We start from the raw sequence: 71,456 nt of genomic DNA, 5'->3' as shown, positions 1-71,456 counted from the left end.
CCCAGATGGGACCGTCTCGTTGCAGAGAAACAAGCTCAGGGGTCCCACTGATTCAGTTGTAGTGAGTTGTATTTTTCATGCGCTTTGTACTTGTTTTTGTTGGGTATTTTATTTTGAAGGCACGTTTAAACATTACCATGGTGACCATAGAGCATAAGAGGCAGAGACGATGTTACATACTGTATATTGTTGTTGGCGCGATGTTACTAGGACTCTGCTCATAAAGTTGTATAAAAATACACGAAGGATTCACGTTTATTATTATATTTAAAAGAAAGAAAAAAAAAACAGTTTCCATGCCTGTCGTATCATTTTATTTTGTTGTATTTATCCGCCTGTCCGTGAAAATATTGTCTGACATTAAACCGTTCCGTGGCGCAAAAAAGGTTGGGGAGCCCTGCTTTAAAGGACAACCGACACCATTTTTTTGGTTTCCTAACTGACATCAGAAAAACGTTTTATAGCATCTAAAATACCCAAAACATGCAGGCTGATATTTTTAGTCAAACGCAAAACACCAATAAAAATGACTTAAAGTTGCCCAAAACTGCCACTAATGAGCTCAAAACTGGAGAGATTCAGAAAGTCCTGCCCCCAGTTTGTGACGTCACGTCAGGCAACTCCTTCACAAACTGCTTTGCTCCAGAATCAAAACAATGGCTTCAGAGTGTTCAGATTCGGAAAAAGATGCTTTCTTGTTACTCATCCAGTTATGAATATGATTCAAATAGTTCTGAAGAGATAAGCATAAGTGTTTGCGATCGATTTAATAAGTCCTTCCGTATCAATTCGAACCGTGTAAGCAAAGCGACTAAACTGGTGTAGGACACGATATATGAAGCATATATGAAGCTCCGCGAATAAGCAATATAGCATCAACTTCGGTGATATGTGGAATATAAGGACATGAGTAACAAATAATAAGCTACAATATGTCAACATCAAGGCAGATTGTTTAATGGTTGTACATGCAAAACGTTGTTTAAACTTTCAAGATGAAGAGTTAGGAACTTACGTATGAATGACAGCGGTTATCCATCGCTATCTCCGGTTAGCTCCTCGTTCCAGCAGCTGAATGTTTGTCCGATTCGCTATACTGCTCTGGTCCGTTGGAAATGGCTGGTTTGTCCGCTGGGAATTTGTGGAAACTTACACCTTCTTTATGCGTGTAACTGCAATTTGCTGCCACACAATGATTCACCATTGCGTTATTTATGTAGTTTTCCTTCTAATTTTGCGATCAACACGGTGTTTTCAGATGAAACAAAGTACCCAAAATCCACTGTGTGTCGCTTTCTCGGTCAGTGGCTTTCCCTCAGTGACGTCACTTCTGGCATCAGCATCAACTCAAAAACAAGACTTCATGAATATTCAGCGCAAGTTTTAAAACGTAAAATATAACTATATGCGGTGGAATCATTTGAAGTGATTTTACAAATTATGGACGCAACTTGTCCGGAGGTGTCGGTTGTCCTTTAAACATACATTTCATACAAACTTAGCATGCAATTTACGATCAAATTCACTTTACTCCACCACCGCTCGGAACGTATCTCGTTCGTAAGGCGGGGAGCGTCTGTATGGCGATTTCAACATTACAATCATCTCTGACAGTCTGTCTCTCTCTGGATGAGACATTAGTGAGTTACTGTTCAGAGGCCGTAGATTAAATACAAGTCCATTGAGGTTCATGACTCTGGAAAAGTAAGTCATGTATCCTGGAATCAAGTAAATGTCGCTTGCTCTGTTCCCATTTCTATAATCATCTGTCTATATAAGTCATCGAAATGATTTTATCTCAGCTGTGAGTATTTCTCTGACAAAAGATGACATTTATGGTATGGCCCCTGTATATGCTGTGGTTGTGCTGAACAGCTTCTACCTGCCCAAGAGGTTCTCCGACTGTAACGTGGAGGAATACTACAACTTCCTTAACAGTGGTGGAGGAACCTGTCTGTTCAACAAGCCTCCCAAAGTATGTTTTCTTCACAGTAGAGTTTTCTTCCTCTACTCCGATTCATAAAATAGGATATATGGAATAAAATCCTAAATAGAAATGCTTCAACCTTGGAAGTTATTATTTTGTTTGTTCATCAGCTGCTGGATCCTCCCGAATGTGGTAATGGCTTTGTGGAAGCAGGAGAGGACTGTGACTGTGGCAGCCCAGTGGTGAGTTGTTGTCAGTAGGAATAGGCGAGTTAAATGATGGAATTGAGTTGTGGGGGGGGGCATCATTTTTTCATCAGCACTATTGGGGAGCACACTCAAAAATGTAATATTATTCCTGTATATCAGGGGTCTCAAACTTGCGGCCCGCGGGCCAACTGCGGCCCCCTAGCGAATATATTGTGGCCCACCTTGATATGAAAGATTAATGTTAGTGCAGCCCGGTTGATTGATACAAATGAAACTTGTTTAGGACAGTTCATGTTCAATATTTTATTTCTGTTAAGAAAGCTAAAAGTTAAGGAACTGTGAATACAGACATTTGAAACTTTATTAAAATAATTAGTTTTCCTGTGGTTTTCTCAGTCGTCTGTATCTGCCTTATGATCATTATACAGTAAAGTCTCGTTATATCGATATCGGATATATCGATAGTCCCGGTTATATCGATACTATTTCTATGCACGCACGGAGAAAATTACATGCAAACAGGGTCGGATATATCGATAGTCCCGGTTATATCGATATTTTTTCGGACTCCCTTGAATATCGATATAACGAGACTTTACTGTAATTATTTTATTTATTTATGACTGGTTAATTTAGTTTGTATTCATTTTCCATGTATTCATTTAATTCATTTTTGGTGTGTTAAAAATAAACATTTTGAGAACATTGGAATGTTTTCGTTGTACTAAGGTCATCCTGTCTACTTGATATCTAATTTAAAGCAGATTCTTTACTTACAGACAGTGTAGGTGTTCAAATACCTGACATGTTTCGGCGTCTACTTCCTGGATGAAGACGGAAGTAGACGCCGAAACATGTGAAACATGATTCCACAAATATCAAAAACCCACATCTAAGTGATGGATATTAAAACTGCTTTGAGTTTTTTTTTTCTTGTAAAGACAAATATCCCGTTTTGTCATGGCCTAATTACGCATCAGCAACATCATACAGTGTCGGACTTGGTAGTCTAATGAGGCATGACATCCAATTAAAGTTTGCCCACAGAGCTGTTACATGAAATGATCATTCAAATGACTACATAATCATAAAAGCTGCTGTCTTCCAACAGGAGTGTGCAAGAGAGGGAGAGAACTGCTGTAAGAAGTGCACCCTGACTCAAGGATCCAAATGTAGCAACGGACTCTGCTGCAAAAACTGTCAGGTAGGAAATACATTAATCGTACTCCCAAGCTTTTCTTTCTGAAACCATTTTACTACGTGGCGTTATTCTTTTATCTCGCACAGTTGGAATTCTTAGGGGTCGTATGCCGAGATGCGGTGAATGACTGTGACATTCCTGAAAACTGCACAGGAAATTCCAGCCAGGTAATCAAAAGCCATTCAGCCTCGAAGTGAAGCTGTTGAACCAACTCACAGATCGTGATCAGGTGTTTTTTCCCCTTTTTTTAACAGTGTCCACCAAATGTGCACAAGATGGACGGTTACACGTGTGAAAAAGACCAGGTGTGGCGGTCCCATAACATCTTAACTCATTCACTGCCAAACGATGTGCAAAAACGTGTCCACTCCCGTGCCAGGGTTTTTGTCATTTTCACTCAAATTGCAGTACCTACATTATACTGTATTGCGTTTTAGGACTACATCAACATTCAATTCAGTGTAAGAAACCTTAGACTCTCTTCTTTCATGAGAGAAAAGGGAGTTAATTCCCAAGTTATATGGGTCTGGAGTTATCTGAGCTTAAAATGGGGGCAAATGGCAAAAGGCAAATGCTGCCCCCTCGTGGAAGGGAAAACACATTGCTAGAGGTCTGTCCAGCGCTTTATCGGCACCCTACCCACAAAAAAAAAAAAAAAAAAAAAAAACGAAGAAATTCGGGAATGGGAGTGAATGAGTTAACTGTCTTGAAATAAGATGATTATTGTTACTGGAAAGTATAAAAATAATAAATAAATAACATTAACATTTAAAACAATCAAAAAATTTTTTTTAACAATTGTTACAATTTTTTTTTCATCTTTTTTTTTCATTAAATAACGCGCTGGCTTCCTTTTAAATACATTTATTCATGTATTACTGCACTTCTGTAGCTATAGAAGAAGGAAGCGTGAACAGTCAATATTCCAGATCTTGTATTAGAAAAAAAAACTAATACTAAAACAAATAAAAACTACACTAAAATGACACATTCCCCCCCCCAAAAAAAATGCTCTTAAAACTCATTAAAACTAACTGAATTGAATAAAAAGCCAAAGCAAAATAGAAAGTAACTACTATCAAAAAATCTCGAACCGTTATAATCCAATTTCGTTATGTAAATAACACACTCTTGACATGTAATTTTCCTTTTTTTAGGGGCGCTGCTTTAACGGGAGATGCAAAACCAAAGACAAACAGTGCAAGTACATTTGGGGAGAGAGTAAGTCAAAGACAGTTTTCTTATTTTTGGTTCATTCAATGTTTCTGTGTTGTAGTCATTCATATACCACACAAAGAGTGTTCAATACACAAAGTACATCCACACACATAACACCCTCCATTTTTTTTGGTAGGTCAACACACTACGCATATTGTCGTCATCACATGCAAAAACAATGATGTCCAATCATACACATAACGTAAACACGCCAGCATGCTTGATACACAAATCGTACTGTCAAATCTGTGACTTTGTGTCATGTGGTCCAACATTCAGAGGCCACGGCGGCTGATAAATTCTGTTATGAGAAGCTCAACATTGAAGGCACCGAGAAGGGCAACTGCGGGCGGGAAAGAGACACGTGGATCCAGTGTAACAAGCAGTAAGTTAACATATGTGAAGCTTTTCTGCTCATCTGCTCTGCATTGACTAATTTGCACCGCCGTCTCTCAGGGACGTTCACTGTGGTTATCTGCTATGCTCCAACATCTCACCTGCTCCGCGACTAGGGGAACTGCAGGGAGGCCTGACGTCCTTCTCAGTGGCAAGACATAGTGCCTCTCTGGACTGCAGGTATGGAGTCGTTGCGATCCACAGTAGGAACACAACCCGCCGTATCAATTGTGCGTGTGTGTATGTGCCTGTGTGTGTGTGTGTGTGTGTGTGTGTGTGTGTGTGTGTGTGTGTGTGTCAGTGGAGCTCACGTGATAATCGATGGAGACACCGACCTGGGCTACGTGGAGGATGGCACGGTCTGCGGGACAGACCGCATCTGTTTCAACCACAAATGTCTCCCCATCCAGCAGTTCAACTTCAGCATCTGCCCCGGAACCACCGACAAAATCATCTGCTCAGGACACGGGGTAAGGAATAAAGCACCCACCCATGAAGCCATTCATGAATCATTCACTGCCAGTCCCAAAATTATTCGGCAATTGATAATATGACGTGGAGCGCCATTCCCGAATTTGTTCGGGTTTTGGTTTTTCTGGCTAGATAGCTCGCGAGTTATCTAGCGAGCTATCTATTAGATATCTGGCTGGCTAGCAAGCTAGCTATTAGCTATCTATTAGCTGGTTCGTTAGCTTTCTATGAGTGGGTTGAGTGAACGCTGGCGCGTGTGGCTGCCGCTGCTCACCCACAGAAAAACTTATCCTGTGACTGTAAAGTGACCTTGAGAGTTTTCAAAGGCGCTTATAAATGACATGTATTATTATTATTATTAGTAGTAGTAGTAGTAGTATTAGTATTAGTATTAGTATTAGTATTAGTATTAGTATTAGTATTAGTATTAGTATTAGTATTAGTATTATGACACGAGGAACATCCAATATGGCCGTAACTCTACGGTTGCCACGGTAGCATTTCAATATGCCTTCAAAATAATTCATTTTTTTAACTCATTCGGGATTCGTTTTAGCACTAACCTAACTACGTGACCGAAAAGAGCGTTAAAGTTATAACATAAAGGGATGTACCGTATTTATCGTATAAGGCGCACACAAAAGCCTTAATTTTCTTCAAAAGATGACCGTATCCACCGGTGCGCCTTATATGTGACGTAATATTGACCCACTACAGGTCTCACAACTGCTGTCAGCAGCCACCGACTCCTGTATATGATAGCTGTCCATGTCCAACAGCTTTGTTGCAGCTTCAGCTGTTGTTAAAGCGCGAAACTGTATAAATCAATATGTATTGTATTGTATTGTATTGTATTGTATTGTAGTTTATTGTAAAATATACCCATATTTATGTCATCACATAACAACAAGAAAAAGAAGGAAAAAAACAACCCTCTTTTGCTTAATGCTAACAGCAATGCAAATTACCATCAACACGCTCATGAATAGCATGGGTGTCCTTGTGTTATAACTCTTGAAGCAATGCGTATATAAAGACAAATGGTGAAGCAGCACATGTAGACAGACAATACAACAACATCCACAGTATGTGTGGTTTTTCTTCTGTGAAGAACTGCAAATATTCCTGCATCTTCACAAGGAGTGACCGGTTTCATCAATATATAGTATGTTTATTTTTAATGTGATACTGCCTGGAGACCAAGTAACACATTTCATTTAACTAAAAAAAAAATGTGGAAAAACCTTGAAGTGTTTTGCCTGTTCAATTTGTCTTGTAACAAGTTTACAGTAAAGAACCACGACTTCATTTGGATACAGGTGTGCAGTAATGAACTCAAGTGTGTGTGTTACCTGGGCTGGGCCGGAGACGACTGTAACTCCACGTCGCCTCTCAGTTATCTTGTGGTGGGACCCACAGCCTCAGTTTCAGGTAGCGCATGGTATTTTTGGCTATCTATTTACTAATCTCATCCATGTGTGTTTTTTATTTATTCCCTTGTCAAACAAAACACATTTTTTGTATGTTGCTCTTGTTGACTACTTTGTGCTTTTGGTTCACTGTCCATCATCATTTGTTGTTTTTTGATTTTTTGTTTGTTTGTTTGTTTACATCCATTCTTTGTCAACAGGCCAGTGTCTCTGACAGCGCAACTTGAGGTTAGATTTGAGTTCTTTTTTTGTTGCTTGTACAGTGATACCTCAGTTTACGAACTTCATTGGTTCCCAGAAGTGTGTGTAAGGAGAAAAGTTCATCTGCCAAACATTTATTGCCCATAAGAACCATTAAAAATGAGAATAATACATTTCCAGGTCCCCATAAAACATAATTTTCTACTAAATAAGATACACAAGATATACCTTATTTTATGTAGAATTAATGTGCTATTGGATTGGATATTGGATATGCCTTTATTAGTCTCACAGTGGAGAAATTTACATTTCACAGCAGCAAAGTTTTGTATTGGATGGATTGTAATTAAAGAAATAAACTGTACTGAATAATAAATTCATTTTAGTTACCTTTGTGATGGTCATTGATGTACTTGCCTCTTGATGTTATCCGAGTGAAGTTGCCGTGCTTTCTCGGCGATAATACCCTCACTCACACTGTCCCCTGCTAGCTGCTTTTCGTTAATCCAAATCAACAGAAGTTTTTCAACCTCTTCTATTGCCTAAGAGCGTTGCTTAGGCAACACAGAAACAGCCGTAGCAATGGTCGACTTAGCATACTGGTATTAGGACGCTAAGTCACACAAACGCACACCTCGTTCGTGGTTTTCGATGATCTCCTTCTGCTCGACCGTAACTTTCTTTTGTGTCCTCTTCGGCTTAACACTAGCCTGTGGTGGGGTCTTTTTTGGTCCCACAATAGCAAAAGTACTCCACTCGATAACAAACTACTTCTGCACTCAAAGATAGTAGCTGTGGAAAACTAGTCCGCCAGCCACTGTGGCGCTGTTCGACCGTGCGGTTTGGTTTGTCCGCCGAAAACTAGTTCGTAGGCCAAGATTATATTCTCGCGAATTTAATGTTTGTAAAGTGAAGCTTCGTGAGCTAAAGCGTTCGTAAGCCGAGGTATCACTGTAATTTACTTATCATTTCCCGAGTCTTCCTTCCCACTCCCTCCATCCCGAATTCAAATATGTGACCTTTTCCATGATCCGGGAGCCTACCAACTTCCTTCAGAATAGAAAGAATGAGAAAACAACAGCGCTTTCAACCCACTGTCCCTCTTTTTGCTCCACTGACACTTTCCTTACCAAGTGTGCTTTCTTGTTGTGTGGTTCTGATTGTACTCGAACGCCTTGAAACTCCAACGGCAATAACAGAAATATGTCCGCCTGTCTCTGTACGTTAGGCATCACCAGTACCAACATCATCATCAGTGCCATTGTTGGCTCCATCCTCGTCCTTGCCCTCATCCTAGCTGTCACGACCTGGTGCTACAAGTGAGTGATGATACAACACATCACCAAATTCTTAACTACAGGAGCTTTATGAGGAACACCTATACAGTCCAAATAGAATTTAGGAAATCCAATCATGTGAATCTTTGAAGGACGTTTATGGAGGGCCACAGTACATTGAATACATTTATTATTGTGGTTATAGTTCACTGTTGTGTTAAAACAGCACTCTCAAAGGGAGGTGGTGACCTCAAGTGGTCAGCTTTAATATCACCAGTTAATAATAATAATAATAATAATAATAATAATAATAATAATAATAATAATAATACATTTCATTTCTAAGCGCCTTTCAAAACTCTCAAGGTCACTTTAAAGTCACAGGATCGTTTTTTTCTGCGGGTGAGAAGCGGTAGCCACATGCGCCAGCGTTCACTCAACCCGGAAGTAACTGAAATAGCTAGAAAGCTGGCCCGCTAGCTAACAGATAGCTAATAAATAGCCAGCTACATAGCTAGCTATCTAGACAGATAGCCAATAGATAGTAAATTCATTGCCAGCTAGACAGTTAGCTAACTAGCTAGATAGCCATATAGCTAATAAATAGCAAGCTACATGTGCTAATAGATAGCAAAGGGATAGCAAATAGATAGCCAGCTAGGTAGCTAGCTAATAGATAGCAAATAGCTAGCTAGGTAGCTAGCTAATAGATAGCGAATAGATGTCTGCGCAGTCCGATTGGCCTTTTGTATGTTAAATACACTTCAGTTATATTTAGTTTTTTAACTCATTCACTGCCATTTTGTGACGTGCTGCGCCATTCCCGAATTTGGTCAGTTTTTGTTTTTGTTTTTTTTTCCAAGGTGTAGTGGAAGGGAAAAAAAAAACAAAAACAAAAACTGAGGGGCAGCATTTGCTTTTTGTCCATTGTTAGCGCTTTGTTACAGCTTCAGCTGTAGTGCTATATAAATCAATATGTATTTATTGTATTGTTTTTTGTACAGCCGCATTTCAAGTTCAGATAACTCCAGACCCATATAATTTAGGAATTCACTCTTTATTTTCTGATGAAAGAAGAAAGTCTATGGTTTCTTACGCTTAATTGAATGTTTATGTAGTCCTAAAACTCAATATTCTGTGGGTCTTGCAATTTGAGTGAAATGACAAAAACCCTTATTTAGTAGTATTTACAGTGACTGACGTCACTGAGTATTTAGTATTTATTTATACTTCATTTAGGCCAACTATTTGAGTGTCTTTAAATGTTAGTCATGTTGCTGCTAAAATGTAATTAATGGTGTGTTTGTATGAGCACTGTTCTTCGTCTTAACCCGGGAGGACAATATAAGGCTATGAGCTACGATAATAAAAAAATGCGGACATGTTTCAACAAATTAGGCAGCGGCCATGTGCCAATGCTGAGTAATGTTCTGCCTCTTCACAGGAGGTATAAGCAGAGATGCTACGTGGAGTCAGAGGTTCACCGAAGATTCTGCCGGTTTGTTCACTCAACAATATTTTCTCATTTTCATGCTCATTTCCTGCTGTGACCCCGTGCATGAAGGTTTTTTTCCTTCTGGAGCTAAACTAGCTTAAAATATGAGACTGGGATTGCAACTTTTCGCAGTGCCAATTCAACAGCGCTAAATTAGCAAGGTTATAGTTAATGCATACTAACCAACGATCCAAAAGCTAACATTAATAACACGTTTTTGTTCATTAAATGAAGTAAAAATTACAGTGCTTTAAAAAAGAACTTACTAATTCTACTTTATTCATTCAAAGACTAAAATTAAGGTGTCATTTTGTGTTTGTTTTTATATTAGCAGTTCAAGTGTATATAGTGTGTGCATGGTGTCATCGCTTGCCAAAGAGGATGAACACCATGCACACACTATATAAACACAAAAAGAAAACAAATCTTTAATTATATACACATGTATATTTTTTCAATGTTCTTTTTCAATTCACGTACATTTTAATTATTTTTTTTTACAATAAAGTGACTTTCTCCAAATTGAAAAAGCCATAATTTATTTTCGGTATATTGCAGGAAAATACATAAAGCAAACATTCTATGTATGTACAGTACACGCATGTACAGAACTGTTGTCTGTTGTATGCGCAGTCAAATGCCGCCGGGTGACTATGTGACAAAGCCGAGCGACGCCGATTCTTTCTACAGCGACATGCCACCCGGTGTGAGCACAAACTCGGGCTGCAGCTCGAAGAAGAGGTCAGCGTGTCTGTCGCACCTTCAGATATGCACCTTGTCCTTCACTCCTTCCATCCCATCCATTACACAGAACATCTCACTGTTTGGCTTCAGGTGCGCCATCTTGCCATCTTTCATTCATTCTCTCACTGCTGTGTGTGTATGTGTGTGTGTGTGCGTGCGTGTGTGTGTGTGTGTGTGTGTGTGTGTGTGTGCGTGTGTGTGTGTGTGTGTGTGTGTGTGTGTGTGTGTGTGTGTGTGTGTGTGTGTGTGTGTGCGAGTGAGTATGTGTGTGTGTGTGTGTGTGTGCGCGTGCGCGTGCGCGTGTGTGTGTGTGTGTGTGTGTGTGTGTGTGTGTGTGTGTGTGTGTGTGTGTGTGTGTGTGTGTGTGTGTACTCACAAAATGAATATTTCATCAGAATCAGAAAACCTTTATTCGTCCCACAATGGGGAAATTTGCAGTATTTCATGGAATACCACAGAACAAAAAAATGTCTCCAAAAATGTATAAAATGTCGCTGCTGTCCTTAGCAATGAATCAAATTCATAACCACATTGCAAAGGCTGCAGTTTAAAAAAAAGTTTTGTCGGTTGGCCAGTGTCTTGTCACTTCTTTATCTTTTTAATGTGTCAGTCTGGTGATCATTTTGTCAGTCCGACACAAATCACATTTGTATTAATATCAATATGTGTATGTGTGTGTGTGTGTGTGTGCGTGTGTGTGTGTGTGTGTGTGTGTGTGTGTGTGTGTGTGTGTGTGTGCGTGTGCGTGCGTGTGTGTCTAGATCAAATGGTCTATCCCACTCGTGGAGTGAGAGAATCCCAGACGCCAAACACATCTCTGACATTTGTGAAAACGGCCGTCCAAGGAGCAACTCCTGGCAAGGTAACAGCTGACAAATGCCGCAGGACGTCACCTTTGCCGTACGCATTATGACTTTTACCTTTTTCTATTGCCAGGCAACATAAGTGGCCATCGCAAAAAACTGAAAGGAAAGAAGTTCCGTGCTCGCTCAAACTCTACAGAGTAAGTCCCCAACACCCCCATATATACATATACGAATATCTTTTGCATTCTAGATGAACCCTCAAGATTTTTTGTATTAGTATTATTATTTTTTTTATTTTCATAATCCTCTCCGCATTAACTGTCACAATTTCCAAGGTGGTGGTATTTGCCAAATTATATGAAATAAAGTCGGCAGGAACAAAATCTCAAACAACAGTCATCAGAACAGAAAGGTCCAAAGTAGTAGACAAAACCATGAGTAGAACATGACAAGACGAAACAAACCTGACAAGGGTGAAACAAACAATGACCCGGCACTGAATGGTGTGCCGGGATTCCTTTTAACCGCCACTGATTAAAACACCTGTGCAGCTGCAGGTGGGCCCGATAGTTCCATCCGTTGGTCGCAAACCAAAACTCGACTATAACACCAGTTTTTTTAATATCCAACAAATATATTGGACACAATTCCAAGTGGTGTTTTCAGCCAACATATTCGTGACACCCCCCCCCCCCTACCCCCCTCCCAAAAAAGGAAAAATCATGATGGCCCTTTGTCAAATTGGAGGGAACAGCCCCATATAACAAAACTGGCACAAAACGTTCAGATTCGTGTAAAATACAGAACCCCTCTAATAGAACAGCTGAACTTTATTTTTTTTTTCTCACTTGAATAGTACACATTATAGGTCACATTATTGGTGAAAAGGTTCGACAATGATCGTAGACCTTGATTTCGATATTTTGAATAGAGGTACAGTGAGACCTCAACTTACGAACTTAATTGGTTCCCAGACAGAGTGTGTAAGGCGAAAAGTGTGTATCTCGAAAAAAAAATCCCATAGGAAACCATTGAAATGGGAATAATCCCAATTCCATAAAATATACTTTTCAACTAAATAAGCCTTAAAACTACACACAACATACCTTATTCTATGTATAATAAATGTGATATTGTATTGTAATGAAAGAAATACACTGCATTGCATCATAAAGTCACTTTATTTACATTTATGATGGTCATTTATGGCTTGATGGAATGGCGTTGGAGGTCGAAGGTCAAAGGGAATTGCTGTTTGGAAAGAGAGGCGCATTACATGACGACTGTGATTAAAGAAATAAACTGTGCTGTAAAATAAAGTTTTATTTATCTTTTTGATGGTCGTTGATGGCTTATGGAAGGAGAGTCACCTTCCATAAGGACTGTTGGTAACTTAACCTTTGGTGCTGTTCGGTCGTGTGCTTCCGCCGAAGATCACTTCGCCAGCCGTGGTGGGTGTGTATTATGAAAATAGTGCTTATTATAAGGTTTAATTTTCATAAATTTGACGTTTGTAAGACAAAAAGTTTGTAAGTTGAGGTGTTTGTAAGTTGAGGTCTCACTGTATGTCCACTTTAGTTGCACATTTGTTATTTACCGTATGCCTGTGAATGCATCGTGATGACGCCTCCTGTGCGCAGAGGATGTGTTTGGCATCACAAGGAATTTGCATCTCTTTGCATAGCAAGCATGCCACTGACATTGGCATGCTCTATGCAGGGTGGCGTGTGTATGTGTGCGCGTGTGTGTATTTATACGTGTGATGTTTCTTTTCATCCATAAAGTTCATTCGCTGTTCAGCTGCATCGTGCTGCCTGTTGAGGATGTCACTGCTCTGCTCTCTTAAAATGTCTCCTCTTCCTACCTCCCTCACTCCCTCCCCCCCAAACCTCGCTCCTTTTCTATCCTTTTCCATTCTTTCCTTCCCTCTCCTCTCCCATTGAGACTATCACCCTCCTCCCCTCCCACAGGTATTTAACCCCTCACGACAAAACAGACTATTATGATGTAACTAAATGGGTAGAAGATGTGAATAAAAACACACGAGGATCGTACCTTAGGTATTATCTCAGACTGTCTCATCCCTCATCCTTTTTCCTTCCCGTCGCTTTCTTTGCTTTCATTTACGGCTTGGGCAAACTAAATGGAATTACTACATTACAACAACAACAAAAAAATGTTCCTGAATGGGATTGCTGCGACACATTCAAGATATCATTTTTTTCCTTGTTATTATGGCTTTTTATGTCTATTTAGGTTGAATATGAGTGTTTGTGTTCACTTTCTCACCCCCCCCCCCCCCACGCCACCCCCGCCCTTCATTGTTGTCGTGTCCTGTGTGTGTGTCACCGTATGTCCAACACATTGTGTCCCCTTTGACCACCACTAGCAGGTTGCCACTATGAACCTCGTGCCCACCATTTTGTTGTTTCCATAACAACAGAGGAAAGATAGTGGAGAAGAGAGGGGGGTGGTGCGGTACTCATCCACTGTCATTTCCGCTTGGTTATATTAAAATATTTTTTTTTAAATTGGTCGCGACGCATTCCTGAAGTTTATTCACAGGCAATAAGCAGACTTTTTTTGTTAAAGGGTAATTATTTGGGAGTTATTTATGAAATGAACCGGTGTAAAAACAAAGGTTTAATCAAATACAGTAAAGTCTCGTTATATCGATATCGGTTATATCGATAGTACTGCTTATTACGATACTATTTCTATGAACGCAAGGAGAAAATTTACATGCCGCAGGATCGGATATATCGATAGTCCGGTTATATCGATATTTTTTCCGACTCCCGAGAATATCGACATAACGAGACTTTACTGTATATATTTTTGCGAATAGTATATGTAAAGTTGGAACTTGAAACATTCTGCATTAAGCACGTTACAAAACTAGATACGCTCTCAGATGGGAATTTGGCAATTTATTTTTACTGTTTTTATAGCCCATGTGTAGTTTAATTGGATTGCATTAGCCTTTATTAGTCTTGCTGTGGATAAATTAAATTTCACAGCAGCAAAGTGATGAAAGTAAGAGGAAAGGACAGGAAGAAGAAAAACAAAATACAGGAGTTGCTGTAGAGGCAGCCACTCTTGTGGCGCCATCTTGAAGTCAAAAGAAAAAAAACTAAATAACAAATAACATGACAACACAAAGACAATGACAGTTATTCAATCTCCAGCACTTTCTGCACAATCTATGTCGTATGAAGCAGTTCTAGATGAAAGAGTAGTGGATCGAAGCGTCCTTTCCACCAGTGGATCAGGGATGTCATGGTGGAATGTGCCTGTCTGCTTCAAGCTAAATGTTGAAAGCAAACATGAAGCTGTCACATCTCCCGTCCCACGTAAATCCGCTTCAATTCCAAGCGGCGACAGTTCCACATACACATCAGCGCTCCTTTTTTCAAATCGCGGGCTCCTCAAGCCAAGCATCCATCCAGCCGCAGACTATCCAACAGCACCGACCTTTTCGCTGAATAAAGTGGGGCTGTGGAAATACTGCCCAATACAGGCGCAAAAAAGCACAATGACAGAAAATCAAAAACAGTACTGGCATAGTCATACTGCCCAAAAGGCACAACCGCTCAGCAGAGTCTCGTCCTTGATGAATGTCGTGGCCAAAAATGCTGAAAAACAATCTGTATCTGTTCCTAGCGACGCACAACAACACAAAGTGACAAAAGAAAACACAAAAACAAACAACAAAAAGCAAGGCTCGTGAGATCACTTGCTGACGGCTGCCTACTTGGGCGCCATCTTGGACTTCCTGTACATCCTGGACATAGAAAATTGAAATTAAGACAGCATGTCGCCTTTCGTCACTCTCTCTCCTCCACAATGTTAATCTGTTATTAGGCTCAGGTTCATTGTGGCTACCCCATCTGTTAGATTTGTCTCCTCTGGGCCTGCTCTCGCTCTTTTCCCAGCACTGCTCACATGTGCTCTGTCCTCACAGTCAGCACTCCTTTACGTTGGATGACACTTTTGGGGTGATTGATGTTGCTATCATCTAAAATGAAAAATAACAAAAAAAGGCTTTGCCGTGAGGGAACACGAGTGAGGTGACACTGCTGGGAACTGACTTGCACTTTGCTGATGATAATTTGGTGTGTGTGTGTGTGTGTGTGTGTGCTTCGGCTGACAAGCCAGAGCAGCGTTTCGGGGGAACCTTTGACAATTGTATTGAATCCAAATCCTACTCTCGTTTTGGATTTTTTGGGGAAATAACATCATTCATTCCCCCCCCCCCCCACAGGACCCTTTCCCCAGCCAAGTCTCCCACTTCCTCAACAGGATCCATTGCATCCAGCAGGAGGTACCCTTACCCCATGCCGCCTCTGCCCGACGACCAGCGAAAAGCAAATAGGCAGAGCGCCCGGGTCAGTTGTTAAGCTGTCTGTGTAAAATTTGGAAAATGGCTTCCTGTGTTTGATGATGTCATGAACAAATGACCCAAAAAATGCAGGCAGGAGGTACGAGCTGGGTGTATTTGACAAATTGTATGAAATAAAGTCAGCAGGAGCAAAATCTCAAACAACTAAGTCATCAGATGAAAAATGTCCAAAGTAGCAAATAAAACCAGTAGTAAAACATGACAAGACGAAACAAACCAGACAGGGTGAAACAATCAACGACCCGACACTGAATGGTGATACCGTGAGTCCTTTTAACTGCCGCTGATCAGAACACCAACACCTGTGCAGCTGCAGGCGGGGCCCTGCAATGCCACAAACTGAAACGTGACAAATACAAAATGTTTTCCTTGACTTTTGATTTAAACACAAGCTATCCGATGAATTTCTTGTGTATATGTAATATCCAGTATACCATATAAAACCATATAACATTTATACGGTTGCATAGTCATAACGGTTCTTTGAGGCAAACTGAAAAGAAGACACCAGTGGTGTGTTTTTTTACACCACAACAAATAACAGCCACCAAAATAAAATAAGTACAATCCAAACCCTTTGAAAAATGTATATTGTACTTTTGATTATCTTAATGTCATGAAATTGCAAAACGATTAACTCCACAAGTAATTTGATTATTTTTATAAGATAAGATAAGAAAGCCTTTAATAGCCCCGCAATGGGGTAATTAGTGCCTTAACTCATTCACCGCCATTCCCGAATTTGTTGAGCAAGCACTGGTCAGACCTCTGGCAATGTTTTTCCGTGCCACGAGGGGGCAGAATTTGCATTTCATACAGCCGCCCCCACTTGCATCTAACTCCAGACCCATATAACTTAGGAATTAACAATGTTTTTTTCTGATCAAAGAAGAGAGTCTAATGTTTTTTTATGCTGCATTGAATGTTTCTGTACTGTCGTCCTAAAACTCAATATTCTGTGGGTCTTGGAATTTGAGTGAAAATGACAAAAACCTTGGCACTGGACACTTTTTTTGCACATCGTCTTGCAGTGAATGAGTTAAGAACAAAAGTCTGAGACACACCATGAAAAAGAAAACCAGAGCTTACTATTGTACGCCAAAAACATTTCAAACACTTAATTCCAACAACTGCTTTAGGTAAATGCAGACAATCCCCTACTTACGAACATTCGAGTTACGAACAATGGTACATACGAACATTTTTGTAGTAACAGATGTAGTAATCTCTCCAGTTGTACATATACATATATTTATAGAGCATGTATTTTATGAAATGTTTATTTTTCAGTACAAACCAATTCAGTTACTTATACAAGCCTTAAACATACTTATTTAATCCTTAAACATACATTCCATCCAAAATATAGCACTGAAGCAACTTACAAACAAATTCACCTTACGAACAACCGTTCGGAACGTATCTTGTTCGTAAGTTGAGGAGGGTCATTATAGGTTTGTAAACACATTTTTCTTCTCTTGTTGTGGCTGCAGCTGTGGGAGACATCAATATAAGCTCAGACGTTTTCAATGAGGACAAGACACGCACACAACAACAAAACAAAATTGACTCCAAAGTTAGACAAAGATGAGTGACAAGCATCTCATCAGTCAAGAGGCTGGGATGAACCAGGAGCGGTGCAGAACTGGAGCACAGACCTAATCCCGTCCACCATCCCAGAAAAAAAACAAAACACCTTGAGCCATCCTTTCCGACTTCACCCCATGTGGTCCACACTTCTTTGCTGCCTCGCTGGATTTCCTGGAGCATTTGTGGTTACAAACACTGATGCATGAAGCAGCTCCAAAGGTAACTTTTGGACAAAATGCATGTGAGGGGCACAAAGTTTCACATTTCTCACTCTTTTTTCATAAAAAAAAAAAAAAAAAACAATATTGCATCATCGCTTATAAAAATGGGAGATGATCATGCAGCCTCCTTGCTGTAAGTTGTGTACATATGTAAAGCAAACTGCATTTTTTTAACCGCTGTGTGATGACTATTGCTGCAGTTTCCATTCACAACAGAATGTACCAATAATTTTGGTCCACTTAGGGTGGCGGGAACAATTTTGGGGCGGACTTTTTTCGAAAGACTCTGTGATCTTAAAAATGGCTGAACCGAAACTGCAATGTGCACCACATAATGATCATGCTAAAGGACTGAAAATGATTCTTTTCAAGAAAAATGTTGGCATGTTATGATAATAGTCATATTTTTCCACAGTTTGAGAGACCCCCTTGAAAAGCCGTCTGTCCCATTTCTCTATGTGTTTGGTGTACCTCTCACTCATCGCGTTATATGCTTTCTTAAATCCACCTTTTAGGCCGAGAATTGACTCCCGTTTCACAATTAGAGCAGAATAGATGTGGTAAAAAGCGGGTGCACACACCCACATTTAACATTGTAGCCCATTTTTGTGTTACTTTTTCATCATGCTGCTGTGGTGTTTGATATCTAGCTCATCATCTGAAAATGTATCAGCAATGAGTACAAATACAACCAATAATGAGAAATTTTATGGTGCAGGAAGGCGGGAAAATGAAGACAGAGAGAGTGGAGTACATACATGCCAACTTGTGATCTCCACAATGGTAAAATGTACAGTGATACCTCGGTTTACGAACCCCTTGGCTTACGAACGTTTCGGTTTACGAACGTGACATTTATGAAAATTTTACCTTGTCATACGAACTTTTTTCGTACACGTGAGTGATGTGTCGTTCGCGAACCAGCCCGTTCTTCCAACAACAAAATGGCAGCCCACTGTTTTTGTCCTCTATTCCCCGCCCCCAGTCTTTGGTTAAAGCCACGTGATTGGTCAAGAACGCAACAGTGAGGGGGTGGTTTAAACATTATAGAGACAGGAGGACAACTGTGATAGAGTTTCAACTTTGATAGTTCAAAGGCAGTGTGTAGGTTAAAATATCCCATCAATCTGGCCCCACAAAGAACCCGCACAAGCCATCTGTACACTTGATGCAAAAAGCTATCAACCCAGCTAAACAGAACACAATTGATGAGGAACTAGGTAAAATTATCGCAGAGAAAGCACCTATAAGGGATCATTCCTCAAGATGGTGAAAGAAGAAGGCTACGTTCCTCATCAAGTGTTTCATGCTGAGGAAACCAGCCACTCCATTCCATCAAGCCATCAACGACCATCACAAAGGTAAATAAAACGACTTTATTATACAGTACAGTTTGTTTCTTTAATTATAATACCATAGCACATTTATTATACATCAAATAAGTTATCTTTTGCGTAGTTTTAAGGCTTAGAAAATTATGTTTTATGGGGACCTGGGAACGGATTGGTCTCGTTTTAATGGTTTCCTATGGGAAATTATTTTTGGGATATACACTTTTCGCCTTAGACACTGTCTGGGAACCAATTAAGTTCGTAAGCCAAGGTATCACTGTATTGCAATTTGTGTTACTTGGATTGTAACAGGAGCAATTGTGATGAATTTCTTAAATTTGTGTTTTTGTTTTTGGATATACCACATTTGAACCGATTTCTAAAATGTGTGAGGAAAAAAAGTGGACCAAATGGAACTAAAAGTCGTCAACAAACGGTTTTGAAGTATGAAGTACCAAGAATGACCTGTAGAGAGCAGCATGGTGCCATGTACAAAAGAGGGAAAAAAACGCAGTCAAAGAACTGCGCGAACGTTCGCTTTTGTGACAGCTACACTTGGTTGCAAACTCTTTTATAATTTGTATTGTGGTGAGTAACTTCACAAAAACATCACAAACACGCAAATCACACCACAAACCAATCTCAAAAATCTCACGGATGGTTTTATTTCACGTTTCAATATCGCTAGTTAGCTAGCGAGCTAATATAGCTAGCAATCTCTTCGATGGTCGAGCACAACTCTTGCAACCGTGAGTGTGTATTTGTTGTTTCTATAAGAATGACCAACCTTTCTTTTAAATTAAAATTATCGTACATTAATGATAAAAGAATTGTCCATGAATAACTGGAAATGACACAATGAAAGTTATTGTAGAAAAATGAAGAATTTGGCAACAAGGCAATTCGTACAATATCTCCTATTTATTACGTATGTCAATATGAATGTAGGTACATTTGCTAACATTGTGAAAGTTAACATTTGAGTTGGTGTTGCGAGCCGCATAAAATGATGTGATGGACTAGTTCCGGCGTCTGGGCCTTGAGTTTGACACCTGTACTCTCCCTGGAAACAAGCTCATTTTATTGTCTTTAAATGTCAACGATGAAATCCAAGCGCGGGGGAAATTGATTAGTTTGCTATTTTAACAGGGCAGTGGATTTTCATGACATTAATTTAATTTTGTACAGTTAATTGTGTCTTTGTGTTTAGCACATTTGTAATTCATGTCTGTTTTAGGCTTTAGCGTTACTCTGAAGGGCACCCACCCGAATTAATATTGAAACCACTGTAGTATATTTTGGATTTAAGTACCTTTGTATTTTTGACATTATGTACAGCAGTAGCGGCTCACCGAAGTCAGTACACAAGTGCTTTGATTTATTGATGACTGACTGACACATTGATTTTATCCATTAGTCACTAATGGACAAAATCAACAGACACGCGTGCAGGACTGCCTGTCCATTGAATGTATCCCCTGGAGCACTCTAAATATCAACACGTCACATCTTTTCATTTAAAAGGAAAGTGTTTGCCCCACTTGTCAGGACACTGTTGTCTTTCGTTTGTGAATTCTTATTTCCTGTATGCTGTACAGATTGATGCAAAATTCAAGGCCCCTATTTTTGTCCTAATTATTCTGTATTGTAATATTTAATATAAAATAAATCTTTCATCGACCCATTTGTTCACTGATATATATCACACATTCCCAGTTTCAAACACATTCCGACCTCAGTTGCTTGTTTACTTCCTCTTTTCAAAAACATTTTTTTAAAAGGTTGTATGTAAGTCACGTTAATCATACAAACATTTTTGAAATAACTTAATATACTGTGTTTTCCGGTGTATAAGGTGCACCCAAAGGCCTTCATTTTCTTCAAAAGATGACCCTGCGCCTTATATGTGAAGTGATATTGAGCCACAACAGGTCTCGCAAACTACTCTTAGCAGCCACCTACTCCATTTCCCCCTGTAGAAGAAGTAGTTTGTTACCCCAACCTTTACTGTAGCACCTTATAACGTGGTGTGCCTTATACAGACGCTCCCCAATTTACGAATGAGATACGTTCTGAACGGTCGTTTGTAAGATGAATTCCTTCGTAAGGTGCTTCAGTGCTATATTTTGTATGGAATGTATGTTTAAGGCTTATATCAGCATGGTTAAGGCTTATATAAGTACTGTATGTTTAAAGCTTGTATTATAAGTAACCTGTATTGGGTTCCATCCATGTGAAATATGAATAAAAGCATAATCATTCAGTGTACAGACGCTCCCCAACTTACGAACGGGATATGTTCCGAACGGTCGTTTGTAAGGTGAATTCGTTCGTAAGGTGAATTTGTTCGTAAGTTGTTTCAGTGTTATATTTTGTGTGGAATGTATCAGTGTCTGACATATTGTCTACGCTCGGGGCGTACAGATTTTACGTTGGGCGTACAACTTCCAAAATGTCTCCGCCTGGGTGGCCGACAACTTTTTCAAGAAAAAAAACCAAAAGATTTTCCTTCTGCAATGTGCATATTCGGCAGCCAATCAGAAGCCTGCATCGAATAACTTTGTGCTTCCGTACTTTCCTGAGCGTCCATAGCCCCAGAAGAAAGATTCAAAAGAAGCTCACAAAATTTATGACGCTACAAAACGGAAACGTACATTAAAAGCATCGTGGAAATTGGAGTTCACGCTTGTAGCAGACGACACAACGCAAACATTGCATTGTGCAACATGCCGAACAGTGTATGGACAAACGACAACTGGAGCAAAATCATCAGCAAGGTAGGTACAGTTTAAAGTGTTGTTGTGTTATATATTCTGATTGTCAATCCTTAATACTTTGCAACAATGTTTTTTTGTCTGATTGTGTTTGAAGTTGTGAAAAATGGGGCAGGCAACTTTATGGTTGGGAGGCAACTTTTCTGGTGTCCGGTAACCTTTAACGTTTATACAAGTATGTTTAAAGGACAACCGACACCACTTTTTTGTTTCCTAACTGACATCAAAAAAGTTTTATAGCATTAAAAATACCAAAAACACACAGGATGATATTTTTAGTCAAATGCAAAACACCAATAAAAATGACTTAAATTGTCACAAAACTACTTCAAATTGAACCCGGAAGTGGCCAGTTTCAGAAGGTCCCGCCTCCTTGTTCGTGATGTGAGAATCAAAACAATGGCTTCAGATTCGGAAAAGATGCTTTCTTGTTACTCATCCAGTTATGAATATGATTCAAATAGTTCTGAAGAGGAAGGCATAAATGTTTGCAATCGATTAAAGAAGCTATTCCCTGTCATTTTGAGGCATCTGGATAGAATGTAGCACCTAGAAAATGCAGAAGATGGCGCCAAACTCCGTTGGAAATGGGCTGATTTGTCTGCTTGGAATTTGTGTCAGCGAATATCAAATAGTAGTCTTGGTGCAACACACGACGATTCACCATCCTGTTATTTTTGTGTTTTCCTTCTAATTTCGCCATCAACACGAAGTTTTCAGACCAAACAAAGTACCCAAAATGCATTGTGTGTCGCTTTCTCAGTCAGGGACGTTCCAAACGTGACGTCACGTGGGGATCGTCATCAACTCGGAAACAAGTCTTCCTGAATATTCAGTATGAGTCTTAAAACATAAAATTTAGCTATATGCCGTGGAATCTTTGTAAAATACGCTCAGTAGAAGTCATTTGAAGCGATTTTACAAATTATGGACACAACTTGTCCGGAGGCGTCGGTTGTCCTTTCAAGCTTGTATAAATAATCTGTATTGGGTTGTACTGAAAAATAAACATTTAATAAAATATGTTCAATAAAGATATGTACACGTACAACTGGAGCAAATACTACATATGTAACTATAAAAATGTTCGTCTGTACCGTTGTTCGTAAGTAGGGGACTGTCTGTGTTAGGAAAACTTTGATCTATTTATATATATTTGGAAAACTTTTTTTCTTCATTCAGGATGCACCTTATATATGAAAAAGTTTGAAAATACACCATTCATTGGGGGTGCACCTTATACTCCAGTGCGCCTTTATACACCGGAAAATACAGCAGTTTATATTTTCTATTATGTGATGTGTGATGACTATTTTTTAAGGTCTTGTGAAAGGAAAATCTTTATAAAATTGATTTAATAGATATATCGGGGTAACTGAGTGAAATCCATACAGGGAAAGAAGAATCAAGATAATATATCAGAGAAATAGTTGACAACAATACACAAATATCAAATATCTCCCAAGCGTCGCTGTTCATGTTCATGACAGCTGCCGAAGGAGTTCCAGTCTTTGTAGCCGGAACTCCTCAGTGGCCTCGGAGGCCTCTTCCTCCAACGACTCTCGGATGAAAGCTTTCAGGCGGTCGATGCCAAGCCCGGTGGTGGCGGAGGTAGGAATCACGTGCCTGAACGCCAAATGACTTTTCGGCGTCATGTCATTGGGTAACGTATGGCAGAACTCTGCATCACACAGACAGTTTCTTACATCTGTTCCACTAAAGTTAATCGTAGCCTTATACCGTGATATCTTGGCTTACGAACTTAATTGGTTCCCAGACAGAGTGTGTAAGGCGAAAAGTGTGTATCCGCAAAAATAATTTCCCATAGGAAACCATTAAAATGAGAATAATCCGTTCCCAGTTCCCCATTAAACATAATTTTCTACTTTCTAATTTTCTAAGCCTTAAAACTGGACAAAATATACCTTATTTTTTGGTATAATAAATGTGATATGGTATTATAATTAAAGAAATAAACTGTACTTTACAATAAAGTCGTTTTATTTACCTTTGTGATGGTCGTTGATGGCTTGATGGAATGGAGTGGCCGGTTTCCTCAGCATGAAACACTTGATGAGGAACGTAGCCTTCTTCAGAATCAGAATCAGAATCAGAATCATCTTTATTGCCAAGTATGTAGAACACACAAGGAATTTGTTTCCGGTAGAACACGCTGCACTAGTATCGTTGTTAAAAAAAAAAAAAAACTGCTAAGTGGCACTATACAGTTCCATTTTGGCTACTGTTGAAAGAGTTCAAAGAGTTAATGGCTTGGGGGAAGAAGCTGTTTAAATGTCTGCTGGATTTGGTGCGCATGGATCGGTAGCGCCTGCCTGAGGGGAGTAGCTGGAAAAGGTGGTGGGCAGGGTGCGGAGGGTCCAGTAGGATTTTCCGCGCCCTAGTTTGGATTCTTGCAGTGTGCAAGTCCTCGAGAGTGGGTAGGGCGGTGCCAATGATTTTTTCTTTCACCATCTTGAGGAATGATCCCTTATAGGTGCTTTCTCTGCGATAATTTTACCTACTTCCTCATCAATTGTGTTCTGTTTAGCTGGGTTGATAGCTTTTTGCATCAAGTGTACAGATGGCTTGTGCGGGTTCTTTGTGGGGCCAGATTGATGGGATATTTTAACCTTGCAGCCTACACTCTGCCTTTGAACTATCACAGTTGAAACAAGTCCAAATGTCACTGTTTTATATCCATTTTCTCACTCTGTTGTCTGCCCGTCTCTTTCATGTTTAAACCCTGCCCCTCACTGCTGCGTTCTTGACCAATCACGTGGCTTTAACCGACGACTGGGGGCGGGGAACAGAGGACCAAAACAACCCGGCTGCCATTTTCTTCATCACTCATTGTGGCAGCCTGGTGTGTATCCCGAAAAATAGTTCGTATGCCAAGGTCAAATTTTCATAAATTTAATGTTCGTAAACCGAAAAGTTCGTCAGCCAAGGGGTTCACAAACCGAGGTATCACTCTACGTTTACCTTCGGAGTTGAGGAGTTGCTCTTTCAGCTGTTCTAGTTTGTAGTCGGCGTCGGGCAAGTCCATCTTGTTGACCACCAGTAGGGCTGGTTTGCTTACAAGCTCCTCCTTGTAAAGCTCCAACTCCTGGAGCGCAAACAGGAAACACGAGTCAGGATTTAATTTGAGGAAAAAGACTGATAATAATAATAATAATAATAATAATAATAATAATAATAATAATACATTTGATTGATAAGTGCTTTTCAAAGCTCTCAAGGACACTTTACAATCACAAAACAGAGACATAAATAAAACCACAGATAAAATTAAGAACGAGATAAAACTATAGAGAAGGCGATTTAAATAGGTGTGTTTTAAGAAGGGATTTGAAGGTGATGAGTATGACCTTGGTGAGCAACTGCACGGCCTCAAAAGCGGATCTGAACGGCGTTTGATTTCCGAGCTGGAAGCCGCAAACGTCCACCTGGGAAAAAAAGATCACCTTTTCAAACTAAACTGAACGTGAAAACATAACAAATTGATGAATAACTAGTTTTCAAATTTGAAGTTAAAAAAATGACTGCTATTGTGGTTTTCATGGGACAATTTCAAATTTTGGTTCGGACTTCAGCAAGCATGATGACACTTAAAATGCTCAATTTATTTTTGCGGGCCGAATAAAATGATGTGGCCAAATAATAATAATAATAATAAATAATAATAATACATGACATTTTAAGAGCCTTTCAAAGCTCTCAAGGTCACTTTACAGTCACAGGATAAGTTTTTCTGTGGGTGAGCAGCGGCAGACACACGCGCCATCGTTCACTCAACCCGGAAGTAACAAATAGAAAGCTCATAGATAGACAGCTAGCTAGGTAGCCGTATAACTAATAGATAGCCAGCTAGATAGCTAGCGAGCCAGCCAGACAGCTAATACTGTAGATAGCAAATAGATAGCCAGCTATGTAGCTAGCTAGATAGCCAGCCGGGTAGTAATCATAATAATAAATACCATTATAACCACAGTAATAATAATAATAATAATAATAATAATAATAATAATAATAATAATAAATTTCATTTATAAGCGTTTCAAAACCCTCAAGGTCACTTTACAGTGATGGGGATAAGTTTTTCTGTGGGTGAGCAGCGGCAGACACACGCGCCTTGACTTTGACACCTATAGTGTATATGATCACAAAATCAGTGCTCGTAAAAAAAAAATCTGAGAATTTGCATGTTTTCCCAAATCCAAACAAAAAAACAGACAAAAAAAATTATTGAATCTTTATCACCCATCAACTGTTTATGAGATATTCACATTTCACAGACCACAAACAACAGCTGCTTGGTTCGCTCCACATGCTTGAGGAACTGGTGTCCCATCCCTTTGTTCATGTGAGCGCCTTCGATCAATCCCGGGAGGTCGGCAAGAGAGATCTGGACCGGCAAGGAACGACAGACAAGCAATTAATACATGACCAAAAAAAAAGAGTTAATTCCAAAGTTATATGGATCTGGAGTTATCTGAGCTTGAAATGGGGGAAACTGTAGAAAAAGGCAAGGGAAGGGAAAAATCGCTGCCAAAAATCTGACCAGCGCTTTATCGCCAGCCCCCCGCAAGAAAATCTAAACACATTTGGGAATGGCGTACCACGTCAAATTCCCGAATAAATTCGGGAATGGCAGTGAATGAGTTAAGGAATGATGAGGAATTTTTCATACCTGGTTGTGGTCCTCGTACAATAATTTTCCAATCTGGGGCTTCAATGTTGTGACTGTGAAAAAAATGGCACTTGTTAAGATTATGAATGTATAGTTGTAAATATTGCTGGCACTGATAAATACTTTGATGGAGTACGCACATTTATTCAAGATCATTGCATAGACAGACGGCAACCTACTCACAAACATTCAAGTTACCAACAACGGTACATATGAACATGTATGTGTGCTCATCTTCTGAAGCCTTCGACTACATCTTCCAAAAGGAAGTTAAACTTCATTTTATTTATGTACGTAACGTGTACATACTGTGTGTGTGCGTCTCTAACATATGTAGTGTTCTCTCCAGTTGTACATCTTTATAGAGCATATATTTTATAAAATTGTTATTTTTTTTCCAATACAAACCAATACAGGTTACTTATACAAGCCTTAAACATGCTTATATAAACCGTAAACATAGCTATATAAGCCGTTAACATACATTCCATACAAAATATAGCATTGAGGCAACTTACGAACAAATTCAACTTACGAACAAATTTACCTGACGAACGGATCTTGTTTGTAAATTGGGGAGCGTCTTTACACTGAAGGATTATGCTTTTATTCACATTTATATTGTATTTATTTTGAGATACAGTAAAGTCTCGTTATATCGATACCCAAGGGAATCCGAAAAAATATCGATATAACCGGGACTATCGATATATCCGACCCTGTTTGCATGTAATTTTCTCCGTGCGTGCATAGAAATAGTATCGATATAACCGGGACTATTGATATATCCGATATCGATATAACGAGACTTTACTGTATTGTGCTTTAATTCACATGTATATTTTATTCATTTACTCACATTTAATCAAGTTTTAATTTGTGCATTCATCGGTGTTGTAGCTTTAAACTCGTTGGAGTCAGATCGTTTCATATTAGCAGACTGAAAATGTCCACTGGTTTTTTGACCCTCACTAAACAACGGCGAGTTTTGTGCTTTCCCAACAAATGCACGAGACAAACCTTGAACAAAGTGAAAAATGGCCGCTGATAAAAAAAAACCTGGACAGAGTGAAAAACAACCACTGATAGGAAGATAATTACATTGTCTCTATAGTGACCCAGGTATTCGATTTAATGATAGGGGAATGAAATGGAGTGAATTGAAACTACGGCATCCTGGTCTCATCTGAATACTGTTATGTTTAATATCTGATAGAGTGGATCTTGTGACCTCTTAAACGCTGTTTTACCTCTCCTCCATATTTCAGTCTGAACACGCAAGAAGTATTTGGGTAAGCGTAACGTCGGAAGAATTGAAACTTAAAGGACAATTGACGTCACTTTTTTGTTTCTAACTGATCTCAGAAAAACGTTTTATAGCATCTAAAATACCCAAAACACGGAGTATGATATTTTTATTCAAATGCAAAACACCAATAAAAATGACTTAAAGTGCCCAAAATCTGCAAAAAATTGAGCTGCGAATTGGGCATTTTCAGAAAGTCCCGCCCCCAGTTCGTGACGTCACGCCAAGATTGCTGGAGAATCAAAACAATGGCTTCAGATTCGGAGAATATGCTTTCTTGTTACACATCCAGTTATGAATATGATTCATATAGTTCTGAAGAGGAAAGCATACATGTTTGCAATCGATTAAATAATTTATTTTGTGCCATTTTGAGGCAACATTGGGGGGGGGGGGGGAAAGTATCACCAAAAAAAGAGGCAGAAAATGGCGACTAAGCTCCGTGTGACGAATTAATCAGACCGTTTCCACAGGCTGATAAATTCCTTCCATGGAGCTTGGTCACCCTCTTCTGGCTATTTTTGGTGCAACATGACGTTTTCAGATCAAACATGTACAGCAAAATACATTGACGTGATGGAAGGACTGCTACAATGTGTCCTTTTTTCGGTCAGGGGCGTTCCTTCAGTGACGTCACGTACGGACTCGTCACCAACTCAAAAACAAGACTTCCGGAATATTCAGCGTGAGTCTTAAAACATGAAATAAAGCTATATGCGGTGGAATCTTTGTAAAATACGCTCAGTAGAAGTCATTTGAAGCCATTTTACAAATTATGGACACAACTTGTCCGGAGACGTCGGTTGTCCTTTCACTTAATTATGACTTTTTACCCGTTTAAAAAAATACTCAAATCACTTCAACACTTACATGGGTAGCTGCCTATTTGAGGGGTTGCATTAGACAAGGTGGTCAGCAGAGACGACTTTCCCGCATTCGGAAACCTGACGAAGTGAAAAGTTTTCAGAATCCACTTTGTGACTCGATGAAACGTTGTAAGAGACTCTTGACATTGTGCACTCACCCCACCAGGCCCATGTCAGCGATAAGTTTGAGGTCCAGCCGGATAAACCTTGACTGGCCTTTACTGGGTAGGAAGGAGGAGGATAAAGAGCCTCCGTGACCTCCTTTGGCCACCAGCACTCGATTTCCCTCCTCATTCAAGTCTCCTTAAGGGGGGAGCAGCAACACAATCGGCATCAGTGTGTTGCTTTCAAACTTAAATTGCTCCATTTTTAATCCTTGTACAGCTAAGGACGTCTACAAGGTGTGTACATCATGTGCGTAAGAGGAAATGCAAGCAAATGACATGACCTACCGAGTTTCCTGTCATCATCAGTGGTGACTGTGATACCCACAGGAACCAAAATCTCAGCGTCCTTTCCTCTTTGTCCTTTTAGAGAATGCACACTGTTGACAAAGTTCTTATTAGACAAATGTAACAAATCAAACAATTACACACTCTCATTAAAATGTGATTTGAACATCCAGACAATATGCTCCCACCTGCTATTAGCTCCTACATTGGCTACAAAGCGTTTTTGAGGATACTTTTCTTTGACCTTCTTTAAGGTCATGCTCTTTGTGGCAACTACCCAAACGTCTCCCCCGTTTCCTCCGTGGCCCCCAATGCGGGGCAAGCCCATTCCTCCAGTGCCTCCACGGACATACAGTCGAAGGTTATCCACAAAATTTCCATACTGAAAATGATTTTGGAGAAAAAAAACGTCATGAAATGTTACAAAACACACATACAAACATTTTATCACCAATAAAAACAACAATTTCCTGATGTGAGATAGTTCTGTTCCTATTGCTTGCAAATGGAGGCAATGGGTGGTTTTCTGTCCCCCCCAAAAAATATCCTGATTCTGAAGTGAAACTGGACATTTTTAAGGTCTTTTATTGTGGGCAGCCTAAGGGAAAACTGTGGATATGACCATGCCGTCCAACAAACATTTTAAAATGTCAAACGTGTGAAGTGAATGCATTTTCATGAAAAAAATGGAGTGTAAACGTTATTATTTGTGGATCCGCGGGGCATTTTAGAAATACATTTCACAAACTCGTGGAAACTGTTTTAAATAAATGAAAACATGAATAATTATCCATTGTCGTCTTTTAAAAGTTTCAATCGTATGCTCTAAGGGGATAGTAATACAAGGTTTACGTAGATAGCATCGATTCATTGTTTGACATTTTGGAGCTGACAGCTTAGTAGCGAGTCACTAACTAACAAGCGATTGCAATTATTTGCAATCGCAAATAATTAGAAAACTAGAGCACTCGTCCGCTGAGTAATACTTACTTTACGGAAGCAAATTCTACAGAGGTGCACCATTTTTAACGGGCGTTTAGCCGCATGCTACAAACATGCTAACGGCTACACAACATGCACTGAATAGAAGGGCAACCCAGTGGGACGACGCTTCGCCGAAGCAAACGAATGAGGGTTGATCACGTGACCATGTTAGCCGACTAGCGAGCTATGGCGCGTTTGGGAATTTAACTCAAAACTATTCAACTAATAAGTGAGTTAGGTGATTTGGAAAATAACGGATATATAAACATATACTTCTAATTCAAACACACACACACTGACCAAACACTTTAAGGCCAATTTACTTTATGATCACATGTTATAAGGAACATCGCTCTTAAACACGTGATTAAAGTACGTCATGGGAGGCGTGATACACCAATAGCTATGCTGCTGCGTTCGCGTCCGGAAATAGACGTGGTAATTATTAAGTTTACATAAATGCGTTTTATTTAAAACTCAAATACTACCCCAAATTTGATGCGTGGTAAAATATACATTAAGTATACATCTTATGAATTACAATGGTATTAAAACTGAATTTTACAACAAAAACAAAATACGCTGCGAAAGCATGTGAAAAAAATCACCTCGACCATCACGACTGATTTTCGCTGGCCGTCTTCAAATAAGATAGTTGAACACATATATCAATGATTGCTATTTTTATTAATGCAATGTATTTATGTTGATATCACAAAATTGTGATGGTGAAAATCACAAATTGGCGTGTTGACTTGGGCGCGCCGGCATTCGGTGCCCGCTCCCACGTGGAGTCTTGGAGATCATCGGCGAGCACGCGGGTGCGCAGATTTGGATGCAAGAATCGTACGTGAACGCGCCTACACTTGCCGGCGCTAAGGAGATGCGCATGTAACGACGCGTATCATTATTTTTAATCCCACCCGACACGGTCTCACACACGAACGCCGAAGAACGGGTTCATTCTCAGACGATCAGATAGAAGTGCGTGTATAGCGGCGTGTGCTTATAGATCCTCCCACAAGCATCAGCGTATTTAAAAGGCACACACAAACTGCCGTTGGTCGTCATCACAGGACATAGCGTGGAGGAAGAGACACCATCCTAAGAGCGGTAAGAGACGCGCCGTCATTGAATGGGACTTTTCATCGTCCCTGCTTTGACGTTCGACCTCAATGGTGGAATTATGGAGACATGGCTAAGCACTTGACACGCTTCTGAACGGAGATACCATTTAAGTGTAAAGCAAGGTGATGGGAGAGGGGAAAATATCAGTCATGTAACGTTCTTGTTTGTATTTGAATGTGTAGCATGTGCAAAGATGAGGCCTGGAAAGATTTCCTTTCATTTTCCTAATTTCTGTAAGCACTCTGCAGGTGGAGTAGATATGAATAACCCAAGAACACCATGTTCCATTGAAGTCTCAACATTCCGAAGTTGTTTCTTGTAAAACACATTGTAGTGTATACTAATAGCCAGAGTCATTCTATCCGATGCTGGAGTGCAGTCCATTAGTGTCAGGGCAATTATTGGAACGTTATTTGTTGTACCTATGAGTTAAAATGTCTATATGGACCGAGAACTAAAAAAGCAGGAGTACAAAATGTGCATTTTGATCGAACCACCTCAATGGTTCAATTATGGACTATTTGTTGAACATGACGTATTGGCTGCCAATATGTTCTAAAATGAAAACACTTTAGGGGTGCTCGTTGGTTGAGCGATTTGTCAGTTAATTAGACATGTGTTGGTGTTTATTATTGAATGCTTGCATAATCAGAACATGGAAAAAATATGGCGGAAAAATGTCAATGTAGCCTTAGTGTTTGCTGTTGCTAAATTGTGCCAAAAATACCACCTAAATATCAGAATCAGAATCATCTTTATTGGCTAAGTATGTCGTACACACAAGGAATATGTCTCCAGTAGAATATGCTGCACTAGTATCATCATAAAAAATTGCAAATAGGCAGTATACAGTTATATTTGGGTTACTGTTCAGAGAGTTCATGGGGATGGGGGAAGAAGCTATTTAAATGTTTGCTGGATTTGGCGCGCATGGATCGGTAGCGCCTGGCTGAGGGCAGTCGCTGGAAAAGGTGGTGGGCAGGGTGCGGAGGGTCCAGTAGGATTTTCCACACCTTTGTTTGGATTATTGCAGTGTATACAAATAAGTGCTCTTCAAACATGATATGCTATATGTCCCTTAAATGGCAATACTATTGTAAAATATACAGCATAACACGAGCCTAGTCTCAGTAACCAAACCCTAAGGTAATCAAATTTTAACCCCAGTCAACTCTACTTGTACAACGTGCTTAGGAAATTTTGTGCGAATTTAGTAGCGCTATTCTACCTGAGCCAGTTTTGTTTGCAAGGACGGCCTGTTGTGGGAGCGCTAACCTTAGTCATATTCGTCAGACTAATAGTGCGTATACCGGTCAAATTAATCCTACTCCTGGTTAGACTAATCTTAACCCTCATGGTCATAATGACCCTAATCCTTGTCATATGAATTCTAACCTGACTCATACCACCCTTAACCCTTTAATGCACCCTCTAACCTGATAACATGATGAACTGTCTGTTATAATAACCGCTGTCCATGAAAGTCTCACTGGCATGTTTTAAGGGAGACTCGTCATGAGAGTTTACGTTGTGTTAAAGCAAGGGTGTCAAACTCATTTTTTACCGCGGGCCACTTTGTAGTTATGGTTTCCTCTCGGGGTCCGTTATGAATATAATTCATTCACTACCAGACCATGTGCAAAAATGTGCCAGGGTTGTAGGCATTGTCACTTGAATTCCAGGACCCACAGAATATGGAGTTTTAGGACTATACAAAAAAATCAATGCAGCATGAGAAACCTTAGAGTCTCTCCTTTCATCAGAAAAAAAAGAGTTAATTCCTAAATTATATGTGTCTGGAGTTATATGATCTTGAAGTGAGTACAGTACATATTGGTTTATATCGCGCTTTAACAACAGCTGAAGCTGGAACAAAGCGCTAACATGGAAAAGGGGAAATGCTGCCCCCTTGTGGAAAAAAAAAAAAAAAAACATTGCCAGACGCCATGGCTTTATCGGCACCCAAACAAGAAACCGCAAAATGACGCTCTACGTCATATTTTCAATTCCCGAATACATTTGTTAATGGCAGGGAATGAGTTAATCCTCTCCACATATTACATATTGAGCACACAACTGTCACGGTTTGCAAGGTGGTGATGGATGAGGATCCCAAATAAGCAGGCAGGAGGGAGCAGCAGGTAGTATTTGAGAAATTATATTAAAATAAAGCCATCAGGAACAAAATTTAAAACATCAAAGTCATCCGAACAGAAAAGCAGAAAGTATCAAAGAAAACCGTGAGTAAAAATCTGACAAGATGAAACAAACCTGACAGGTGAAGCAAACACATTCAGTACAATACAATGACCCGTCATCGAATGGTTGTGCCGGGAGTCCTTTTAACTGCCACTGATGAAGACGACCAACACCTGTGCAACTGAGGGTGGGGCCGACAGCACTACCCATTGGTCGCCAATCAGAACGTGACAGTCTGCCACTGATTGACACGACCAACACCTGTGCAGCTGCAGGCGGGGCCGACAGCGACACCCGTTGGTCGCCAAACAGAACGTGACAACAACACATTGATGAATAACTAGTTTTCAAGTCAAAAATAATGTCTTATTAATTGTGTTTTACATACGACTATTTGAAATTTTGGTTCAGACTTTAGCAAGCATCATAGAATTTCACAAGTTTGATTTGCTTTCGCGGTCCGAATAAAGTGATGTGGCAGACCCGATTTGGCCCTTGGGCATTAACTTTGACACGTATCCATTAGAGCACAGTCATTTTTTGCCGCGGGCCACAGTGTAGTTACGGTTTCCTCTCGAGGTTATGAATTTGTGGAAACCATTACAATGTTTTATCCCTTCCACATACAGCATTACATACAGAACGCACAACAAATTAATGAATAACCGGTTTTCAAATCTGAAGTCGAGAATAATTACTAATTTACACACAGAAACATGTCAGGTAATTGAACACCTAAAACAGCACTGTCTGTAAGAAAATAATTTGTTGTAAATTAGATGATAAGGAGATAGTATGAACTCAACACAATGAACAACGACTGTTATTGTAGTTTACAGACGACAATTTGAAATTTTGGTGCAAGCATCATTGAGCAAGCATCATGGATTTTCACAAGTTTGATTTGCTATTGCGGGCCGAATAGAATGATGTGGTGGGCCAGATTTGGCCCCCGGGCCTTGACTTTGACACCCGTGCATTAGAAATGGTAAAGATACAAAGAAACTCACTCAGATTAGAGCCCGGAGGACTGATCAGAGGGGATTTGCTTCCCAGTGGGCACACAACGGCATCATCATGTAACACATAAACATGCACGACACACAATAGTAATGTTTCACAACAGGGCCCAGCCTATATAAATGTGATTACAACTACCTTTTATTTGGGAAGCATCACCAGGGTTAAAGAGATGGAATACTGGCTTTAGGCGGTGTTTGATAGGGTGGGCTAGGGGGTGTGGGCACAACGTCAGGAAGAGAAAAGGGTTGGCATTTTATCTTGTGACAGGGTGCTTCCATGTAAAGGGGATTAGATCATGGGATGACAACGACAATATTGCAGTGCATAAACAATGACAGTTTTTGGACAATTTCAAACTGTGCGACTCATAAAATAAATGAATAAAAATACAACAAACACCAACAAGGCTCTGAATTGAATAGCATATTGGAAACATTCACAACTTTTGTGTTCCTTCACAGTGCCAGCTGTGGCTCAGGCTCCCGCCATGCCTCTTCTGGAAGCAACCACACACCCACAAGAACACCCACCCATTTTTCCTGTCATCATCATAGGTACCGTTAATGTATTTGCCACACACCTCACCAAACGCTCACCAGACACCGTCATCATATGAGTTCTTGAGATTGTTCTGTGTATTGTTCCTCTTTCTCCATTCAGGCAACGGACCATCAGGTATTTGTTTGTCGTATCTGCTAAGTGGCAACAAGCCTTACTTTGACCCAACAACGGTCCACCCAAATCCGATACTCTACAGAAAACTGCAGGAGACCCAACATCTTGCTGTCACCGAACAGGTATAAATGGAGAACGGGTAAAAAAAAATATATATATATACAGCGATACCTCAGTTTACAAACTTAATTGGTTCTCAGAAGGTGTGTGTAAGGCGAAAAGTGTGTCTTCCAAACATTAATTTCCCATAGGAAACCATTAAAAATGAGAATAATCCGTTTCCAGGTCCGCATAAAACATAATTTACTCCAAAATAAGCCTTAAAACTACACAAAATATTAATAATATGTTTACTTTTTTATGTATACTAAATGTGCTATTGCAATAAAAAAAGAAATAAACTGTACTGTTAGATAAAGTCGTTTTAGTTACCTTTGTGATGGTCGGTGAAGTTGCCTCTTGATGATATTCGAGTGAAGTTGCCGTGCTTTCTCGGCAATAATACCCTCACTCACACTGTCCCCCGCTAGCTGCTTTTCGTCAATCCAAATCAACAGAAGTTTTTCAACCTCTTCTTTTTACTGAGACCGTTGCTGAGACAACACAGAAACACCCTTAGCCACACATAGCAATGGTCGACTAAGCATACTGGTACTGGGACGCTAAATCACACAAACGCACACCTCGTTCGTGTTTCGCAATAATCTCCTTCTTCTGCTCGACCGTAATTTTGTTTTGTGTCCTCTTCGGGTGAACACTAGCCTGTGGTGGGGTCTTTTTCAGTCCCAAAAAAAACAAAAGTATCCACTTGATAACAAACCACATATGCACTCAAAGAAAGGGTGTGTGGAACAGTAGTCCGGCAGCCACAGTGGCGCTGTTCGGCCGTGTGGTTTGGCGTCCTTCTGCCGAAAAGTAGTCCGCCAGCCATTTTGGCGCTCCACGTGTTTCCCGAAAACTACTTTGTATGCCAAGATTATGTTCTCGCGAATTTAATGTTCGTAAGGTGAAAAGTTCGTTAGCTAAAGTGTTTAGTGGAATTTCACAAGTTTGCTTTGCTTTTGTGGGCCGAATAAAATGATGTGGAGGGCCAGATTTGACCCCCGGGCCTTGACTTTGACACCTGTGCTGTATATGATAGGATTGGATGTGCCTCTATTCGTCTCGCAGTTGAGAAATGTACATTTCACAGCAGCAAAGTTATGAAAGGAAGAGGAAGGGAAAGAAAGAAGTAGAAAAAGAAAATACAGGAGCTCCTGGAAAGGCAGCCACTCTCGCGGCGCCATCTTAAAGTAAAAAAAAACAAAACAAAAGAATAAATAATATGACAACACAAAGACACAGAGAGTCATTCATTCTTCAGCACTTTCTGTGCCCTCTTTGTGACATGAAGCAGTTCTAGATGAAAGAGGATAGGAACAAAGCATGCTTCTCAGCAGTGGATCACGGACGTCATGTTGGAATGTGGAATGATCTCAGGATCGAGTGAAAGCAGACTTGAAATAATCCACGGTGAATCAGAAAATGTATGCTCACAACCTATTCCCATCAAATTCATCCACTTTTTGTTTCCAGGATCTGAAATACTTGAGTGAAGGTCTTGAGGGACGATCAAAGAACCCCGTGGCTGTGCTATTTGACACACTGCTGCACCCAAACGCCGACTACGGCTATGAATACCCTCCGGTGCTTCAGTGGAGGAGGGAGAAACAACAACACATCCCACATCTCGTATTAGGAAGATCAACACCTGGGGGAGCCTGGCATGTGAGTTCTAGCAATCTTTTGTTGACTTCAAAACTTCACTTTGGGCTTTTTTTCTTGTTTTTTGATGAGTCATCGTTTTTTTTTTCTCTTCAGGGAATGGAAGGCTCCATGCTGACACTAAGTCTCGGCATCTGGATGGAGCTTCCCGGAGTCAACTATCGGGATCTGATGGCCGTAAAACGAAGGTACAGTGGGACCTTGGCTTACGAACTTAATCGGGTCCCAGACAGTGTGTAAGGCGAAAAGTGTGTATCCCAAAAAATAATTTCCCATAGGAAACCATTAAAATGAGAATAATCCGTTCCCAGTTCCCCAGAAAACAATTGTCTACTTTGTAATTTTCTAAGCCTTAAAACTACACAAAATATACCTTATTTTATGTATAATAAATGTGCTATGGTATTATAATTAAAGAAATAAACTGTACTGTATTATAAAGTGGTTTTATTTACCTTTGTGATGATCGTTGACTTGATGCAATGGAGTGGCCGGTTTCCTCAGCATTAAACACTTGATGAGGAACGTAACCTTCTTCTTTCACCATCATGATCCCTTGTAGGTGCTTTCTCTGTGATAAGTTTATCTAGTTCCTCATCAATTGTGTTCTGTTTAGCTGGGTTGATAGCTTTTTCAATCAAGTGTGTTGTGCGGGTTATTTGTGGAGCCTAATTGATGGGATATTTTAACCTTGCAGTCTACACTCTGATTTTGAACTATCAAACTTGAATCTCTCTCACTGTCATCTGCCTGCCTCTTTAATGTTTAAACCACCTCCCCTCACTGCTGCGCTCTTGACCAATCACGTGGCTTTCACCGATGACTGGGGGCGGGGAATAGAGGACAAAAAAAGTCGGCAGCCATTTTCTTTTTGAAGAACGGCTTCACTCTCTGTTTGTAAATTCCACCCCCCCCCCCTCACTTCTGCCTTCTTGACCAATCACGTGGCTTTAACCAAAGACTGGGGGCGGGGAATAGAGGAATAAAAGCAGTTGGCTGCCATTTTGTTGTTAGAAGAACGGGCTCGTTCGCGAACGGCACATCACTTATTGGGGCAGCTCCGTGTGTATCCCGAAAAATAGTTTGTATGCCAAGATAAAATTATCATAAATTTAACGTTCGTAAACCGAAAAGTTCGTAAGCCAAAGGGTTCGTAAACCGAGGTATCACTGTACATTCATCGTTTAGTTTTTCTGCCGCTTTGGTTCATTGATATTTTTTTTCTTCTCAGGGATGTCACCAATGACAGAGCCACGCCAGAAGAGATCTCATCCTATTATCGTGACTATGTGAAGCTAAAAGGCCTTCAAAATAATTTTATTGATAACACCTACGTCACCTCAGTCCAAAAACTCTACCGGGGCCATGAAACGGAATATCGGAAAAATGGACACACACGTCTCGGAGACGAAAGAGTGGATGATTGCAGGGATGAGAGCTTTGAGGGTAATGGAGTAGAAAGCATCAGCGAGGGAGGACTGCGGCCTCTCTGGGAAGTCAGGGGCTACCAACAGCTGCAGAACAAAACTCATGTTCCCTTCTCTTTGTTTGCGGAGAACGTGGTCCTGGCCACTGGCGCATCCGATTCACTGGTTCGATTAAACGTGGAGGGAGAAGATCTACCCTTTGTGTACCATAGCGTTTCTGATCTTGGGTTAGCTATTAGCCTCCATAAGCTGGATGGAACCTCAGATCCAATCTTAATAGTCGGGGCCGGCTTAAGCGCCGCAGACGCGGTTCTGTGCGCTTGTAGCAGCAACGTCAGCGTGCTCCATGTCTTTCGAAAGAACGTCGATGACTCCGATCTCATCTTTAAACAGTTGCCAAAGACCTTGTACCCAGAGTATCACAAAGTCTACCACATGATGTGCTCTCAGACCTACACAAACGCAGCTCCGGCATCTCCTTCAAGCAGGGGTCACTCAATGAGCATTGCTTCTTCTGTTTGCGCCAAGATGTGCCCCAAGCCACGGTTAGCGGCTACTAGCGTGACGGCTAACGTGAGAGTCAGCCATTTTTCCGATTACACAAGTTTCCCGGGACACTGCGTGGTTTCCTTACAGTCTGATATGAAGTGCTTACTGCAGGGAAACAATGCCCTGAAGGCATTCAAGATCTCCATGGCCCTGGTACTGATCGGGACTGACCCTAATTTGTTTTTCCTCAAAGACCATGGCCAGTATCTGGCTCAAGACCCCACAAAGCCGATTTCCTGCAAGCAAAACCCCATTGACGTTAACCCGTACACCTTTGAGTGTCGCAATCAGCCTGGGCTGTTTGCCATGGGCCCGTTGGTGGGAGATAACTTTGTTCGCTTTTTGAAGGGTGGCGCTTTAGCCATAGCCGCCTGCCTCCTAAGAAGACTCAAGAAAAAGGGGAAGCTCATTGGTAACGGAGGGAAGAACTTCATTTGAAAGGACGGGATGAAAACAAAAATGCTTGGTTTAAAGTTGTGTCCATAATTTGTAAAATCACTTCAAATGACTTCTAGTGAGCGTATTTTACAAAGATTCCACCACATATAGCTATAGTTTACGTTTTAAGACTCGCGCTAAATATTCAGTAATTCAATCAATATTGTTTTTGGTGACAATTCCTGACGTGACGTCACGTCAGGAACGCCCCTGACCAAGAAAGCGACACACAATGCATTTTAGGTACTTTGTTTGGTCTGAAAACTTCATGTTGGTCCATGTTGATGGCGAAATTAGAAGTAAAACACATAAATAACGCAAAGGTGAATCGTGTGTTGCACCAAGACTACCATTTGATAATAGTTGACACAAATTCCCAGCAGACAAATCAGCACATTTCCAACGGAGCTTGGGCGCCACATTGGAGTCCTGACGGCTCGAATTGATACGGAAAGACTTTTTTAATCGATTGCAAACATTTATGCTTTCCTCTTCAGAACTATTTGAATCATATTCATAACTAGATGAGTAACAAGAAAGCATCTTCTCCGAATCTGAAGCCATTGTTTTGATTCTAGAGCAGAGGTCGGCAACCTTTACGACTCAAAGAGCCATTTGGACCCATTTCCCACAGAAAAGAAAACATTGGGAGCCATAAAATCTTTTTGACATTTAAAATGAAGACAACACTGCATCTTTTCATCATCGTTTTTTACCTTTATATATGAATAAACAAACTATAGTGTGTTGCATTTATGAATCAATGAACTGTTACAGAGAAGCGAAATTACATTTCTGCACGCAACAAAAACATTTTAAACTCCGAAAAAAGACGTTGGGTTGAAGATTACTTTCAAATATAATACTCAATGTCTATTTGACGGCTTCCCGTGCCTGACTATTTCCTGAGCGGCCACAAAACTAGCATATGTAGCTGAATTTGTAGATTTCATCCACTTCATAAAATGATTTTTGCTCTGATCAGCCTTCCGCATCAGTTCCGAAATGGCTCTTTTTCTCTCATCTCCATCCGGATATTTTTGAGCAAAGGCTGTGTGTTTGTTCTGGAAATGTCTTGCGACATTTGACTTTTTGTTGTTTGCTAACTTCTCATTACATATTAAACATACCGGTAAACCCGTCTCGTTAGCAATGAAGGCGAACGAATCTGCCCACGTATCATTAAACGTTCTGTTTTCTTCAGACATTTTTCTTTTCTTAGATTTATCCATAGTTGGCCTACCTGGGGGTCGAAAAATTCAAGAAATCGTGCGCAATTTGGCGGTTGTGACCGGATATACGTCCACTGTCGATGGTTGTGACGTATATTATGAGCGACAAAAAAATTGAATACGTTTTATTTTGTATTATTTATAATCACCATAATCTTCAAATTACATTTTAAAAACGAACAAACTAAAATAATATACATTAAATTAAATACTCATTATTTATTTTCTAAAGCCGCAGGGAGCCGCAGCAGGGGGGTGAAAGAGCCACATGCGGCTCCGGAGCCGCGGGTTGCCGACATCTGTTCTAGAGCAAGGCAAGGTGTGACGTCACGAACAAGGGGGCGGGACCTTCTGAAACACACCATCTCCGAAGTCATTTTGAAGTCGTTTTGGGACACTTTAAGTCATTTTTATTGGTGTTTTGCTTTTGACGAAAAATATCAGTCTGCGTGTTTTGGGTATTTTAGATGCTATAAAACATTTTTCTGATGTCAGTTAGGAAACAAAAAAATGGTGTCAGTTGTTCTTTAAAATCGGAAAGACGGGACCATGTCATTTTATTTTTAGAACAGTGAAAAAAAAAAAATCAGCAGTACATTTCTAAACACCAAAACTTTTGATTTTCTAAAAATCTAAGCTACCGTGTGTTGACATTTGCAATATCTCCCATCCCTTTTTGGAATCTCAAAACTTGAAAGAGTTTTTTTTTTTCCCCCATAATTTTTTTTCTCCTCTACATGTATTTGAATCCAGCTAATGAACATAAGCTATTAATTGTTTTTGTACAGGGCAGTGTCCAAATGTTAAATATGGGCGCTGCCTAACAGTGTAATGTCTCTGAACTAAACTGTTTTGCAAATGGTTTCTCATAAGTTTTATTTTATCATTTTATCAGATTTTTTTAAGTTGGGTGTTCAAATGAGGTTTTGGGCAAATCATTTCATACAGAATGTACTTTATGTATATTATGTTTTGAATATCTTTGAAGTACTGTGACTAGCCATTTAACATTTCGTGACATGGCACAATACCGGGGGTTTAAACCATTTGTGTACAATGACAAACTTCGGTCAAAACGTATTCAAAATTTTGATCAACATAATATCACATGAATAAAGTCATCATCTCGTGAGAATGTGGTCCTATTTTCCAGAGAAAAGAAAAAAATGATCAACGACAAGAATGATGTGATTTCAAGGAGTTCATGTCAAATATATGCTGGTGAACATTTGGAACATTGCGACATTATGTAAGTAAAAGCACAATTGTATTGCTCATAAAAGTATAAAAGTAACAACATCTAGCTAGCTAGCTAGCTCACGAGCTGGCTATCTAGCTAGCTCGCCAGCTCTCATGTCGAATACAGTATATGCCAGTGAACACTTGGAACATTGTGACATTATGAAAGTAAAAGTACAATTGTATTCCTCATCAAAGTATCTGTCTATCTATCTAGCTAGCTCACTAGCTAGCTTGCTATCCATCCATCAAGCTCGCTATCCATCGAGCTCGCTATCCATCACGCTATCTAGCTCGCTATCCACCCCGCTATCTAGCTCGCTATCCACCCCGCTATCTAGCTCGCTATTCATCCCGCTATCTTGCTCACTAACTATCCCGCTATCTAGCTCGCTATTCATCCCGCTATCTTGCTCGCTATCCATCCCGCTATCTAGCTCGCTATCCATCCCGCTATCTAGATCACTATCCATCCATCCATCTAGCTTTAAATAAATATATATTTATATGTAGAGAGAGACATTTAGAATGTTAATTTTTCTCCTGTCAAAGTTTTTCAAGAAACCCGCAGGTAAAAATGTATTTGCAAATTTAACAACACTGTGGCAGGTCCACGTACATTTGTTTGTAAATTTAATCTCACAACGCTAGCGTGAATGGCTGCCGCTGCTCACCCGCACGCAAAAAAAAATCCTGTGACGACTGTGTCCTTGAGAATTTTGAAAGGAGCTTAGAAATTAAATGTATTATTATTATTATTATTATTATTATTATTATTATTATCATCATCATCTCAGGAAACCTTTCAGACGTTGTGCTACTCTTCCGCTACTTCTCTGACAGCTCTTGTCTGCGATTCATTTTGCACCTGTTACCTCATTGAAAAACACAGTTCATGTCAGCTTCCAGTTTTGCGTGCGGACACGTGCGCACACAGCTAATGGTTGATTTATTATGACGGGTCTCTTTGAGCCCCCTTTAATATGTCAGCCGTGTTTGGGGTTATACATTGAAAAGCTACAATACTGTAGTTATATGCTTGCTTAAGAGTCTGCTGTTCATTCATGAATTCCTGCAGGGTGGTTTTTGACAGACTTTCAAATATTGTTTTGATGTGCCTGCACTTGCACAAGCGTGCGCACGCACGCACTGGCCAGAAAATTAACGGTATGTCTACCTTGTGACATCAGATATAAGAGCGGTATGAAAAAGTTAGCCTAAAAACCTTTAATCATGCTCATATGAGATGAAAACATGGACACACTTCTAATTGTGATTGCTGAATGTAAAAATCGTTTGGGTTTTAATTGTCTTTGGCTTTATTGGATTGGATTGGATTGGATATGCCTTTATTCGTCTCACAGTGGAGAAATTTACATTTCACAGCAGCAAAGTGATGAAAGGAATGAAAGTAGAAAAAAAAAATAGAAAAAAATGAGCTGCTGGAAAGGCAGCCACTCTCGCGGCGCCGTCTTGAAGTCAAAAGAACAAAAAAAAAACTAAATAACAAATAATATGACAGCAAAGAGACAATATGACAAAACAAAGACACAGAGAGACATTCATTCTTCAGGACTTGCTGTACCCTCTTTGTGATGACATGAAGCAGTTCTGGATGAAAGAGGAGAGGATCAAAGCGTCTTTCCACCAGTGGATCAGGGACATCATGGTGGAATGTGCACGTCGACTACAAGCTAAATGTTGAAAGCAAACACGCAGCTGTAGCATCCATTGACGAAAAGAGATTGTCTCACATCTCCTGTTCCACATAAATCTGCTTCAATTCCAATACGCAACAGCTCGACATACGCATCGGCGCTCTGCGCTGACGCTCCTTTCTTCTTATCGCGGGTTCCTCAAGCCATGCATCCATCCAGCCGCAGACTGTCCAACAGCACTGACCTTTCCACTGAACAAAGCGCGGCTGTGAAGATGCTGCCCATTACAGGCGCAAAAAGCACAATGGCCCCTGTGGTGTCCAGCGATGGCAGTCAAATGGCTCCGACATTCCTCCCATTCAAAAACAGTACTGGCATATTCATGCTATACCACAAAGGCACAACCGCTCAGCACAGTCTCCACCTTGATGAATGTCGTGGTCAAAAATGCTGAAAAACAATCCGTATCCGTTCCACACGACGCACAACAACACAAAGTGACAAAAGAAAACACAAAACAAGACAAAAACAACCAAAAAAAAAGCAAGGCTCATGAGAGCACTTGCTGAGGCTGCCTACTCGGGCGCCATCTTGGACTTCTATACATGTATGCGTTTTGGCAGGATGAAGGAAATAGTGGCAACACCATCGCGTTATTGATGTGTTTTCCTTCTAATTTCGCCATCAACACGGATCAACACGAAGTTTTCAGACCAAACAAAGTACCGCAAAATGCATTGAGGTGATGCAAGGTATGTCCTTTCTCGGTCAGGGGTGTTCCTTCAGTGACGTGACGTGAGGACTGGTCACCAACTCAAAAACAAGACTTTCGGAATATTCAGCGCGAGTCTTAAAATGTAAAACATCTTTGTAAAATATACTTAGTAGAGGTCATTTGAAGCGATTTTACAAATTATGGACACAGCTTGTCCGGAGGCGTCGGTTGTCCTTTAAGTCGCGCACAACCGTTTTGTCTAAATTTCTTCAAGACAAGGTAACTCAAATGACTCAGATTTGGCGCAATTTTTGAAATGATTAATGGATTAACAAAAAAGGAAAATGTGATCTTGGTATGTAAACTTGTCATGCTGTCTTTGAAATGTTTTGAATGGCAGATACATCGATGAGAAGGTTTCTTCAGCCGTCATCTGTACAAAAGTGAAGGTTTCGGACGTTTCGCCTCCTATCCAAGAGGCTTCGTCAGCGAACTAAAGTCTGACTGGTCGTATCGGCCCCATTTACTGCAGTAAACTTGATTAGAAATTTTCTTTTACGACCAGTCAGACTTTAGTTCGCGGACGAAGCCTCTTGGATAGGAGGCGAAACGTCCGAAACCTTCACTTTTGTACAGATGACGGCTGAAGAAACCTTCTCATCGATGGACCACTCCTGTACGACTGAGAGCTTACACAGACGTAATGCCAGATACAGAATATTTTTTTATTATTACGGAGAAAAAAAACTACGAAGGAAAAACTGCAGTAAACTTGATTAGAAATTTTCTTTTACGATACATGCTGTCGATGGTGTCTTATGTGGCAAACAAATATTCACAATACTAACGTAGATTCTCATTTGAGACGATCTGACCATGAACTTGCTTCTTCATCTTCTCTTGGTTAATTTGGCGGGGTTGTACCTAAACACACACAAACACATTGGACGGTTGATGTCATTGCTCACTCCGGATGGGCTTTTAACATTCCTCACGGTTCATTCTTTACTGTGCGCCGATGCATTTTGAACAAACAAAAAACAGTGCCGTAAAAGACGAGAGAAAGTGTTTGTACAACTAAAAGCAAACAGGCGTCATATAGGGTATGTCTAGACACTTGCTGGCCACCAAAATGCACTGGGACTGTTTTCTTAGCGGCCGGGTCTGTTCCCCCGGCTATGCATGGCTGACTGAGTGTGACTCCGTGATTAAACAGCTCAGGCTCAACACGCACACACAATTTCAATCGCTTTTTCTGCTTCGTCAAAGAAAACAGAGCGGCGTACATCACCCCCCTTGCCTCTCCATGGAAACCGCTGTGACGAAAGAACCCAGCATTCCTCTTAATTATGTTGATTAGGATGAGTCTATGAATAGAACCGAGGATGCGCAGGCGTGTGTTAATTTGACAACGCAGACAGGTAGGGCAGAAAACACTGCCATTCATGAATTTACTTGGGAATTAAAAATATGATGTAGAGCGCCATTCCCGAATTTGTTCGGGTTTTGTTTTTTTTCATGGGAGTGTCATTTCTCTTTTTTGGCATGTTAGTGCTTTGTTCCAGCTTCAGCTGTTGTTAAAGCGCTATATAAACCAATTTGTATGTCTTGTATTTTGGACAGCCGCCCTTATTTCAAGCTCATATAACTCCAGACCCATATCATTTAGGAATTAACTCTTTTTTTTCTGATGAAATAAGAGAATCTAAGGTTTCTTACGGTGCATTGAATGTTTATGTGGTCCTAAAACTCAATATTCTGTGGGTCCTGAAATTCGAGTGACAATGACAAAAACCTTGGCACAGACGTGGACACATTTTTTCATGTCTGGCAGTGAATGAGTTAAGTATCCTCAGGCAATGCAGGGGAAGGGAAACGGGCCAAAATTGAATGCTTTCAACTTTTTAAGACTTGTAACCCAAATAAAATTTGGGATGAAAATTAAAGGTTTGCCTACCCGTAAAATTTAAGGTTACTGCCGATTCTAAAATTGATTGAACTAAGGTGGGTGTCATTTATAAATGCGACTGTGATATTTGGCTGCCGTGACGGGACAGAACTGTATAAGGTATAAAAGTCATCCCAATAACCTTTGAAGAAAAAAAAAACAATCACTATCACCCCCTTCTCATTTTTTTAATGTTTAGCCTCCGGCTGAGAAATGTTTCAATGAAATAACTCAAGCCAACCTTTAACTATGATTCAACAGGGTAACTTTGCTTGCTCTTTAACTCTACACACGTGCCCTTTTTGTCATATTTCATTTCAGACCGAAGAGCGTTCCTGTAGTTTTATTTTGTATTTCGAGAGTTGGTGCCCTGTATTTTGTTTTTCTCCTTCTTCTTTTCCTTTCATAACTTTGCTTCTGTGAAATGTAAATTTCTCCACTTTGAGGGTCAATCTAATCTGATCTAATATCATCTCATCTAATCTAATAAATGAATGAACTTCAAAAACAAAAAATGTGGAGAAATACGAATAAAAAATAAATTTTAAAAATGGAATGGTAGCATATGCGCCTCATTCTGAGCCGGCAAAAACATGTCTGAAGTCATACACATGCTTGATATCAGCACACTTGACTCAAACTCATTTCAGCCAGCATGAAACAACCCGTTTGTGCTGCTTGATAAGGAGGAGCTTTGAGTGAAGCTGTAGATTGCTGCATTAGCTTATTGTGTTAGCCGTTAGCTAGCTAGCCACCAACTGAAACCTTAAAGGACAACTGACACCTCCGGACAAGTTGTGTCCATAATTTGTAAAAATCACTTAGAATTACTTCTACTGAGCGAATTTTACAAAGATTCCACCGCATATAGCTATATTTTACATTTTAAGACTCGCGCTGAATATTCAGGAAGTCTTGTTTTTGAGTTGATGACGATTCCCTAATGACGTAACATTTGGAACGCTCCTGACCAAGAAAGCGACACACAATGCATTTTGGGGACTTTGTTCAGCCTGAAAACATCGTGTTGATGGCGAAATTAGAAGGAAAACTACATAAATAACACGATGGTGAATCGTTGTGTGTCGCAGCGTTAACATACATAAAGAATGTGTAAATTTATACAAATTCCCAGCGTACAAATCAGGCATTTCCAACAGAGGTTGTGCCCATCTTGTGCATTTTCTGGGCACTACATTGGAGTCCAGACGCCTCGAATTGATACGGAAGGACTTCTTTAATTGATTGCAAACATTTATGCTTTCGTCTTCAGAACCATTTGAATCATATTCATAACTGGATGAGTAACAAGAAAGCATCTTCTCCGAATCTGAACTATCTGAAGCCATTTTTTGATTCTGGAGCAACCAGTTTGTGAAGGAGTATCCCGGCGTGACGTCACGAACAAGGGGGCGAGACTATCTGAATCTGCCCAGTTCCGAGCTCATTTTGTGGCAGTTTTGGGAGACTCTAAGTCATTTTTATTGGTGTTTTGCATTCGACTAAAAATATCAGCCTGCGTGTTTTGGGTATTTTAGATGCTATAAAACGTTTTTCTGATGTCAGTTAGGAAAAAATGGTGTCGGTTGTCCTTTAAATGGATTATATGTGTCACTTGCGGCTTAATTTTTTTTTTTTTTTTTTTTCCATTATTTAGAGGTTGATTTGAAGAGAAACATGCATAAACTACAATACAGGAAGGCAGTCCTCACCTAAAGAGGTTATCCCCTTCAGTTTCCTCCAGTCTGCTCTGCCGCTCTTCCTGCAATAAATCAGCAGCGAAAAAGTCAATGCATCGCTCACGGAAGGACAAACTCAGAGAAAGGGAATCGAACCTCCTCTTTGTCTTTCATCCATTCGTCCAGCTCGGAGTTTTTGCCGCGGTTGTGAGCCAGCAGGTCAGACCTTCCGATGATGTGTGTCGAGTCATCCATCCCGGGTACTCGCATCTGTCCCATTGCACGCAACAGCGTATAATAATCATTTTTCCTTTCCTAAACTGTGGTTGACTACATATTAATTCATGCATTGCCATTCCTGAATTTATTCGGTAATTGAAAAGCATGATGTGGAGCGCCATTCCCGAATTTGGTCGGTTTTGTTTTTTTCTTGCGCGGGGGTGCCGAACAAGTACTGGTCAGACCTGTGGCCATGTTTTTCCCTCCCACAAGGGGGCAGAATTTGCCTTTTGTACAGCTGCCCCCATTTCAAGCTCAGATAACTCCAGATCCATATAACTTAGGAATTAACTATTTTTTCCTGATGAAAGAAGAGTGTCTAAGGTTTGTTACGCTGCATTGAATGTTTATGGAGTCCTAAAACTCAATATTCCGTGGGTCCTGCAATTTGAGTGAAAATGACAAAAACCATGGCACTGGAGTGGACACATTTTTGCACATCGTCTGGCAGTGAATGAGTTAAAAAAATAGACAAAATGACGTTTTGGAATTGTAAATGTGTTCTGACCTTGTGGAAACGTTTGAAGTTTTTCGCAAAGCCGTTGGAGTGCACTTGGTGTGGTTTAGTTTTAGGGAGCACGTTCACCGTGAGGGATCTAAACTCTACTAAAATCAATCGTTTAGGGAGGTCTTCATCCAGCTCCGTTATCTGCAAGACAACAACACAAACGTTGAGTGAGAATCCAACACAGGCATGACTCTCCCTCCTTCAAGGTACTACCGTATTTTCCGGTATATAAGGTGCACCCAAAATCCTTGATTTTCCCTCAGATCCTCTTCCCCCCTCCACCTCTGTGTGCCCCCTCTGCCCATCTCAGCACGATGGGGGACAGAGCTTTCAGCTGCTGTGCAACCAAACTCTGGAACTCACTTCCTCCCAACACTCGTAACATCGATTCTCTTCCCACCTTCAAATCCCATCTCAAAACCCACCTACGTATTTAAAATTGCATTTTCTGTGTAGCTTTCTCTTGTTTCTATTTATAATTGTATTTTATTTATTGTATTCTGTTTTGTGATTGTATTTTATTTATTATAGTACCTTGCTTATCTGTGACTGTAAAGTGTCCTTGAGAGCTTTGAAAGGCATTTAAAATAAAATGTATTATTATTATTATTCTTAATTTTCTTCAAAAGATGACCCTGTGCCTTATATGTGAAGTAATATTGAGCCACAACAGCACTCATAACTACTGTCAGCAGCCATTCCCTCTGTAGAAGAAGTAGTGCAGAACCCCAGCTTCGAACATAGCGCCTTATAATGTGGTGTGCCTTATATTTGGTAAAGTTTTATATATTTATATATTATCCTTGGAAGACTTTTGTCATTCATTGAAGGCGCGCCTTATATTCGGAAAAAGTTTGAAAATACACCATTCATTGGGGGTGTGCCTTATAGACCGGAAGATACAATTATTTGTCAAATATCTCCAAACAACTGAAAATCTAGAATGAATTCACATGTTGAGTGCATTATTTGAAATCAATGCAGGTGGCAGCGAAAATGGATTTTACTAGATAGAAAAAAACTTGCATGCCTTGCCTTGAAAAACTTACTTGGGTCTCCTGTTTGTCGACAGGTTTCGTAAGATGAACCATAGTCGCTTCTTTGGGCTGATCAACGTTTCCTTGGACTTGGCCAAAATACTAAGACAATGAACGAAAGAATTCAATAAATTGTTGATAATTGACGGAAAAGATGACGGGAGAGGCGATCTTCACCTCGCTGGAGGACATTTTGTTAGCGTCGCTATGTTGACTTGTGTTGTCAGATGAAATTCTGTAACTCTTCTTCTCTGCGGATGGCCGTGGCTTCTCTGTCGTCATGGCGACAACTTCCTGCTCGGTCTGGTGGTGCTGAGGTGGAAGCGGGTCTTCTACCGGTTCCAATGGTGACCTTTGGTTGCCCGTGTTACATTCGACTCGTTGCTTTTTACTCAAAGCCTCGACGGATTTGAACGTCTGTTCAGAACGATGACTTTGTGCTGGTGGAGATTGGCTGACGGAAAATGACTCATCCACGCAGTCCATTTCTTCAGACATTATAGACTCCAGTTCGTTCTGATCTATTTCTTCTTCCATCTCCTTCCTCTTTCGGCTTGTGTGAGAGAAGGCCGCTGGCGGATTGACAAAAAGAAGACTTTTGGAGTCCGCTGGCATCTGGGAAGAGGCTTTGGGGGCTGAGGGAGCCTGTTCAGGTGCCATTAAGGACTCTGCCACCTGGCTGATGTTGTTAGATTCAAGTACAGGACGCTTAGGCTGTGATGTGACGGTGGAGAATTCCTCATCTAAAGGCCTTGAAGAAAATGAAAAGTGTAAGAACAAATTCTTTGACATTTGCTCCCCCGCCCCCAAAAAAACGCGAATGATGACACCTCAAAATTCTAATAACCTCAAAATTCAAATGCGGAATTTTTTTTTGAGCTCAACCAATATTAAAAACCAGCCACATTTAATTAAATGTAGCTATATTAAATATATATACAGTAAAGTCTCGTTATATCGATATCGGATATATCGATAGTCCCGGTTATATCGATACTATTTCTGTGCACGCACGGAGAAAATTACATACAAACAGGGTCGGATATATCGATAGTCCCGGTTATATCGATATTTTTTCGGACTCCCTTGAATATCGATATAACGAGACTTTACTGTATATATAAAAAAAAAAAAAAAAAAATCCTCGTCTCACCCACCATGGGTGGTTTCTGTCCACCATTTCAGCTCGGGTCCTCTACCAGAGGCCAGGAAGCTTGAGGGTTCTGCGCAGTATCCGTGCTGTTCCCAGCACTGCGCTTTTCTGGACCGAGATATCCGATGTTGTTCCCAGGATCTGTTGCAACCACTCGTCGAGTTTGGGGGTCACTGCACCGAGTGCTCCGACCACCACAGGCATGACTGTCACCTTTACCTTCCAGGCTCTCTCCAGCTCCTCTCTGAGCCCTTGGTATTTCTCGATTTTCTCATGTTCCTTCTTTCTGATGTTTCCATCACTCGGGACCGCTACATCCACGACAACGGATTTCTTTTCCCCTTTATCTATGACCACGATATCTGGTTGGTTGGCCATTACCATCTTGTCGGTCTGTATCTGGAAGTCCCACAGGATCTTTGCTCGGTCATTCTCCACCAACTTGGGAGGTGTTTCCCATTTTGACCTTGGGGTTTCCAGTCCATACTCCGCACAGATGTTTCGGTAGACTATGCCAGCCACCTGGTTATGGCGCTCCATGTAGGCTTTCCCTGCCAGCATCTTACACCCTGCAGTTATGTGTTGGATTGTCTCAGGTGCCTCTTTGCACAACCTACACCTTGGGTCTTGTCTGGTGTGGTATATCCCTGCCTCTATGGCTCTGGTGTTCAGGGCCTGCTCTTGGGCAGCCAGGATGAGTGCCTCTGTGCTGTCCTTTAGGCCAGCCCTCTCTAGCCACTGATAGGACTTCTTGAGATCAGACACTTCTGTTATGGTTCGGTGGTACATCCCGTGTAGGGGCTTTTCCTCCCATGATTGTCTGTCTTCCAGCACCTCATCCTCTGTTCCCCATTGTCTGAGACATTCTCTGAATACATCATCCGTTGGAGCCTTCTCTTTGATGTATTCATGGAGCTTGGATGTTTCATCCTGGACAGTGGCTCTCACACTCACTAGTCCCCGGCCTCCTTCCTTACGGCTTGTGTACAGTCTCAGGGTGCTGGACTTGGGATGGAAACCTCCGTGCATGGTGAGGAGTTTTCGGGTCTTAACATCCGTGGTCTGAATCTCTTCCTTTGGCCACCTTATTATTCCTGCAGGGTATCTGATCTCATATATATATATATATATATATATATATACATATATACATATATATATATATATATATATATATATATATATATATATATATATATATATATATATATATATATATATATATATATATATATATATATATATATATATATATATATATATATATATATATATATATATATATATATTTCAGTCTTAGAAATGTCAAAATACTGTATAAAATAAGTCCATGTTTAAGTGGTCAGGAAGATGAATGAATGAATGAATTAATGAATGAATGAATGATAATTTCAACAATACCTTAAAGGACAGCCGACATCACTTTTTTGTTTCCTAACTGACATCAAAAAAACGTTTTATAGAATCTAAAACACCCAAAACTGATATTTTTAGTCAAATGCAAAACACCAATAAAAATGACTTAAAGTGTCTAAAAAGTATGTACTTTTAATAATATTAACTAACTAACTACTTTTAATTTAATAACAACAGTAAAGTCTCATTATATCGATATCGGATATATCGATAGTCCCGGTTATATCGATATTATTTCTATGCACGCACGGAGAAAATTACATGCAAACAGGGTCGGATATATCGATAGTCCCGGTTATATCGATATTTTTTCGGACTCCCTTGAATATCGATATAACGAGACTTTACTGTAATTTGAAACCAGAAGTGGCCAGTTTCACAAGGTCCCACCCCCTTGTTCGTGGTGTAACGCAAAGACATCTTGCATGTTTGCAATCGATTAAAGAATTTATTCCGTGCCATTTTGAGGTATCTGGGGGTGGAAAATCTAGCACCCAAAAGAGGCAGAAGATGGCGACAATGTAAGGAATTAATCAGTGTAAGGAAAACATAAATGTTTGCAATCGATTAAAGAAGTCCTTCCAAAGTCCTTCCGAATTTATCAGCCCGTTTCCACGGGCTGATAAATTCCTTACACGGAGCTTTGCCGGTCATTTTGATGCATCTGGAGAGAAATGTAGTGACAAACTCTTTAGTACTCACAGTACCCAAAAAGGCAGAAGATGGTGACAAAGCTCTGTGGAAATTGTCTCCTGGGAAGTTTTATCAGCGAATATCAAATAGAAGTCTTGGTGCAAGACACAACGATTCACCATCGCGTTATTTATGTGTTTTCCTTGTAATTTCACCATCAACACGAAGTACCGCAAAATGCGTTGAGGTGATGAAAGGACTGCTACAATGTGTCCTTTCTCAGTCAGGGGCGTTCCTTCCGTGGCGTGACTTGAGGACTCGTCACCAACTCAAAAACAAGACTTCCGGAATATTCAGCGCGAGTCTTAAGATGTAAAATATAGCTATATGCGGTGGAATCTTTGTAAAATACGCTCAGTAGAAGTCATTTGAAGCCATTTTACAAATTATGTCCGGGGGCGTCGGTTGTCCTTTAAAACAACACCACAAAGACACAGCACGCACAACATCTTCGTTTCCTGTTTCCTTTCAGGCTTCGTCAAAGGGTGAGTATTGTTACTTTTTTAATCATACAATGGCATAGTTCTCTTTACATGTGCACAAGTTATTTTTTTACCTAAACCAGTGTCTTGACAGTTCATTAAAATTTGAGACTCAAACCAACTTGGAATTCAATAAGTAGCACAGAATGAATGTTGGTGACCGGATATAGCTATATTTTACGTTTTAAGACTGAATATTGAGGAAGTCTTGTTTTCGATCGTTTGATGGCGAACTTAGAAGGAAAGCGATGGTGAATCGTTGTGTGTTGCACCAAGACTACTATTTGATATTAGTTGACACAAATTCCCATCAGACAAATCCGCCCATTTCCAACGGAGCTTGGGCACCATCTTGTGCATTTTCTGGGACGCTACATTGGAGTCCTGACGGCTCGAATTGATACGGGAGGACTTCTTCAATCCATTGCAAACATTTATGCTTCCCTCTTCAGAACTCTTTGAATCATATTCATAACTGGATGAGTAACAAGAAAGCATCTTCTCTGAATTTGAAGCCATTGTTTTGATTCTAGAGCAAGGCAAGACGTCCTGACATGATGTCACGAACAAGGGGCCGGGACCCTCTGAAACTCACCATTTCCGAGGTCATTTTGAAGTAGTTTTCAGACACTACCGTATTTTTTTGATTATACGTCGCTCCGGATTATAGGTCGCACCAGCCAAAAAATGCATAATTAAGAAGAAAAAAACATGTATAGGTCGCACTGGAGAATAAGTCGCATTTTGGGGAAAATTTATTTGATAAAATCCAACACCAAACAACATACATGTCATCTTGAAAAGTAATTTAAAATAAATTAATTAAGTTAAAATAAAATAGTTAACATCACGCTCCGTTTCACTTCTTTTTTTCCAACATAACACCGCAGCTCTCGCTCTACGCAACTCCGATGGACACACCTCCTTTTTCGTAACAAGTTTTTCACTCACTCCAAACTTTCTTTCTGCTGCTCGATTGCCGTTTTCGGCTGCATATTTCACTATCTGCAGCTTGTAAGCTGCAGAATATGACTATCTTTTCGGTGCCATTTTTATACAGCCCTTCTTAGTTGTGTTTATAAATAACAGGTGTTACAGAAAAATCTGACCCTCCAGAAACCGCGACCGCAGAGACGCCAGATTCTGACGGCTCACAGATGTTTCAACACAATATCAGCACAGGGCTAGTGCGCGCTCTTGCGGTTTAATGTGAAAATAACATGTGAAATGATATACGTACAGTAATAAAAAAAAACATTTATAAATCGCTGCGATTTATAAATCGCACCCCCGACCAAACTATGAAAAAAACTGCGATTTATAATCCGAAAAATACGGTATAACTCAATAATAAAAATCAGCCTGCGTGTTTTGGGTATTTTAGATGCTATAAAACGTTTTTCTGATGTCAGTTAGGAAACAAAAAAATGGTGTCGTTGTTCTTTAACTAAATGTGTTTCTTTCGCTATTTTAACAGAAGTATGTCATACGTGGCACAGATCATGTAGCAATATGAGTTAATCGGAATTTCCTAGCGGTGCTGGCGCAGTGGAGTTCCAAAGTTGCGCCAGTGGCTGTCAAAGTGCGTCAATAGCGCAAGGGCGTGGCCCAGATGCATTACTGTGAATGCTGACAACCGCAATGTATGACATGGGTGGTTACTTACCTCTTCTTGTTGAGTGTTTTGAAAAAGTTGGTCATTGTTGCTTGTTTCTGTGGCGAAGCTTGCGGAGAGACGTTTTTTTTCTGAGAAAATTTCTTTGAGTCAAATGCCTTCTTAGCACCACTGGATTTCGCCAAAGTAGGGTGGCCTGCAAATGCAAAAAAATGTTTTCTTTGAAGAACGTTTGCAATTAGTTACACTCGCATCATTTCACATCTCTAATTTTGTCTTTGTGAAATTGGTCTTTTGTTGTTTTATTTCCCTTTATGATGTCACTGCTTTTTTTTTTTTTTTTTTGCTTATTCTAAAATTTGTGCCCGATCACAGCTGGGGCCACAGCTTGACGACGAGTAAACATCCAACCATATAAATGTTGCAATAGTATTATTAGATTAAATGTAGTATTATTAGATTAAATGTAATTCGAATACTCAAAAGAAGAAAAAGAAGTCCAAAATGGCGCCCGAGTAGGCAGCCGTCAGCGAGTGCTCTCATGAGCCTTGCTTTTTTTTGTTGTTTTGTGTTGTTTTTGTGTTTTCTTTTGTCACTTTGTGTTGTTGTGCGACGTGTGGAACGCATATATTTTTTTTCAGCATTTTTGGCCATGACATTCATCAAGGAGGAGACTCTGCTGAGCGGTTACGCCTTTTCGGCAGCATGAATATGCCAACACCGTTTTTGATTAGGAGGAATGTCTGTGTCATTTGACTGTCATCGCTGGACAGCTCGGGCGATTGTGCTTTTTTGAGCGCCGATGCGTATGTGGAACTGTCGCAGCTTGGAATTGAAGCGGATTTGCGTGGGGGATGTGAGACAATTTTTTTGTCAGTGGATGCTAAAGCTTTGTGTTTGTTTTCAAGATTTAGCTTGTAGCAGACGTTCACATTTCACCATGACGTCTCTGATCCACTAGTGAAAAGGACGCTTTGATCCTCTCCTCTTTCATCTAGAACTGCTTCATAGAACAAAGTGGGTGCAGAAAGTGTTTAAAACTGGATGACTGTCTATGTCTTTGTTTTGTCATCGTATGTTATTTAGTTTTTTTGTTTTGACTTCAAGATGGCGCTGCAGTAGTGGCTGCCTTTACAGCAGCTCCTGTATTTTGTTTTTCTACTTCTTCCTTTCCTTTACTCTTCCTTTCATCACTTTGATGCTGTGAAATGTAAATGTCTCCACTGCAAGACTAATAAAGGCTAATCCCATCCAACATTGTCATTCGTTTATGACATTCGAGAAGCTCTGTCTTCGGATCATGTAAGCACGACGTGCAACCTCCCCATTTGCCTACTCTCAGTTTCAGCGTTCTGATTTTTCCACACATTGGAAATGTACCTCTCACTTTGGATGCGGGTTTATTCCTCTGGGAATGTGCGTTCTCTGTCTCGCACAAAGTCACAAGGCTCTTTGTGATCATCTTTTGGGTTGTGGCATTGAAGCCAAGAGGATGAGCGGCATCACAATTCAGCTTTTTCTCCGGAGTCTCTCCCACCGTGGTAATTCTGCTTACTTCACACCGCTCTGGACTGATTCATGAGGAAATTAACCCAGAATAAATAAAAAGGCAAATTCTGGACGGCTTGAGCAGATGATGATGATGATGATGATGATGATGTGTGTGTGTGTACATTTGTGAAGCTTCTGTGTTGACTGCGTATGCTGTGATGTTCTGCGATGCTGCAGGCAAATAGGTCTCATCTACATACTGGGAAAGCGATGCACTGGAAATTCTTGCCGACTTCGTTGTGTCTAAAAAAATAATACAAATAAAAATAGTGCATGCCAAAATCGAAAAACATTCTCCCACTATACCACAAATGTTCTCCTACCTGCATCTGTCGTTAAACTGGAAGGGTTGCAGTACATGTCACATGAAGCGTAGATAGTAGCCAATCCGATTTCTGATTCTGTGATGACTCGAAGGCCTTTTCTATCTCACAAAAGGGCAATTGAAGGCTCTTAGATTGACGACAATCAAGATGAGCTGTTCTCTCATGGGGGGTCGAATGGGGGTTCAAAACCTTTGAACGATGTTCTTCACGGAATTGTGCCACGCCGTGGTTGAAGCTGGAAGGGAAGGTTGCGAGTTGCCAGCAGTAAAATCCACCACGCAGCTTTCCGGGGACTCCAGGAGGTCACGGGGCAGAGTGCCCTCCTCAAGAAGTTGGCTCGTGCCTCCTCCAAAAGTCAGAGGTGCACTGAGACGCTTGAACTGCCAACAACAAAGATGTGAGTCAGTTACACTGCCATCTGGTTAACTCATTCATTGCCATTCCAGAATATATTTAGGAATTGAAAAGTGTGACGTGAAGCGCCATTCCCAAATTTGTTTGGGTTTTGGTTTTTCTTGCGGAGGGTGCCGATAAAGCGCGGGTCAGACCTCTGGCAATGTTTTTCCCTTCCACAAGGGGGCAGAATTTGCCATTTATCCATGTTAGCGCTTTGTTACAGATTCAGCTGTCGTTAAAGCGTTATAAACATCAATATGTATGTCTTGTATTGTATTTTGTACAGCTGCCCACATTTCAAGCTCAGATAACCCCAGGCCCATATAACTTAGGAATTAACTATTTTTCTGATAAAAGAAGAGAGTCTAAGATTTCTTACGCTGAATTCAATGTTTATGTAGTCCTAAAACTGAATATTCTGTGGATCCTGCAATTTGAGTGAAAATGACAAAAACCCTGGCACTGAAGTGGACACATGTTTGCACATCGTCTGGCAGTGAATGAGTTAACCCTCATTATGTTGAAAAAAAAAATCCTGATTATGTTGTGGGTAATTTTTGCCTGCATGTAAAAATCCACACAAAACGGTAAAAAAATAGGTTGTATTGGCAACAACTATTTCTGAGATATTATAAACAGAGAGACAACATATTTTCTCTCCCATTGGGATATTTTAGAATTGTTTTGAAGAAAAGAAAAACAACTGACATCCAGTGCTCTAGTCAACACAAAAATGGGTAAAATTGACCCCGTAACATAATATGAGGGTTAATAAGTAAAATTATACTAATCATTAAGTACACAAGTTTAACTTGTGGTGGGTAAGTCATTGATCATTTTTTAGTGTGCTATGTTATTTCCCCTGTAGAGACTATATAGGAATCGGATATATAGTGTCATTGTCATTTGCTTTTTCAATATGACATGGGTTAAATAGTCATATGACATGGCATGATGTCTCTAGTTCAAAATAAGGTGGTTGGGAAACAATCATGAGTCATTGCCCTTAAGCACAGTGCACAAGCGAGTAAATTTCCAGAAAAAAATCCCAGAGGATCTGAGGACTGATGTTGCTTAGCACCGGACATTTAGCAGATAAACATCAAGCTCAGTCGAAGGGGGACTTTGTCTATAAATAAATAGTTGTCGTCATCATACACGCATTTGTTAGGCAGGTAAATGTCCACTTATGCTCCAAACAAACCTGCTTGCCGGTGAGGAAAATAAAGGTTGTGCCTGCAAAAAGCTCCTTGCGCCTCAGATCTGGCTCCAGATTCACCTCCTCGTTTCTCAAACACGGCTCATCAATGTCAGGGGTGAATCTGTAAAACAAGCACATCTGAGACCATGTGTGAGAATCCCGGAGTGAGAACTGCAATGGCACATTACCTTTCGGCTTGAGGAAGCGGTAGCTTCTGCTGAGCTGCTTTGTTGAGCTCTGAGAAAAAGTCCGGCTTCACGATAGGACGGCAGCACAGGAGAGCGGAAATTGTCTAATAGCGGTTAAGTCATACAAAACATGGACAGTGTTATCAAGAAACACATTGCAGTTAAAATTAAGCATTGGCCTGACCTTGATGGTGACTTTAACAGAAGGCATGACCAGGTGGGTACAGTCCTTGGTCCACGTATTGACCATCTTTCCTCCAAAAAGCTGCAGAGCCTCAGAGAGTGCAGCTTTGCCATCGTTGTCTAAACAAGACGAACACACCACTGGATTCTGATGATCCACACTAGGCAAAAAAAAAAAAAAAAAAGAGAAAAAGGTCAAATAAAGAGCTGAGCGGTAATAAAATGTGACTTTTTGTTTACTCTCCAGTAACACTTGTCTAACTGCAAATTTTAATCTCATGAATCTGGAAAACTTGCATCCCTAATTTTTAAAACATAGTAAAAAATGAACAATCTAATATGTAACTAATTGCCTCATATAAAAGAAATTTACAATGACAATTCAAAGCAAGTTTGGATTTTTGTCCTATTTCCTGTTTTGGGATTTAAATTTTTCTGTTGAAATCAAACATGTTTTGACAGAAACTTTTTTTTCACCCAGCCAACTACATTCAACATCCATTAGAAAAAAAAGAGAAAAAAAAACAGGTGTGTCCTTTGCTCAACATCCCTTTTCTCACACCGTATAGGATAGTCCTTAAATTTAACATTTAACAGTTCATTAACCAAAACAATTTAACATAATGAGCAACATTGACTCCAAGACGGCGTCGCAAGAGTGGCTGCCTTTCCAGCAGCTCCTGTATTTTGTTTTTCTACTTTCATTCCTTTCATAACTTTGCTGCTGTGAAATGTAAATTCCCTCCACTGCGAGACTAATAAAGGCAAATCCAATCCAATCCAATCCAACATCAACAATGCGCAACAACATCTGCGGACAAATTGCATAATATCAGCTGTTAGCAATGTCTCAAGTACCTGAATTTGGATTGAAAAACCCCAAATGTAATGCTGTCCCCAGGCTTCAGGGTGACTGGAGAGTTCTGTGCCAAGGGTTGGCCATTGACGACGGTGCCATACTTGGAGGTGTCCCTCAGGGTCAATGTCTGAAGTCAGTCAAAATTTTAGGTACACAGAGACATTTATGAAAGAAATCAGCCACAACTCTTGAGGCGGCGTTGTGCTCCTGAACTTTTTAACTTGTCTAACTGACAAATTCATTTACTTGGATGCAGCCACAAACCGGACGACATTAATTTGTTTGAATGATTTTGGCTGCTGTTGTTGACTGAACAAATAAAGTATTTTTAAGATAAATATTAACTATTTTTTATTATATTATTTGCAATTGTGTATACTATTACATAAAACACAGTGAACAAGTTTAACAAAGTTAATCTGAAAAAACTAAAAACTGTGCACTGGCTCATTTGCATATTGAAGGTTCTGCAGAGGGTAAAGAAAGTGCTTATGAATGAATGACTGTGTCTTTGTGTTGTTATATTATTTGTTATTTAGTTTTTTTGTTCTTTTGACTTCAAGATGGCACCGCGGGAGTGGCTACCTTTCCAGCAGTTCCTGTATTTTGTTTTTCTACTTCTCTCTTTCCTTTAATCTTCCTTTCATAATTTTGCTGCTGTGAAATGTAAATTTCTCCACTGCGATGCTAATAAAGGCTAATCCAATCCAGACAGCTATTCCTAACAGTAAACCGTAACAGGAATAAGTGGGCGCACAGGTGAAACTGTCTTTCTGTCATCCAGCAGAAGAGAATATAATTGTTTGTGCTGTCACAAAATGTTTTGGAGATGGACAGGAAAACCAAGATACCTTACTTATAATAATAATTTACAAATAAATCAATTCAGTGGGACTGATTGAATCCATAATTTCAAAAAATGTGGCAGAGAGGTCATGAATCATGAATCTAATGCGATGCAACTCAATCTGACAAAGGAAGTAGAAAAACATCCTCCAGTGTCAAACCACGTCATCATCTTTCTCACCTGATCAGTTACAATAAAGTGAGCATGAGCTCTGCTGATCGATTGGTCACTTGGCAGCACGATATCACAGTTCTTGCGACCCACCACGTACTCTTTACCAGAAAAGAGATAGTGGGTCTCACCTGTTTGCAAAAAAAAAAAGAGTTCGTTTGATAACTTGAAAATGTCTATTCTTATTTTTATAACTTTACCGTGCCTCAAATGGCTCACGATGCCTAATTGTCTCACTCTGTTCATCTCTTACAAGACAAATTTAACGTTCGTGACTAATGAACACGATGAAGACATAAAACGAGTACTTGGCCCTCATATTGACAGTCTGAATTTATTGACTGTCACGCGCATACTTACTGGGGAAAATAGAGCAAATTATGCGGAAGCATTTATTTGAGTTCCTTGCGCAAATAGGTCAGTACCAAAAGAAAAAGTTACCTCCAGGCTCTAGAGGACTCAGTATCCACATTTTGATCCTAGACGTCTTTTCTCCGTCTGTTACATTTGAATGAATAATAAGCGGTATGGAAAATGAGATGAGATGAGATGAGATAAAATTGAAAGAAAAATGAAGTAGCTTTCCCTCCTTACAGCGACGAATGAGAGGTGCATTGCATTGCGCATGCGTGTTCCTGTGACGTCAAATATCTGCGTCTGCAATGTCTTCTGTTGTAATAGCTGTGCAATCATCTACCGGAAGCATTTTGGATTGTGGCGCCAAATTACAAAAGACAACGCATACTGCCACAAATATTTTATTCCATTAAGAATATATAGTCATCATTAAGTGATGTACAAGATAGTCTATATGCCTGATAAATGTGTGAAAAAACATTGCCACAAGAAACCTCACGCGCATATACGTGTGTGCGTGCGTTTGTGCGCGTGAGTGCGTGCGCGTGTGTGAAAAATCAGGTTATTTTCCGGTTGGAAGATAATAAATACAATTTAGAAATATACATTGTTTTATTAAAAATACAAATAAATGTGGTCAATACATATATTTAATATTTATTTAATCTTGAATTTAAATGTAACCAGATATTCTCATTGACAGCATACTACCACATTTGAACAGGATATGTTGGAAGACAATGTAATACCTAATGTAATCCATTGTGCCTTGAGATACCAGTTTCATTTAGTCACTTAAATTTCAAGTAAATAATGAAAATGTTGATACGCGAATGGCTTCCGCTGCTCACCCACACACACAAAAAAAATTATTATCCCGTGACTGTAAAGTGTCCTGGAGAGTTTTGAAAGACGTTTAGAAATAAAATGGATTATTATTATTATTACATCTCGAATAATTCATTGGGAGCGCTGGAATGTGCAATCTGGCCACCAGGAGGGAGCAATGTACAGGTTTTAGGATACTGTTATGCGGCGAGACAGCCAGCAGGTGAAAAGATGATAAAAGTTAACTCAGCCAGATCCAGGAAGGATATGTCGTGTTTTCTGGATTTTCTCCCATCCAAAATCCGGAAACACGAAATTATTTAACATGTCTTTTGGCATCATGACATATACTAATGAAAAATAATTTCACGAGTACTTTTGAGACAGTTAAATGCAGTAATTTTGCGTGGGGGGTGTTCTGCAATTATTGTTAGATTATCTATCTACACGTGTTGATGTACAGCTTGTGTTCAAACACCCGCCCCATAAATGACGACAATATATCGATTCTCTGCTGTGACTGCTTTATTTCCTGTATATATTTGTCAATGTTAAACGCTTTTTTTACAGCTTCAGCTGTTGTTAAAGCACAATATAGATAAATGTGTATTGTATTGTATTGTATTGTATTGTATTGTATTGTACAACTTTTAGTTTTATGTTTAGTTTGACAGTAAACTGAAATTAGCATGAAACAGCTGTTTTTTATTCCTACATATACTATCATGCTTATCGTAAATTTTTGCTTGCAGGTGAAAATGCGTTCTCTTGTATCTTAAGGCACTACTGTGCTAGAATGACAATCAGTCACTTCATGGTGTTCTGTTATTTGTTTGGGGGAAAGAAAAATAAAAAAAAATAGATTAGAATATCATACACAACAACATTATTCTATTTTGTGTAAGTTTTTGAACATCGTTAGCCTTTCAGGGAAGGCCCCCAAGCAGTCCGGTATTTGTCTCGTCCCCACAGGCAGGGCAGCTTTTGATTGGCTTTCATCACCACCGCACTGGTGCACGAGTCAGGCTTGCGAATTATGTCACACCATTCAGGATAATCCACAGGCTCGAAGCCGCTGTTAAAAAAATTAGATTATTTTTCTCACCAAGGAAAGCAAAATAGGTTTGGTGTAAATGTACTTACTGATCACAGCAGCCAACTCCAAAAGGCTCCATGCAGACACACTGGAAACAATCAGCAGTGATCCAACGTTGTCCTATTCCATACACATGACCCGAGTACTCACAACTCCCTGTAAAATGTGTCATGCATTATGTTCTAATGCATCATAAACTAAAATATAAGGAGTAACAGATCAGTGAAATGGTCATTCAAAAGTCATTCAGACATTCATATAAAATTGCTTGGGAGTGTACCCTCACACTTAACATATTAACAAATGCTTTTTGATTTAAGACAACTGCGGGATTAACTTTACATTGGGTGCAGGTTTTGTACATTTGAAAAGTACTGGAAGTTAATAGGACCATTTCAATGTAACTCAGTGGACGAAATTCCCATTACAAATGTACAGGACTGAGTAAAAACAGATAACACATGGAAAGCAAGTAAAAACAATGAATACATAAAATAAAGTTTAGAGTATTACACTTATTTTCTTCATAGTTCAAACTGGCTCAAGGACAGTTTCTGCCACCAGGCAGTCCGGAGATTCAACACCCTCCCAGCCCAGCCCTGCCCACCCTGCCCCTTCCCACTGCCACACTCACCAAACTCTTGAGTACACGCTACATGCTGTACTATCATCCTGAACTCATTTTTTTTGTTCTTTCTCATTTTTTTCTGCAAGACCTCACTTCAACCCTTTCTTGTTTGTTTTTGCATTACTACATTACGTCACTTTATATACGTCACTTCCTCACTTTACATAAGCACTACCTCACTTTACATATAGCACTACCTCACTTTACATTCAGAAATTACATGTATTGTCTGTTGTCAATTGTATGTCTTTTTTTAGCCACGTTGAAGTGCCTTGGGTCCAAGAGGACATTAATTTCATCTGTGCTGTTTGTCATGCATATTAGCATATTTGACAATAAAGCTTACTTTGACTTTGATACTTTGACTTTGAAACTGCATATAATGTGCACTAAGGTGCATTATTGTGCTCCACTAGGATTGCTCTTTTGTACAAACAGTAGTGACAAATTGCAAGAAAGACATTTCTGAATATAGTGCATTTTAATGTGCTTGCAAAATCGCTTCAAACTGTAAAATTAATGGAAATCAGGCAACGCTGTGATGTGTGATTAAAAAAAAATATTTATCCCGCACTGACCTTTCGTGTTGAAGAAGCACTCCCCGCTGGAATGAAGTGAAAACACGGGCACGTTGGCACTGAACAGCATCGCAAACACCAACAAGAATGTGTGTACGGTTGCCATTACTGCAAACTACCCCAAGTAAAATAGAAAAAGCGACTTCAAGTGTAGTCTCTGCAACAATACGGGCTCACTTAATTATATCATCAAAATGCACATTTTCCATTTCTGGTAAGTATCTGTCCACCCCCATAACCTACTCATTAATGTTCATCCTATATGAGACAAACATGACACACAACACACACAAATGCTGCTTCACAAGAATTACACCCCCTGAGCGTACAATGTGCACTCTGTCACATAACATTTGTCTCCGGAGAGGGTTTCTTTGGTGAGAATCATCACCACGACAACACATAGGCACCTATTTTCGCCCACACGGGAATTGCACGTCGGCCCGTTGCTATCAATTTTGTTTACATGTCGTCTAGTGTTTTCAAATTGTGTTTTTAATGTATATTTTTCTACAAACAGGCAGCATGGTGGGATGATGGTGAGTATGTCTATTGCACAGGTTGAGGGCTATCTAGCTGGCTAGCTATCTATTAGATACTCTATCTATTAGCTAGCTAGCTACCTCTGAGCTATCTATTAGATAGCTAGCTAGCTTTCTATCTATTTGAGTTACTTTCCTGCTCACACACAGAAAAACGTATCCTGTGACTGTAAAGTGACCTTGACAGTTTTGAAAGGTGCTTATAAATGCAATGTATTATTATTATTATTATTATTATTATTATTATTATTATTATTATTATTATTATTATTATTATTATTATTATTATTATTATTATTATTAATCTGAATTCAGGGCTGTCTTTATGGAGTTGGTATACGCATGGGTTTTATTCAGGTACTTATTCCCATTTATTCAGGTTCATAACAAGATGTATGACAAAACTATTTTCATATGAACTAAAAAAATGTGCATATGTGCAAAATGTGTGCTCTTTATATATTTTCTGTATTATCATTTGTTGTTAAAGAGCGATACAAACCAATATGTATTGTATTGTATTGTATTGTATTGTACTCACGTATAGGGCAGCATAAGATCCAGTGTAGCTAAGCTATCTATTGGTTGGCCTTTTTTTTTATTGGTCAATACAAAATTAGTTAAAAGCTGAGAGCAGTAAAACCTCAAGCATGTGTGCTCCTCAAATTGCCTGTTAATAGTCACAGATGACTCACCAATGTAACTCACCGATGTGCATCTAATTCAATTTGTCTAATTCAATTTCATATTCGATACCGTACGTAATGAACCGTCATTTAAATTACATGAGATTGACGTGGATGTTATATGACTGGGGGAATGTTTGCCTTTAAGTGGCACTTAAAATGAATAGCGCATTTACACACACATAACTATATATATTTGCTCATTGGAAAACATGTACAACGACCGTAAACTGAAATTGGAATTAAACATTTGTTTTATTTTATTCTTACACATAATATCATGCATATCTTACATTTTTGAGAACGAAATAACAGCAAGTATTTCTTACTTGATCTTTTTAAATGCACACATTTTCAAAAATTGAAGTTGCAAGAAACCATATTTTTCGGTGTATAAAGTATAAATTTAAATCAGAATCAAAATTACATTCAGAAAGCTTTTTACGCCTTTTCGGCAGCATGAATATGCCAGCACTATTTTTGATTGGGAGGAATGTCAGTGCCATTTGACTGTCATCGCTGGACAGCTCTGGGGCGATTGTGCTTTTTTGCGCCTGTAATGGGCAGCATCTTCACAGTCCTGCTTTGTTCAGTGGAAGGTCGGTGCTGTTGGACAGTCTGCGGCTGGATGGATGCATGGCTTGAGGAGCCCGCGATAAGAAGGAAGGAGCGTCAGCGCAGAGCGCCGATGCCTATATGGAACTGTCGCGGGATAGAATTGAAGCTGAATTATGTGGGACAGGAGATGTGAGACAATCTCTTTTCGTCAATGGATGCTACAGCTGCGTGTTTTCTTTCAACATTTAGCTTGTAGTCAACGTGCACATTCCACCATGATGTCCCTGATCCACTGGTGAAGAGACGCTTTGATCCTCTCCTCTGTGTCTTTGTGTTGTCATGTTATTTGTTATTTAGTTTTTTTTTTGTTCTTTTGACTTCAAGACGGCGCCGCGAGAGTGGCTGCCTTTCGAGCAGCACCTGTGTTTTGCTTTTCTACTTTCATTTCTTTCATAACTTTGCTGCTGTGAAATGTAAATTTCTCCACTGCGAGACTATTAAAGGCAAATCCAATCCAATCCAATCCAAATTTGTAGCTATAATTTATTCATTTACATTTATATACCGTATGTTCCCGTGTCTGTAGTTTTCATGATGTCCAAATGACAAATAACATGCAACATCTGTTTGAAAATATGTATCAAAGAATGGCTACTATTGCTTTTTAGAAATTAAAACCTGGACTATTCCCAGGCTGTTATTTCAAACAGGCCCAACAGGTTGGATGTCAAATCTGAAAGGATTGTTGTTGTAGTAGCGATTGTTTTTTTTAATATTCAGCCGTCTCTATGCCACCTAACCTGTCTTTCGAGCTCTGTTAGATTTTTCTGATAATAAAAGAGGCCTGGTTACATTACTTTTTATCTACTTATCTCGTGTCACTTGTTGTGTGTCACATTTGCGTTTAATGTGCAGGCAAACAGGAGCTACTTTATCACGCATCACTGGCTCCATAAGGATGGATTATTATACAAGTGAACAAAATAGACTGCTTAATTATTACATGGTAACTGAAAGTCCCTTCGATGTAAAATACATTAACTCATTCACTGCCATTACCGAATTTATTCGGGAATGGAAAATATGACGTGAAGCGCCATTGCCGAATTTGTTCTGGTTTTGATTTTTCTTGCGGGGGGTGAATATAAAGCCCTTGTCAGACCTCTGACAATGGTTTTCCCTCCCATGAGGGGGCAGCAATTGCCTTTTGTACAGCCGCCCCCATTTCAAGCGCAGTTAACGGCAGACCCATATAATTTAGGAATTAACTTTTTTTCTGATGAAAAAAGAGAGTCTAAGGTTTCTTACGCTGCTTGAATGTTTATGTAGTCTTAAAACTTAATATTCTGCGGGTCCTGCAATTTGAGTGAAAATGACAAAAACCCTGGCAATGGAGTGGACACATATTTGCACATCGTCTGGCAGTGAAAGAGTTCAATTTGTATGCTTTATTTTAATAATGGACACTTTTTATGTTATGTCATCAGATATTTAAGTTGGCTTGAAAACAAAAATAATTCTTTTTGAATGAAAGAAATTGTTTCATGAATTCCTCTGATTCAGTATAACTCCATGGAATACTGTATTCTAATACAATGTATACTTTTTAACCCCAATTATTTCACACAAATATTTGGATTGGATTAACCTTTATTAGTTACTCAGTGGAGAAATTTACATTTCACAGCAGCAACGTTATAAAAGGAAGAGGAAAGGAATGAAAGAAGTAGAAAAACAAAATACATGAGCTGCTGGAAAGGCAGCCACTCTCGTGGCGCCATCTTGAAGTCAAAATAACAAAAACAACTAAATAACAAATAATATGACAATCCAAAAACACAGAGAGTCATTTGAGCTCTGAATTATAATCTACACTTTTCATTATGACCTCAATATTAGGTAGTTGGTAGAAAGGAACATTTTCTCAACTCTCCAGCAGCAAGACCGTTACCTGATGGCACATGCATGTTTGCTTTCAGAACAGGATGTAAATCCCCACAATGAGAAAGAAGTTCACAATGAAACACAACCAAGTTCAGTAGTTACATTGTGCATCTGTCTATTTAAAATTTGAGTACGTATTTTCTAGTGTACAAGGTGCACCGGAGTATAAGGCGCACCCCCAATGAATGGTGTATTTTCAAACTTTTTCCATATACAAGGCGGACCGGACTATAAGGCGCACCTTCAATGAATGAAAAAGGTTTTCCAAGTATAATCAATGTCTGAAATAACGTCTGCCCGGACGCCCGGGGCGCGCAACTTTTACGTCGGGCGTACAACTTACAAAACGTCTCCGCCCGGGTGGCCTTCTTCACGGGAAAAAAAGAACATTTTTTTTTCAAATCAAACGTTTGCATTATGCAACAATTGTTTTTTTTAGCGATTAGTCGTCTTATTATGTTTTTAGTTGTGAAAAATGGGGCAGGCAACTTCATGACCGGGGAGGCAACTTTTCAGAGTTGTCTGCCCTGGTGTCCGGTAACTTTTTGGCATGAGTTTCAGACACTGGTATAATATATAAATAGATAAATGTTTTCCAAAAATAAGGCACGCCACATTATAAGGCACGAAAGTAGAGGCTGGGGTTACGCACTACTTCTTCTACAGGGGGAAATGGAGTCAATGTCTGCTGACAGTAGTTGCGAGACCTGTTGTGACTTCAATATGACTTCACATATAAGGCACACCTGCATATAAGGCGCAGGGTTATCTTTTTAATAAAATCAAGGCTTTTGAGTGTGCCTTATATAACGGAAAATAGGGTAACTTCTAAGGAGTTGAGACTGTTCTCACCACGTGGTGCTATCCCACAAGTTTTACAACTCTGTAAAGAAACACAAAGGTGGCCTTTGAGACAGGATCATCACTATAAATGTCATGGAAAAGGAGATCTTGGCCCGGAGGGGATGCACAGATGGACAGATTTTAAAATCAATACTGTTGAAATTTTTGAAGTAGCCATTAGATTTTAAGTGATTTTTTTTTACTCTCTTCCATTGTGCGCTAAAACAAAGAAATTATGTATTGTCTGCCCGAACGATAGGCTGGCATCAAAATTCGGGGTGCACCCCACCGTACGATTGGACCCAGCTGGGATCAGCTCGTTTTGTAAGGATAAATCAAATGGACACTCAACCACTTATTACACATTCTGCGGTTAGCGGAGAAGTATAAGGGGGCCGTGCTAGGAACATGTACGTACATCCAATGACAGAAAACGGTATAAAATAAAGGAACGCAATTTGAAGAGACTTATCATCTTTCATAGTCATGTATGCTAAAGTTTAACGACATACTGTATAACAACACCTCAGATTGTCATTCTACAGCACAGGTGTCAAAGTCAAGGCCCGCGGGCCAAATCCGGCCCACCACATCATTTTTTTCGGCCCGCGAAAGCAAATCAAACTTGTTAAATTCCATGATGATTGCTAAAATCTGAGCCAAAATTTCATATTTTTGGATGTCAACCACAATAAAAGTCATTATTCTTGACTTCAGATTTGAAAACGAGTTATTCATTAATTTGCTGTGTGCTCTATATGTAATATTTGAAGGGATTTAAACATTCTAATGGGTTCCCCAAATTCATAACGGCCCTCAAGAGGAAACCATAACTACAATGTGGCCCGCGGCAAAAAATGACTTTGACACCCCTGTTCTACAGCATTTCCATGATGACAGAATGATTCTGATGAGTAAACCAAAGGCACAAACGTATTTCAATTACAGTATACAAAAATATCAGCATCATAACTGACGTCCTTTCGACACTTTCAACATGGAGGAGCTTCTTATTTGCACGATGCCAGTGCCAGAGGCTGTAAGAATATGTCTGATATTTAGTTGACATGGAAAAACACGAGAACAACCGAATATCAAACATATCACACAGCGTCCAGCTGATTGGAACTTCTGATGAACATTCTGGCGTCCTAAAAACATGACACATGGCATAAAAATGTGAACGGAGAAAAGGCCATTATACATTTGTAGCTAAATATGAGGCAGATCCATTATAGAGAAAATGGTGCTAAACGGGGGGATTCACTTTGTTTTAAGAAATGGGTGTGAACATGCAAAGGGCACATTTCTGAGCTCTGCAAAGAAAAATGACATACTAAAATGACACTTACCAAGATTTCTCGCCGGAAGTTGAAAAAAATCACACTCGACGAGCATTAATTGTTAAAAATGAGCGTATGTGAGCAATTCCTCTGTGGGACAGTATTTATAGACAAGTTTGGGGGGGAGCACTCACGTTAGCGACACACGCATTCGCACACATTTGGTGATGCTTGTAATTAAACTTGTATTGATCCGGGCCTGCAGCCTTTCCTCTCCACATTAGCCTAATCAATGCCTAATCAATAGACATGATGTTCATTCCACTGTGAGCGCTCTCTTGCGTATGCACACACACACACACACACACACACACACACACACACACACACACACACACACACACACACACACATGACTGCAGCTGCACAATCAAATAACTTTCAGGCTTTGCCTGTAGGCACGACACTCATAGGATGAACTTTTATAAACGTGACGACGATGATCTATGCAGTACATTATTTGAAATAATACAAAAAAAGTTATAAAATACGGGGAAAATGTATATATATATATATATATATAAGTTGACAGGTATGCTAAATCTACAACTGGCTGGCAACCAGTCCAAGAATGAGGAATATTGAAAATGAATGGATAGCAAAAAACAACACATAAAATCATTTAAAAAATATAGATTTACCAGTACATCAAACTCTTCTCTGCAAATACAAGTCCATAAATGATCCCAACACTGATTACATGATCATCTTTATAAATTCATCAAAATACAATCAGTAGTTCACTTTTGCAGAATATACAAACAGAGATAAGAGTGAAAGGACACAAATAGATTAAAATTCTATCTAAAATGACTTTTATGAACATTATACTTTATTTACCAAATCATTTTGACAAACTAACCCAGTCGAAACCCTTCGACCACCATTGGCACCGTTTCAGTCTCCCCTACTGTATTGACCTTGTGAGCCTATTGGGGCAGAAGGACAGCCCTCTGATTGCCTAATTGTGAGCCCGGGGCTACTTTTTAATACACTCACTCACAAACAGACGTGGTAAGTGCACCGAGGGGGCAAAGTCAAACATGACCAAGAAGGTTAAATAACAACAACAACAAAAAAATAATAATAACATTTTGAAGTCAAAGTAAAAATGTCTGATCGCGTACCTGTCAACATGCGAAATACTGTGACGTTATTAACGGCTCAATTTTTCCTTACTGAGAAAAACATATGAGTGTGTAATATTACATTGCGTAATTATACGAACAAAATTTCACATGTAAACATGAATACTTTTTTTACAAAAATTATACAAAATTCGATTTAACAATTTTTGCGTTTCCCGTACAAACTTTCTTGGATGCCGTACACATCTAAAAATGTGCAAAAGTCATACAAAATACGGCAAAATACGACCGGTTGACAGGTATGCTAATGATGTCATGTGTTGTTGGTTGAGCATGTTTCTGAGAATCTTAGGGTCTTTTCATTTTCAAACTCTTTTTTTTGCCGTAAATATTTA

The 71,456-nt window shown here is 39.8% G+C and overlaps 4 protein-coding genes and 1 pseudogene across 7 annotated transcripts in view; 2 read left to right on the top strand and 3 right to left on the bottom strand.

The window, feature by feature from the left end:
- The window catches only part of adam22 (ADAM metallopeptidase domain 22), a 79,905-nt gene extending 59,856 nt beyond the window's left edge, over positions 1-20,049 (top strand). The window contains exons 25-41 of one of the 3 annotated variants that reach the window (XM_088998948.1): positions 1,876-1,975; positions 2,098-2,169; positions 3,248-3,340; positions 3,424-3,504; positions 3,592-3,642; positions 4,495-4,558; positions 4,835-4,940; positions 5,012-5,131; positions 5,253-5,421; positions 6,742-6,853; positions 8,282-8,372; positions 9,775-9,828; positions 10,459-10,566; positions 11,331-11,431; positions 11,506-11,572; positions 15,640-15,763; positions 17,271-20,049. In XM_088998948.1, coding sequence (XP_088855074.1) covers positions 1,876-1,975; positions 2,098-2,169; positions 3,248-3,340; positions 3,424-3,504; positions 3,592-3,642; positions 4,495-4,558; positions 4,835-4,940; positions 5,012-5,131; positions 5,253-5,421; positions 6,742-6,853; positions 8,282-8,372; positions 9,775-9,828; positions 10,459-10,566; positions 11,331-11,431; positions 11,506-11,572; positions 15,640-15,763; positions 17,271-17,291 — 1,534 coding nt within the window. In that variant the 3' untranslated portion in view covers positions 17,292-20,049. Of the gene's footprint in view, positions 1-1,875; positions 1,976-2,097; positions 2,170-3,247; positions 3,341-3,423; positions 3,505-3,591; positions 3,643-4,494; positions 4,559-4,834; positions 4,941-5,011; positions 5,132-5,252; positions 5,422-6,741; positions 6,854-7,052; positions 7,081-8,281; positions 8,373-9,774; positions 9,829-10,458; positions 10,660-11,330; positions 11,432-11,505; positions 11,573-15,639; positions 15,764-17,270 lie in introns of those variants that run through there. The other 2 variants (XM_088998947.1, XR_016115330.1) reach the window with 2 other exon arrangements.
- Positions 20,050-23,031: 2,982 nt separating this feature from the next.
- Positions 23,032-30,154, bottom strand: gtpbp10 (GTP-binding protein 10 (putative)). The gene is made up of 10 exons (XM_088998952.1): positions 29,998-30,154; positions 29,196-29,389; positions 29,008-29,099; positions 28,714-28,858; positions 28,560-28,633; positions 26,384-26,436; positions 25,991-26,098; positions 25,062-25,139; positions 24,676-24,799; positions 23,032-23,374 (listed from the first exon to the last, which is right to left on the bottom strand). Exons 1-10 carry the CDS (start codon positions 30,028-30,030, stop codon positions 23,175-23,177), a joined length of 1,101 nt encoding a protein of 366 aa, XP_088855078.1. The 5' UTR covers positions 30,031-30,154; the 3' UTR covers positions 23,032-23,174.
- A 701-nt stretch (positions 30,155-30,855) lies between these two features.
- Positions 30,856-44,600, top strand: osgin2 (oxidative stress induced growth inhibitor family member 2). The gene is made up of 6 exons (XM_088998572.1): positions 30,856-31,104; positions 34,803-34,895; positions 35,002-35,138; positions 36,592-36,783; positions 36,877-36,968; positions 38,012-44,600. The coding sequence occupies exons 2-6, from the start codon at positions 34,829-34,831 to the stop codon at positions 39,192-39,194; spliced, it is 1,671 nt and encodes a 556-aa protein (XP_088854698.1). The 5' UTR covers positions 30,856-31,104; positions 34,803-34,828; the 3' UTR covers positions 39,195-44,600.
- Positions 44,601-44,749: 149 nt separating this feature from the next.
- On the bottom strand, positions 44,750-61,188 carry nbn (nibrin). Of its 2 annotated transcripts, XM_088998570.1 has the most exons (17): positions 61,012-61,188; positions 60,580-60,701; positions 59,552-59,679; positions 58,695-58,854; positions 58,511-58,614; positions 58,326-58,443; positions 56,915-57,105; positions 56,723-56,823; positions 56,522-56,642; positions 56,229-56,419; positions 54,900-55,044; positions 49,667-50,240; positions 49,502-49,591; positions 48,453-48,593; positions 47,822-47,935; positions 47,699-47,748; positions 44,750-44,962 (listed from the first exon to the last, which is right to left on the bottom strand). In XM_088998570.1, the coding sequence occupies exons 1-17, from the start codon at positions 61,040-61,042 to the stop codon at positions 44,929-44,931; spliced, it is 2,415 nt and encodes an 804-aa protein (XP_088854696.1). In that variant the 5' UTR covers positions 61,043-61,188; the 3' UTR covers positions 44,750-44,928. The 2 variants fall into 2 exon arrangements, with proteins under 2 accessions (XP_088854696.1, XP_088854697.1); XM_088998571.1 differs by lacking the exons at positions 59,552-59,679; positions 61,012-61,188 and having other exon boundaries at positions 60,580-60,703.
- Positions 61,189-62,673: 1,485 nt separating this feature from the next.
- Positions 62,674-64,163, bottom strand: LOC148896783 (prostate-associated microseminoprotein pseudogene; annotated as a pseudogene).
- Between the last annotated feature and the right edge of the window lie 7,293 nt (positions 64,164-71,456).

The sequence above is a fragment of the Hippocampus bargibanti genome, linkage group LG06 (assembly GCF_051943395.1).
Source record: "Hippocampus bargibanti isolate YZ-2025 linkage group LG06, ASM5194339v1, whole genome shotgun sequence".
In the NCBI taxonomy this organism is placed as follows: Eukaryota; Metazoa; Chordata; class Actinopteri; order Syngnathiformes; family Syngnathidae; genus Hippocampus; species Hippocampus bargibanti.
This window is presented reverse-complemented; position numbering and strand designations above follow the sequence as displayed.

Bases quoted from the DNA above. Each gene is read 5' to 3' on its own strand.
- gtpbp10 (XM_088998952.1), bottom strand. From the start codon at position 30,030: ATGGTGCACCTCTGTAGAATTTGCTTCCGTAAA. The intron at 28,859-29,007 runs GTAGGTCATGTC...TCCCCCCTTAAG, and splicing joins TGATGATGACAGGAAACTCG to GAGACTTGAATGAGGAGGGA. The intron at 24,800-25,061 runs GTCATACTCATC...TTTGCGCTCCAG, and splicing joins CCGTGCAGTTGCTCACCAAG to GAGTTGGAGCTTTACAAGGA.
- osgin2 (XM_088998572.1), top strand. From the start codon at position 34,829: ATGCCTCTTCTGGAAGCAACCACACACCCACAAGAACACCCACCCATT. The intron at 35,139-36,591 runs GTATAAATGGAG...TTTTGTTTCCAG, and splicing joins ATCTTGCTGTCACCGAACAG to GATCTGAAATACTTGAGTGA. The intron at 36,969-38,011 runs GTACAGTGGGAC...TTTTCTTCTCAG, and splicing joins CTGATGGCCGTAAAACGAAG to GGATGTCACCAATGACAGAG.
- nbn (XM_088998570.1), bottom strand. From the start codon at position 61,042: ATGTGGATACTGAGTCCTCTAGAGCCTGGAG. The intron at 56,643-56,722 runs GTAGGAGAACAT...TTATTTTTTTAG, and splicing joins CAGTTTAACGACAGATGCAG to ACACAACGAAGTCGGCAAGA. The intron at 47,749-47,821 runs GTTCGATTCCCT...GATTTATTGCAG, and splicing joins GGATGAAAGACAAAGAGGAG to GAAGAGCGGCAGAGCAGACT.